The sequence below is a fragment of the Brienomyrus brachyistius genome, chromosome 1 (genome assembly GCF_023856365.1).
Source record: "Brienomyrus brachyistius isolate T26 chromosome 1, BBRACH_0.4, whole genome shotgun sequence".
NCBI lineage: Eukaryota > Metazoa > Chordata > Actinopteri > Osteoglossiformes > Mormyridae > Brienomyrus > Brienomyrus brachyistius.
In genome coordinates, this window is record NC_064533.1 from 37,350,478 (window position 1) to 37,422,566 (window position 72,089).

The following is a 72,089-nucleotide window of genomic DNA, read 5'->3' on the forward strand; positions in this document are numbered from 1 at the left end:
ATATCCCACTGAATTGTGTTTATACATTTATGTGAATCACCGTGTGAATACTTTATCTCTGCGCCTTTGAAAGCATATGCTGGCTATGCAGCAGCGCATTTCTACCTGTACTGCTGCAATCAGAAAGGGTCACATTGCCTGCATTTTAGCAGTCTGGTAACAAACAAGTTGCTTCAGTACAGTTTACGTGAATCCCAAGATCAGGCAATTGCAATGTCTTTGTTTACTGGTCATGGCATCCAAAATATCCAGCTTTCCCTCTGCTGGGGTCGTTGTGGGATGTCTTCATAGATGCGAGAACTCAGATGGTGAGTTCCAACAGCCTTGGGCAAGCAGGCTGATTCTAAAACAGGAGAGCTGTGGGGGAATAAGCCGTGAAGGCCGAAGCCTCCTCTTTGCTCCGTTTTCCTCATAGCCTGGCACTACCTTCACACTTTGCTTGCCACGTTCTGAGGCAAATAAGTGCGCTCACCAAAGGGAGCTGGCCACAGGCATGGATCATAAACCTCCTCTGTTGTAGGCTGCTCTGGAGGTGAGATCCCATGGGAGAAAAGACGTTCGCCAGCCAGAGCTGAGAATATGGTGCTTTATTCCTGAGGTGTAGCACTTTGTTAGGCCAGGTTGTCCACCTTCATCAAGCAGAAAGGGAACTTTGCAGAGTTTTTTGGTTGTCAATCACATGTTATTCCCTAGGCCTTTTCTCTTTGACGTCTAGTTTTGTGAACTGAGCAATTGATTTCATGAAATAATGCACATTCTGCTTGTTTCTTTGAAGTAAATTCCAGTGCACTCATTTGAGAAAATGTCTGCCTTGAGGAACAAAGTGTAGTCTGTGAAAACACTAACCATAAACCCAGTGCTCAGTATATTCTGGGAAAGGATACAAATGCAGTTCTGCTAAACACTTGGTAATTTTATCTCAGGTCAATATTTGTTGGGAATTCTTCCCGTACCTGGCTGTTGGGGCTGGCTCTACAGCGTCAACATGACCTGCATCCATGCTGACATGATGCCAGGGCAGTTAATGAACTCATATCCAGCATTAAGGGTATCCAACATTTTGACCCCATCATGCTGTGTTCTGTCCTCTCATTAAAGTGAAATACATCACATGCCACTTAGATAAAATAGGTTTTGGTCATTATGCATCTGCTCTCTACATTAATGTGCTTAAAACCCCTGCCCTCCCCCGCAACAGACAGAAAGATGCGAGGCAGGTGGCGGAAGTTGGTGCTTAAAGAGCAAGGGTGACATTCAAAGGTGAGATTCTGACCACTGAGTCTGACTCACGGGTCGAGTGCGCCTCACCTCTGCGCTCCTGGTGAGAGGTGACCGCAGTGCACCTACAGTAAATAGACTTCCTGACCTCTGGCTGATCATCTGCGTGTCTGACAAAGCATCAGTTATACACTATTTATCATTTACTAACAATTACTATGCTTATTATTCTTCTTTGTTGAATAAAATTTATTTTTAGAAGTTTGAAAAAAAAAGTTTCCATATGAAATTTGAAATATTCTCAGTTTTTTTCTTCATAAATGTGTATTCACTACGTAGTCTTCTTGAACAACAGAATCTGTATCAAAGACTGCTCCTCTGGGTAAAACAGGGTTACGTTTAGAAGTGTTCTTTCTGCTTATTTTTTTTGGAGTGAAATGCTAGGGGGCAGTGTGGGACTCAGCAGGCTAGGCCTCTATGCCTACGATAAAAAGGTTTGAGCCTGGCCTCACCAGAATAGTTACATGACTGTGGGCCCTTGACCTCTAGCTCCATGGGCGCTGTAGGTGGCTGCTCCTTTGCCTGCGTGTGTCTTATGGAGAGAAAAGATGAGGTAAGCAAAAAAGAGAATTTCCCTAAAAGGATCAATAGAGTATCATTCTTAAATAAAAGAAAACTTCTGAAATGGTATCTTTACCATAAAGATTGCATTCATTGTAGCGGTAATGTATGGAATAGTAGGAATGTGAATATTTTCAATAAAGCAAGAAAGCATTCGACATTCCCCTTTTAATCAAAAGGTCTGGAAATAATTTTGGAGAGTTTCGTTCCAAAACAAATTGCAGATCCAGATTTTGTATGTGTTCTTGGTGGGCTGTGAAGCTTCTGCTGGCTTCACTAGACATACTGCTGCACATGGTAGCTCACTAAGGGGAAGCAGTGTTTGCATATCACACATTTCCATCCTCATAAGGACGGGAGACCTTTGAGGAAACGCTGCAAATCCCATATGACCTAAGCAAATCTTGTCAGACGCGAACATGTAAGGTGGGACACGTCCATCCGAACACATTTACACTTTGGACTTGTGAGGATCTTCCCGTCAAAACACGGGGTCGGAATCAAGTTTGCACAATTTTCACAGAATTACAGATGAGATTAAAAGAAAACAAAATTAAAAGATCTGATGAGAAACGTGTCCACTATGTGTAGTTTAGGGGCCTCAGTGTTTTAGAGTCTGTAGAGGGAAAAGAAATCTATAGCCTTGAGTTGTTTCCTGTTCAGCTTTCAGCCCAGATACTTTATGTGCTGATAGAAGTCAGGAAACCTCAGGTTTAATCCTCTTCACTTTTACTATGTATATCCAGTGTAATTCAATTACCTTTGTTCCCCTTTATTGTGTAATGAATGATAGCAGCTCCAACAAGCCAATGGACTAGGGCCAGTAAACACAGTGCTTAAAGAATTCACAAGTCGTAGCAGCTTTGAAGGATGATAGATGGCTGGAATTAAAGAAAGGGGCTGCTTTTTGTGCCTGAGACTTTTACTATACTGATAATGAATAAACTCTCCCTCCACTTTGGCTTAGGGATGCAAGATTAACCCTTTGTGGTTGGATAAACCATGCACAGAATTCACAGATTTGCCTGTATGTGACTCATGTCCCGTGGGAATAAACCCACGTCAATGGAGCAGTGTGTGGATGCAGAGAAAAACAATGAAAACAGAAAAACACAGCATTTATTTTTATAAGTCTGTAAATATCTACGAATACATTTTATTTAGACTATACTCTTCCATGAATATTTTATACACTTAAGATTGCCTTCAGTCAATTTTGGTTCTTTCTGGACTGTACAAAAGAAACCTCTTCGTACGTCTGCAATCAGGTATAAGCAACAAATAAAGTCATTAGATTCTTGGTGCCCTTAGTTATTGTTATTGTTTAAGATGTATAAAGGAGAGCCTCTGGGACTCACCATGACAAGCTACAAAAGCTAAAATATTGAAAGGAAAGAGCTGAAATATTTGCCCTCAATTTTCTTGTAAAGCACCAAGTATCTCCTGCTAATTATACTATTCAAACTGTATCAATAACCACAGATAATGGTGCAGGACTGATAATTCTTCCGAAATAACAATGACTATTTGCTATGTACATTTTAACAAAGAGAATATAACTTTCAATCTATATGCAAAGAGGTCTGTTGAAGCTTTTTCTGGCACATTGTGAAATTGTCCCAGCTTGATTCTTCATGCTTTGGTTAAAGAGGGGCTTTGCATTCTTCACATGTAAAATGATTGGAGATAGCTAAACTAACAGCAGAGCAAACCTAATTAAATCACGGCGAAGAGCACATCTACTCCCCCCCATCCCCCCCAACACAAAACAGTGTGTCCCCAAGGTACAATTCTGAAACCACAAAGGTAGCACTTACAAACCTGACAAGTGAACTAATTATCTCCAAAATTACAACATCTTAATGGCAGCTCTGTCTAATTCAGCTTGTAATACAGCAGAGATCATTAGGCAATGTGGCTCTACAGAAGACTAGCAGCTGTGTGCTACTTTTTGCTAACTTGGGGACGTCATGACCTCTTTGTCCTTTACCTCATCAGACGAACAGGCTCAGGACGTAGGTGCAGCTATCATCGTGAAAATAAAATTGCTAGCGTTGTGTATATATTCAGTAATATTAACACGTCCCCCATGATCCAGTTTCCTGCCAAGTTTTTATTTAAAATGAGTCTCTGGTGAGAAAATTAGCAAGGCTGCTATTGCTATTGCCATGAAAACAATGAGAGTGCAAAGCTGACCGTTTTTACTAAGCACTTCCCACATTACGCTTTTATGCAAGATGAATTATTTACATACTTGGGTAACCATCTGTCACTTATATGTGGGTTTATTCATTTATCTGCTTAGGAAGAGTGTTTATTATGACTGGCATACAGAACACAGACTGTTATACCTTTATGACCATTAATACCTTTTCCCCTGACAGCCTTTAGGTTTGGTGTTTAAGGCCCACACGTGCTCAGCTATGGAGCTCGAAAGGTCCACGGCAGGGCAGAAGCCACGCCGGTGCCCAGAGTCTGGGTGAGACTATGGGGAGTCGCTCCACAGCCCCTTCTTCTAACTCCCGTGACTCCAGGCTCACTCATCCTGTTGTGCGATGGCAACCAACAAAACGTTGATTTGGAGCTTGGCCAGATAAGCCTGGCTCTTTAATCGTCTTGCTAAAATGAAATGCTCCTCAGCTTTTCTCATTTCTAAAGACCGTAATAGACAGGCAGTAATGAAGACCCCCTACCAGCACTCATAGTATAAGTGCATAAATACCCAATACGAACGAGAAATTTACAACATCCTTCTGTGAAACCATTACACTCTAAGTTTTGAAGGTATGATAAATAGTTATAAATATTTATAACTATAAAAGTATGACCACAGACCACATTAATCTTACATGATAATAATAAGGGCTGTGTTGTATGTTATGTTGTGCTCCTTTGTTATTTTGTGCTACTGTTTCTTTATTATTGTCTATTTATTATTGTTTGTTTGGTGCTTGTGGGGATATTGCTGATTGTACAACAAATTGTCCCTCAGGGATAATAGATATCCTTGATCTTTGAAGGTTTACAAAAAGCATTATGGGATGTTCCCCCATTTCTTTAGTGTCTATGTGAATCCAGAAAAAATAGTTGCTTAGGTTAGCAATCAATCAAGAGAAGCCAGTCAGTATTGATAAACTCAATATGTAATTGTATTTATTTGTTTTTCTTATTTGTTTCGTTACCTGGGTCTCAGTTTGGTTAAGTGTGTCTGACCTGTTTGTCCTTCCTATGGTTTCAACAAGGAGGTCGCTGCTTCCCTGCAGCCGGGGGTCGAGGAGAGGTGAACTTGGCTTTCTCCTGATCTGCTTTCCAAGAGGAACAGACGACTGATCCCTCCGAGCCCAAAACACCTCGAGCTGCAACGAAAGCAGCATTTTTTTGTTGTGTCCTTAGCGGTCGTAAAAGACAGGTATCAGTACTGTTCACATATTAGTTAGTCTTCCTGTGTGATTTGATATATGGGATTTAAAAAAAAAATCAAAGCCCAAATACAGTCATATAAAAATATACCTGAAAAATACTTAAAGCGCTGAGTTGCCTTTGCCAGACCCCCCGACTGCTTGCTTCCATTCCGCAACATTCTCTTCCTCACGTCCTCCCTCCACCGAGCCTCATAGATGGTGTTCGGACCAGGGCTGCTCTTTAGCTTGTCTCTCACAATGACTTGAAACCATATCAGCGTTTAAGGTTTCGCAGTATGTGTATCTGGAATATATTAACCGCATTAAAATTCTAAAAGGAGTAGATTTCAGTAGTTTCTGTTCAGTACGTGCTTCCCACTTGCATTTGTTTAATTTCCCATTCTACTTCCTACATAACGTGCAGAAGCCCTGAGATTATCCACAGTGTGTAACTTCTCTCCGTACTTCGGTCAAACTCTTTTCCAGTGGAATTGCGAATATTGCGAAGGCAGGTCTTAAATTCTCTTTTAGAGTCGATTCTTAAATGCCTCCGAAAATTGCAATATAAAAGTCGAAAAAGCCCTAAATCTGAAAAATGGTTAGATAGCAAAGATAAAAGACAAATTTATTCAAATTCCCCAGTTATTCAGCATAGCTAGGCCTCCAACTATTTACCTTTCAGTGCGTGGAAGGAAGAAAGGCCAAACCCCTTTGAAGGAATAATGAAGTGATTTGGTGTGAGCTCAAGGCCATTTCAGTGCAAATAAGGTCTGCATATCATTTTTATTCTTACAGAAGGCTATTAATTTCATCTCTAGAAACTTACGATAAGCAAGCGGTGATGTGGGGGCAAATTCTCAGAAATGATAGAGAAGAGTGAGCCACAATAAAGTGTCATTAGGGACCTTACATAGATCTTTAAATGTATCAATTTTAATAGATTTTGCTGTCATTCTTGGCATTTATACAAATTTATAATAATATTTTTTCTGGTATAACTATGATTGGTATGAATGTTTAAGTCCCATAAATGTGAAGCCATGAGTAGCATAGCTTGTAGTAGCATAGCTTGACTATTTCACCTTTAAAGCTTTAAAAATTCATGAACAAATGTAATTTCTGCATTACCTATAGTTTATGTACAGATATATTATGTATATTTGAAGAAGTGCTAAGCTGTTGGATCAAATAATTCATCCTCACTTTAAAAATGAAATAACATGGTGTATTATGGTTTGCCAGCACCATTGTAATTCATTTCTAGTAACTGTGATTTATTTTCAGATGTAAAATTATGCCTGTAGACTGCCATCTACTGGAAAGTCATAAAACAGTTTTTTCTCTCACTGTATCAATCTTTCCAAATAAAAAAAGAATCAAACAAGCCTTGAACAGAAATATGCTTGATATTTATGATCACAGAGAGAGGCAGGAGAGAGACCCTGGGCATTTTTGCAATGCAGTAGGGAGCTTCTCAAGCATTATTTCATAATTAGCCCGGTCTGATCAGCTCAATTAAGCCAGCACATCCGGAACAGCTGTTCTGAAGCCGGGTGAATCGGAAATATTCTGATTCACAGCATGCACCTTGGACAAGCTTATCGGAAGATTTCCTTGGACAAATTCAATATGTTTTGCACAGATGTCTGACAACTGTGTTAGTGAGTCCAGTTGAAATTGATCACAATAACAAAAGCCTCCACTAAATTACAAATAAAAGGAAATTACCTCATTTTAATTATATACATATGTAGCGACAGAACAAAGACCATGTAAAGGTTTATGACGGTATATGTATACATCAAAGACAAATTAACACTGGATTTTTTTTCAGCTCTTCTGTCTTGTAAAGGTTTACACATGCCTAGTTTTTAAATACAATGATGAATGTAATTAAAATATATTTTCTGCCCCACATTTGGCTTATTTGTGGTATTGCTGATTAATGCATATACAGCACCATAATCCAAATGACTTTGTGTTGCGTTCCTTATTGGCCACAGAGTAAACTTGCTTCCAAACGTATTCAGAAATGTCAAAGGTGATCAGAATTCAATCATGCCTAATTAACTGCAAGTTCACCTGGAGAAAAAAAAATCCATATTATACACTGAGTCCTCAAAACTGGAGGTCAGGACAGATGCTATAAACAGAATCTGTATGATCAGTGGAACTGGTGTCTGACCATTGCTAATATTATGCAAACTAAATAACTGCAAAACGATGCCTTAAAATATGAGAAAAACATTACTGTATGAAAGACCTGTGCAATAAGATCATGGAGGAGGATGAGATAATGCCATCATTATAGGTGAAAGGGAAGGCAAAGCTTTGCTGACAACAGGAAGAGATGTGAATCTCACAGGATTGAGTGTCCGTATCAGTGGTCTGAAAATCACTCAAATTTTATTTTAAAATGCAATTTGAAAACATGAGGTGAAGTAGACAAGCACATTCCGTTTTTAAGCACGCCTAGGCTCCATGATATCCCTCCTTCTGCGACAGATAAAAACACAAATTGAACAGGGCACCGCCTTTTATTATAATGTGCCTAGCAATTTGATGGATGCAGAATACAAAGAAAGATACACCCATCACACTGACAATATTACTACTATCACACACATAAGGATAGACATGCCCATTCACCCACACAATACAAGCACACACACTCAGTTATAGTCTATACCAACCAGATGGAACTGGTACAGGTAGTATATTTTAAAACGTAATACTGTCTTATACCTTTCACCATGGCTGCTCAACCTATTATCAGAAATGGGTGCAAGCGTCTGAGGGATGCCAGCTTAGCCAGTTGATTCGACTTTTGTGCAGTGCTAAAAGTCTGAGATAAAGTGAAACCGACTTGCTCGCACTCCTAGAAGTGCCAGCACAAAACAGCTATGCGACATGGGGGAGGGAGAAAAGTGTCAAGGACACTGTTAGGTTAGCATGGTGTGACCAAACACAAACATTATAAGTGAAGTGGCGACAAGAATAGTATGAGTAAGGATTGTTAATAGTGCTGTCAAACGATTATTTTCTTTAATCGTGATTAATCGCACACCTCTGCTGGAGGGGGGGGGAGGGAGAGTTACAGCTCGCCTAGAGCACCTCATGGGCATCGACTAGCCCTGCTGTTCGTCCACAGCGCCAGTGGTGCCGAACCCACAGGAAAGGCAGCAGCAGCTCCTGTGCAGATGTGACCGGCTGACCCCATCGAAGGGAGATGCATGAGGGTGTCAGTGCACTCCTGCAGCCGTGGGGAGTGCAGGTGGTCTGGAGGGGAGCTGAAAATGGGCCTCACCACAGGGAGTAGACAGGAGGTCCCCAGAATGAATCGGTCACCATTCCGGCACTCGGGGGTTACGGATGGTGCACGGAGCTGGCTTCCGGGGTGGGCTGTGTCGTCGTGTGCTGGCGGCCGCAGACACTGGGAGAAGATGAGTAGAGTGTCCAGGGAGAGGCTACTGGGGCAGGCGCTGAGAGGGGAAATGAAGACACAGTCACAGGGCTTAGAAGGGACAAAAAAATCACCTTAACAAAATGCTATGGCCATAGTTTGATAATGAATAAATCCTACAGAATTAACTTTAATAAAACTAAAATGGGAGTGCCGTGCAGCTCAGCAGGTAGAATTCTTTCCCTGTAAACAAAAGGTTGCTGGTTCAAATCCGTGGGTTGGCAGAGTGATTACTCCTTTGGGGTCTTGAGCAAAGCCCTTAACCTGGAATTGCTCCTGGGACTGGCCTATCCTACTGTTGTAATGTCACTTGGAATAAAAGCATCTGTTAAACAATGGGAATCTTACATTAATCTAAACACAGATGAAGTCACGAGCATAAAAGGTTTGCACAGAAATGATAATAATTAGTTCTTCAAACCAGTTCATTGTGAAAGAAATCTGTTATACTTTTATATCAGTTTGAATTATATTAATATACAGTATCTTGGTTCTTCCTTTTCACATCCCGTCCAGAATCCAGTTGATGAATTACCTGCTGCAGGTGTGGTCATCCTTCATGACCGTTCTCGGTTTATTCCAGTCTGTAAGCACCCGCACCTGCAGTCAATACATCAAGCTATTTAAACTCCCTCCAATTAACAGATCTTTTCCAGTCTTGGGTTTTGGTCATTCATACAGAAGACTGGTGTTTAAGGCTCATCGTATGAATTTATTTAAGTAACCTTTTGGGTTATTTTTCTGTGTGGTTCACCGAATCCATCTCTATGAGGCTAGTGGTGGGATTGACAGCATTTTGTTTCATTATAGCACTGCATTTGGCCAAACATGTTTGGCAAGTAGTTAGCTTCTCTTCCTTATGTCAGATATCCCACTAAAATTCATTTATTATGAAGCTGGGTCACAGCAGAAGAGAATTTTGGGCTATTTATACAATGTAGTTCCAATGATTTATACACAAGATGCATCACACCAAAGAATTGTCTGTGTGATAGCCAGTAATGAGTGGGCAAGCTTTTGTGCTACCAGATTTTAAAACAATGATTTAGTAGCTGACTTGAGATTTATTCAGTGGGAGTAATTATTTTGTCACAGAACAGCTATAAAGAATTAGCATTTGCACATTTGTCCGCTCCTGGAAAATTATTTTTCTTGGAAATATTTCTTGATAATAATAATATTATTTTATTACATAGCCCTGTAAAAATATATGAACAAAACTGGAGACAAATGTCGAGAAGAGACCTTTGTGTGGTCTGCTTAAGCTAACTGAAATAACAAAGTCTTTCATGAAAATTATGGCGACACTTGACTTGACTTTTCCATAATGTCCAGCCTGACAGTGGAACTTTGGTGCAGATTCATTATACAGACAGTCTTTGTCTCCTCATATTCCTCAGCCACTGGTCACATCTTAGACCATGACAGTTTATGGGAATTATTATATTTTACATGTGAAAGGCTTTTGTCATTATGAACAGTGTTGGGAAGGTTACTTTTAGAATGTAATAGAATGTAATAGTACATTATTTGTTACCCTGTTAAAATGTACTACATAATGTAACTATTTTGATGACTTCATCAAAGTAATTAAACCTTTTACTTTCAATTACTTTTTTTTTTATAACATTTCTAACTTTTAAACTGAGCATTAAAGCTGAAAAGTCAAATTCAACCCCAGCAGCTTTACTGACCAGCATTGTCTGGAAGAAAGGCAAAAGAAGGCATTTCTTCATGGTGAAAGGATGCACAGCAGCAAAATTAATATTATATGCTACATATAAGCTTTTTACGTAAAATAATATATTAAGATGTAACCCCTTTGTAATCCCCAACATTGTGATTAGTAACTAATTTAATTACATATTTTTTTCTCAGAACCTGTAACAGATTACAATTACATTTATCTTGTAATTTATTTATGTAGCACAACTACATGTACATGTACTGTAGTTACTCCCCAACACTGATTAGAAATCATACATTGCCTGTTGTCCGTTTTTCATTTTTGTTTAATAAACAAAAGGTTAGCGATAGCAAGCATTTGGAAGTCTGTCCTCGTAGCCTTGAGCTGAAGGGGCTTATAGTTCAGTCTTGAGTACAATGACTCCAACTTCCTGCCACTGAAGATGAACAGACGCCATGTCCATCTATAGCCTGATACTCACACACCTGCTTAGAGGACTCTGCTGTTATGAAACACATTGCTCTGCCTTTGAATTTAATTGAAATGTAGAAACATCTGGATGCAATTGGAGGAGAAGGACGTGCTGTTCAATTCATCTGACTCCACATAATTTATTGCCCACAATGCAACTAAAACAGTGCATTTGGGTATCCACAGGTCCCACTTGTGTGCTGTCGATCTAATGAACATTTGGAAATGTCAAGAGAAGCTGGTTTATAAAACATGACACTCTCTTTTCTCTGTCATACACATACTCTTATTATCTTTGCAGAAACCCTGTTGCCCATCACAGACGCAGCTTTACAGTACATGTGCCCTGCTAGACTGGCCTTTGTTTATGTGCAGTTACACCAATAAGTTCATTGGTCTCATTGTGTTTCACACAGCTTTCTCTCTGAAGTGTGTTTTTTAAGATTCTATAGAAGACGCAGTGAAAAAAAGGGAATCAGACCCAGTGCATCACTTCCCAAGAATATTCCATTATTTATATATTCCATAATTTTAATATTCCATTCTTACACCGCTTTGCTGGGATTTATGCAGTCTTGATGTATTGAATGGCACTTTCTTAAGAATCATCTTTTCATTTAGGGGATAACATTTATGCTACATTTCATTTTATTCTGTTCAATTACAAGTCATGATTCCTGAGACTAAATGATAGTTCAAATCACAGTAACCATATCAAGGGAATATTAGTCATTTTAGTTATTCTCCAAATTTTATAACAAATTGAATTTAGATTAGAAAATAGGTCAGCATCTAAGTTAGGGGGTGGTACCTTCCCCCCTTAGGGCACAAGGTAGGAGCATCTTGGATGGAATGTTAATGTTTAGTCTTGGATTGAATAATAACTAAATAACGAATCTTAAAATGCACTGACCTTCTTCTTTTCAGAGTGCGCTGTCTATTCCTGAATTGAACAGCTTGAGAACCAAATGCCACACTTCTCAAGGGCATCCTCATTGAATCTGAAGGATTTCTTCATGACTAAGAGAGTCACTCAGCTTGAACAATGACTCTCCACACAACATTTCTTGTCTCATTGCTGACACCCGTCTACAACCTGTAGCCACAGTTCTGCTGCTAATTACCTTTAACTGGTTATGCAGTCATGCCAATAAACTTCCATTACGACATTTAAAAAAGCCAATTACCAGCGGATCACTTTTTCATCCATATTTCACGACTGATAAATGTAATCACTAACAGTATATAATGCTGAACATGAGTCTCCATTCTCTGTCATTCCATGTCTTTGATGCCTCTCCATCCATCCATAAATCCATCCATCCATTTTCTTTACCAACTGGTCCTATGCAGGATCACAGGGGTCTGGAGCATATCTACAGGCGCAAACCAGGGAATAACCCAGGACAGGATGCCAACTGATTTCACTGTACACTTCTTGTACATTTTTCATTTATTACATTATAAATCAATCCAAAGATATTCAGGCAATATGTAAACAAGCATCCGATTAGATTAACAATATACAGTATTACACATTTTTAGTGTCTACTGCCTCAGAGTCAATATGCTCCAGCTAAAGTTTGACATTGTAGAATGAACATTATCTCATCAATGGCAATTGATTTACAGGAACATATCATTTATTTTGAAAGCTATAAATACAAATGGAATAGAGGTTACAGTATATGCTGTTTCCAGTGATAGATAATTAATGTTCCCCTGCCCTTCCAGTCACTGGGTTATTGACTTAAATTATGCAACCAGGACATCAATGTACCATAAAATAGATCAAGCAGAAATACCACAGACCTTCAATCTTGTTTTATTAAATAGTAAAAAAAAAAAATGAAAATCAGGCTTCATTCTTTATCTTCAATTATTTTAAATGAAAATTGCATTTTAATATGCATGGTTAAAATACAGTATAAATATTTTATATATATGGCATAATCATACAGGTAAATTAAAACAGCGAGTTGTATTTCAAATGCTCTCTCAAACAAATACTTTCAGAATCAGAACAAAAGCTGGACCCTCATCTGTGGAGAAGCCATGTCTCCAGCATATTCAACGCTCTTACTAATTACCAGGGATGGCTGTGAATCAGACCACATGCCATGAGTTATAAACCTGTACACTCCAAATGGTGCATGAGTCTATCATACGCTAAACCCACCCAAATGCAGAGAGAACATGAGAACATGCAACCTCTGGCAGACTGAGCTGAAGCCAGATTTACACCTGCTACCCCAGAGACATGCGGTAACAACACTACCGTGCTGAACTGTGAACAGTGTGAAAAAAAAGTTTTTTCCTTCTATTTCTCTAGTTCCACAAGCTATTAATTATCTTTACAGGCTGATGCTGGCAGTATATAAGCATGGGCATTAGAAGATTGATATGCCATGCAGAGCGATGAGGTGTCTGTGGCACTAATGCCATCATTCCCAAAACTAACATCTATCATAATAATAATAATTTGTAAATCCATAAATAGAGCATTGTGTTAAGTCACAATAGGTCCCCCATAGATGGAATATACCAAATTGATGAGAGGGATCATTGTTTGCTTGAGGCTGCTTAAGCAAACTGGCAACAGCATAGACATTGGAGTTGGAGAGATCGCATGCATCTCTAGGAGAGTGTGTGAGATAGCATGATTCATCATATTCGCATCAGTCCTGCACAGGTGCTGCCCATCATTGCCAGACGATGGTCTCCTTGGGGGGGAGGGGTTGGTTCTCACACGAAGTACATATACACCATCAGCATGGCACACACTGAACTGGTTTGCTCAATTCTCCTGATAGCACCATCAAAGCAGAATGGCAACTTTAAGGATCTACGAACGAGGAATCAGGGTATTTATAATGGGAATACAAAGTAATGGTTACCTTCTCATTGTGTGCATAAGAGAAGCTTATTTTACCAGAGCTGAACATTCACAGAGGCAATTCGAAGTTTATAAACCATACGGCAGCCATTCTGTTGCTGAGTTTTTCAGCCATCAGCCGGTGCTGGGTCACAAGTCCAGATCTTCAACCACCTGCTCTGCTTCCAGTTCCTGGGGCAGATCCAAATGTCCAAGTCAGAATTAAACTGCCAGCCAGAACTATGCTACAAAACCCATAATACCACAAACCATAACGGTATAAGTGCACAAAAAGCAGAGAATAAGACCGAGGAAAAAAGCTATGACATTTTTAGAATCATTGATTTGTGTGTTTCGTTTTTATTTCTGTTTATGAAGAGCCTGTTTCAGTCGGCCATTCCCTAAACGTGGCTGTGAGAAATGAAATACATCAATGATAACCTGCTGGTCCTTCAATGCCAATATGGTGTTTATTTCTTTGCATGCTGATCTTTTTCGTGCGGAAGTTCTGTTATTACCATACAATGCATCCAATTAGGAATCCAAAAGAGAGCAAATAATTGTAAATGTACAATTGTAAATACATACAATATGAAGTCCATGATCAGATACGTATTTAGATTCAGTACATACTTTGCCAAGATTAATTTAAGTTGGCTTCAGCATGATTTTAATCCTGAGTATTGGCTTGACATGAAATTGTAATTTCTGCTCTTCAAATAGTTCAAATATAATACAAGTTATTTAGTCTTCGGTTTGAGCAGTAAGCACCACCAAACAATTTCTTCACATTTGGGGCCTTTACCCTGAACTTTGTCACTATAAGATGGTTCCTTGAAAACATCTGGAGAAGAATCTCACTGCATTGGAAAAACAGCTGCCCCACACATAAAAGTGTCAGGCTGATATTTTTTGCAGTTACTTGAAAAAGAAATTCGAGATGTCTGACTGTGGGATCTGTGACATCAAAATGTCTTTGACACGATCCTCCCCAGTCTGCGACTGGTGTGCGCTCTTATTTCGGGTTCCTGTGAGGAAGCTGGCCCCATCACGGTCTGGGAGCTGTAACTGCACCCTTGTGCACGCAGCCAAAGTCCATGGTACGAGGAGGAGGAGGAAGTTACACTTTAGCAAATATTGGGCCCATCTGTGTGAAGAGATGGGGTCGACAGCCAAGGCAGTGAGGATAGCTGGGCGAGATGGATAAATGGAGATAATGTGGTGCAGAAACATATTAACACTCAAACAGAAAATGCTGCCGTGTGTTCTTAAGATAGTGTGAATATGTGTGAGTGATTCTATGCAATACATTTTATACAGCAAATAATATATTGATATTTAATTTATTTATCAGATGCTTTTATACAAAGCAATGCATATTATTCAGAAGAAGTCAGGGCCAGCCAGTTCCTGGAGCAACTGGGGTTAAGGGCCTTGATCAAAGGCCCAGTGGTGACCCTGAGATTTGAATCAGCAACCTTTTAAACCCGACTGCAGCATCCTAACCTACTGAGCCATATGTCACCCCCACTGAAACAATATATATTGATTTTCCCTTTTTTTGTGTGTTTTATAACATCGGCCTGCTTGTCTCTCACAAAGAAAAGTAGCATTTCTGAATAACTATGGATTCTTGAAGTAGCCTCGCCCCCTCCCTCCCTGCTGCCCCCTGTGCCTTGCCACCCAGCCACATGAGGTATTAAGGGCCTCCGGGACTAAGGAGACCCCACCAAGGCATTTTCACACTCATTGTTATTCCTCACACTTATCACTGGCTGGGAAAGTCGTCAAACTATTGTGTCACTTTTGGAGTTTCTGCTTGGTTGCAGTCTGGCGCCGTGGCAGTGATGCGTTTGTGGTTCACAGAAACACCAGTCTGACATGCAAGAAGTTTCTCCATGTCACTTTGCAGTGACATTTTTTGGCAGAAGGCATGTCTAATACATACCCTTCAAGGCCGTGCTCGTCTTTACAGAGCCCTTTAAAAGTCTGGGCATTTCTTTGTATAAAATACTCTCTCAGGAACCAGAGTCAACATATTTAAATGTCATTTTTATCACACTGATGATTCTGATTTCTCCAACATATGGGTGTAGCTTAAGTTATTACTGACTTACTTTTCCTGGCCACCCCAGTTCTCTCTCAGAAAGCTGTCCTGTAAATTTCATCGCTTAATACATTCATATAAGCAAACCATTTCACTTTAACCTGTATAAAGTGGAACACATTTCTTTCTGGTTGGACCTAAAAATTAAAATTATATCAGATTAAATCCAATTATATCAGAGTTTAAATCTAAAAAAAAGAAAAGGTTTTTCATTACATTTGGATCTAAGCAGAAGAGAGATCATTCACGTTAAAATAGACCCTTAATTACACCTTTTTCACTCAAAAGCACATCTTAGTTTGGTAGGCGTTAATAAACACATTCCATAAAGGCAGTCTGTGCGTGCCTGGTTTGGTCGCGAGTCCCTGACAGGTCGCGAAGTCTAGCTTTCTCCCCAGATGTGAAACATTCTTAATTGGCGCTACGCTTGCAGGCTGCGTTGGGCAGGAAGCGCAGCTGTAGAAGTCGTCCACTTGATGACATTTGCAAACTGAGTCACAGGTTAACGGCTGGTTCCTCTTTAATGGGCCGTCCTATAGCCATACAGTACAATATCTGCCTCTATGGGCCTCCTTCTGCTAATGAGGACTGAAAATAAATAGATGGAAAATATAGCCTCGCCACAACGGCATGGTTGACATACCCCCAGGTCAGGTGATCTGAGTATGCTGAACAAATTCATAATGAGAACTTCCCATTGCGTGTTTTCTGGAGCTTTGCGAAACACAATCCACATTCAAGGTACACCTCTTCACGGATGAAGATCAGGGGTCTCAGTATCACACACAGAACTGCTATATAAAGAAGCAATTCATTCCAGGCATGACTGGAAAGTGTTTCTGGTATACTGCCTAATGACCAGTGTTGTCTGTGCAGCAGACATCATACCAGATACATGGATATGTGCCATCATTGTTCCACAAAATTCCAGTCTCCCAGGAAACATTGTGTGGGATAATGTACAAAAAAAAGCGAACCAGAGGGGGGAAAAGAAAATCCCACCGTGGAACTAGATTTGAACAAAGTATTATTCTTTAAGATCTTTCGGATATGAAGTTTATAGACGATGGCTAACACAGCTTTTTAAATATAATTACGTTATTTTATTATTATAAGGCATATTAAAAAGCACAAGGCAGCACACGCTCTCTGTCTTCTGGTTTGTGTCGTTAAAAACAAAAATATAGATAGTTGACCACAAACTAGCCTATAGATCTTTTCAGCTTTCCCTGTTGCCTTCTTACATCTGTTTCAAGGCAGAACTCCCTGGCATCCATAACCCAACCCACTTCCTCTCTGTCACACTTCCTCTCTCTCTTTCTGACGTACTGACACACACCACAGACAAATCAGGACAATCATCTTCACTCCAAGTAGAAAATATCCTTTAAAGACTCTGACTAGATTTTAGGAAACAATCCTTGATAAAACTTCAGTAAACTTCCTAAATCTATTGAGATTTCGGAATGGATCCCGCTGCAGAATACAGGCCGTACAGCTGCTTACTCTAACTGCTCTTTCTAGATGTATGATAGACTGCTGTCACTTGGGAATCGTTGCATTTGGGGCTGCGAAGTAAATATACAAGCTTAGTGAATTTCTTAATGTCCTCCAGCAGAGATTAAAGTTAAGGATTAAAAACATTTTGAATATGTTCTGCACTCCTTACAAAGTTGTAAAGACAAATATTGACATGTTGTTTGATTAAAGTTTTTCGTATCCTTACCTATTGTAAATTGTTCCATTACTTTTAAAATGCAAAGGGGATTTTGATGTATTGAACAGAATGAATGTTCCTCCCAGTTCAGAAGAGCCCTGGGAAAATAATTTACCAAGAGCTCCACCTACTGTTACTTTGGATATCTGGGCAAACATAAAGACTGATGTGGGTTTAATGTTTTTATGTACGTCTTGCTTGAATGATTTCTGCTCTCATTTCAGAACTTTCTTGCTGCCTTTGGGATACACAGAATATGTGGGTCTGCTCACCATAGAAAGTTGGCACAAAAGCAGATATACAAACATAATTCTGTATTGGTGTACTTATATCAGTTGCCTGACCTAGGAAAATGTTAGGGACGTGCAGAAAAACACAGGAACCTTTAAGGGCTATTGCTACATGCAGATAGCATTGTATCTATTATGTGGAGTCTTCCTGTAGAAGCCCACACACTGGCTGTGTTCAGTCAGCAAGGACATCAGCTGCAGCCATAGCAGTCAGTCGGTGGAAAAATCACCCTTATCACAGTACAAAATTCTCTGTTAGCCAAGCTCATTTTCTTCATCAAATAGTCTGCTGTTGGAGCAGAGTGACAGCACAGTAATGTATAGCATAGCTTTAATCTGACTGTGCTGATGCCATAATGTAATTCTGTGACTGACGCGACTTTCGTGGTGATGTGACGTGTGGCTGGCCGCCAAGAGAGCGCAGGGTGGCCTGGTTATGCAGGATGAGCAAGTAACCCTGCATGATCACTTGATATGACCGTGAATCAGGCCTGGTGCATCGTGGGAATTCTACTAAAAGACATGGACATCTCTCTTACAGAGCTTTCTCAGCTTGCCATTTGTTCTTCGGTTCAACAAAATAATAAAGCTTTGTGCACATTGTGTCCTCCAATGGTTTGTGCTTGTCGTCATAGAAGCCGTGAAGAAATTCAATACCTAGAAAATGCATCTAAAAAGGCCCTGGGAGTCAGGCTTAGTTTGGGTTTAACTTTAGTCTCTGCAATCTGAGTGGGTGTATCAAAGCAACTGAGACTTTCAGTACCAGAGGTCTCCTGAGAGTGAAAAATGTGTTACTGCTTTATGGTCTTGTGGACACTGGGGGAAATGCATGCCAGTCTGTGTGGTCAAAAGCACTCATGTGTGATGAAATCTCACAAATATATGTGCTGCTGTTTTAGTGTACTGGTGTCTTTTGGGGCTTGTAGTATGTTTAAGCCTGTAGGATTACCCAAGGGTCCTCTGGAGCCTGATTTACTCTAGCAAATAGAATGTCTTTGATCATCCACACAAGTGGCAGCAGGAGAAGTCATGGTTATTTAGAACAGTGGCATCTTCTGTAAAGATACAAAGGACAGTGACCTGGTTCGCTGAATGTCCCAGGGGTGGAGGAATTTCCATTAAGTAAGATTCTGCAGGAATTTAGGTTGTGGAGTTGTGTATGCACACATACAGTTGTGTGTTAATGTCGAGATGCTCATGATATGCTCTGCAGTGTAGCCACAGCTGGTGCTTCTGGTTTTCATGTAATACAGGTCCTTCAAAGAGTAACAGTCAAATACAGAGCACCAGGCTATGATCATGTTCACTTATCTCAGCATGTTTAGTGAAAAAGACCTTAGAAATGGTCTTCTTTGAATAAAGGTAGATAATAAAAAAACAAGTAGAATTAAAGAATGACTGATATTCAGTGCACATATTATTATGAACAAAAGCTCAAGATCCACTGAGTGACATTTGCCCAGATGCTAAAATACATTTTTCAGTTTTAAAATGAAATGCGCTATAAATTCTTGAAGTGTTGAATTTAAAATGTAGCCATAACTTTACTTCCTTTTGGGAATAACGGGTTTCCAGAAGTTGGCTGCTTAAAGAAAAACAGAAAGTCTGAACGTGTTTCTGGAGTATTTCGGCTAAGATTCAGTGGGGACATGTAAAAGTGTCAGGTACTGGTGCTGTTGAATGTGTTGTTTGGAATGAATTTAGGGATAATAATTACTTACACTCAGGCACATATAACGTTTTTAGAAAGACCATAAAACATCTGCGATAGACCTCAGTCTTTTGCTTCCTGTTTCTACTGTGGCTACAAGTCCTCTTGTAGTGATCATATAGAAGGAAATCTAATTAAGACAATAGTGCCTTCAGAAAATAAACACAGATCATAACAGCTAGATATTTACAAGCTTTTGAAGAAATGAGAACCCGCATAAATGCTAGTATCAGTAAAGGTGCTAATTAGCCCATTCATTCTGACTCTGTCCACTGTATTTTATCTAATGGCAAACATGACTGATAAACATTGGACTTTTAGGGGACCCTTTAAGATATTGAAGACTCTGGTTTATATTTATTCTTTGTTAAAATGTGTCTGTGGCTGTGCTGACCTACCACGATGTTAACGCCCAGTACCCAGACTCCCCACACTCCATTGTTATCTGTCTGTTCTTCACCTGTGGTTCTTTTTCAATTTCAGGAAGGTGACTTTGGTCATGTTGGGCCTTGGTGATGTTGGCCCTTAAAACTGAGACAGGCAGAGGGATATGAGGAGGGGAATTTCCCCCACAGCTTTCTGTGCTTGGAAAGAAAATCCCATGACTCATGAGACTGTGAAACATTCCATAAACAGTTGTTTCGCAGCTGGTTGTAGGTGACTGGGAAAGATCCTGTTCCCAAGTATTTTGTTTAGTTTTTTTAATCTTATCTTTATTTTTTTACTTATTTATTTAGCTGTTCTGTTTCTTTACAGTTCATACCTCATGAATGATACCTAACATGTAATCCATATAGCCTTCGGGATCTTGACGAGGGACACCCCGCCCCCCCATGTTTCTGCTGTCAGATTAGTGCTTCCTGTGCTTTACAATTCCTGGTCCTGCCCCTCCGCTCTGCAAACATCACACACTGAGCTGAGACCTCAATGAACAGACACTTACAATACAGGCTTTATCTTTCCTTGGTTAATGACATTTTGATAGAATTCTACAATGAACACGCCAGCTTCACTGGTAATTCTGAGGAAGATCTCTCAATCAGTAAAGTTGTTCTTTTGCTGGAAATAATCTGTTATCTATTAGGAAGCTTCTTATGTAAAGTCTGGAAAGGTCTGATTTACTTAGTGCCTTTTAAAATACAGATACATTTGGGGTGAGAAAATGCCCTGCTCTGTTTTAAAATTTAAATTTCATTATTTGGGTTAATTTTATTTTTTTTTTCTTGTCAATGTTAAAGAAGTATAAACCAAACAAGACTATTAAATATAAAGGGATAACTCCAAAATCATCTAAAAACTGGAAATTTACTGCAAAAAAAATATATTTACATTTATATTACAAATATTGACAAAAACTTCACATCTGGGAATGGCAGAGAACAAATAATCAACACAACGTGTGTTTAAGCCTGTATCATTTTTGATTTTCATTTCATGTGAATTGATCACACGCTTCTTAGGCATTGAATATATTTTCCAAAGCGACAGGAGGCTGCATTTCAGCTTTGTGATACTGCTGAGGATACAGAAAGCATGGTATGATTTGAGTCGCTGCCGTGCTTCCTGTTTCCCATACAGCTTTGCCTTTGTTCCTCTCCATCCTCTCAAAGTGCACCGTGCTCCTTTCCTTCAGTTTTTGCCAAACAAAAATTGCTTCTCCGTTGGTTTTGGCTGAAAGCCACTAATGCCACATCCGTGCAACAGCAGACTGCTTGCCAGAGACGGAGCTTTGCGGGACTCCTGGGCAGCTCAATCGGTTAAGTCACTCTTCTCCAGCGCCAGCCGGGTGCACAGCTTATATCTAGGTCTAGTTCTTAAGGGAGAGGCCTATTGGTTACTGGTTGATAGTGACAATGTTTATGCTGTTCCTCCAGTTGCTGCTCTGCTATCGGAAACCATGTGATGCACTGTTTTTCATGGGAGATGCTTTTCTGCATATTTTCCAAGGACAAAAACAGCAGCAGCACAGTCTCCTTAAAGGGTTCCTTTTCTTGTATCTGACAGCCATTTTGAACTTTTCATTGGAGGCTGCCACATAGTCCTGTGTGTTCTCCACGTTTCTCTGGATGTTCTCTACATGCTGCCCCTGCTCCTCCACCAGCAGGTAGACCTCCAGGAAGAGGTCTCGTAGGTCTCTCATGTTGCCCTCCAAGCTCACCAACTCCCTATGACGCTGCTCGATCTCTGACAGCTGCATGCGGGTGATTTTTGCCTCGTGCAAGATGTTCTCGTTGAAGACCTCCCAGCGACCCTGCACCATCATGTCCTCCACTTCCGCTTCCGGTACTTCTCGGCCTGACACTTCCAGTTGACGTATTATGAATTGCATGCACTTGTCTTGCTTGCTGATGAGTGAGCTGTTGTACTCACTCATGACCCTCTGAAAGTAGCGGAAGAGGCTGGCATGCTGGGCTCTCTGGATACGGGTCAATGCAGATTGTGGGCCGCTTTCTGCCTCGCTGCTCTTCACCTGCCTGGACAGGCCATCTAGCCTTTTGTAGAGGCCCTCAGCCAGCAGCTTGATATCCCGTGTGATGTTGCTTTCTTTCTTCATGATACTAAAGCGCCGCATGGCTGCCACCAGGGTCCTTTGCTGCTGCCGGAACTTCTTGACCTCAGCATCCAGGTCATCGATTCCCTCACGGATCTGCTGCACCTCACTCAGGAAGTTCTCCAGGATTGGCTCTGCCTCAAAGATCACAGCCTGGGGAGCAACCAGTATGCCATCTTCCTCTACTGTGGAAGAATCTTCTATATGATCCTCACCAGTGTCCCTCATCCTCTGGTGTAGATCACCCAAGCGGTCCTTCATTGTGTCTTAATACTTAAAATGTTTTCTTACTTGATAGTTCAGTGGACTGAACTTTATCCAGTGTCTCCAATATTTCACCCCTATAAATCAAGCAAAGGTGAAGATTAATTAGAAATTTCTTTTCTTTTCTTGGTGTAACTCATTACTTCTGTATAACCTCGGTTGTGTATTATTTTATGTTACATGCACATATATGCTGCAGTGGCTTATCATTTCCATTTTTGCCTCTATTGCTTCTGCCCTTACTAACTATGACATTATCAAATACCTACTGAAAGCAATATGACAGGTCTATGTAAATATGTACTTTGGTGTGTACATTTACAGTGTCCGCCTGAGTGTGGAAAATAAATTTGCTATCAAACAGGAAGTCCACACTAAATACTAACATATAGCATTTTCACTTCTTATTTAAGCATATTGGCTTCTGATTTTTGGTCTTCCAACATTTGTATTTTTTGTCAGAGGATAATTTCAAATATAAGTCTACGGGTCAATATCTACCCATTCATTTTCACCTCAAGCAAATCAAAATACTTTTAAAACAAACATCAGCACAGTTAAAAAAAAATCTGTATAATGATGAATCTCCATTTCCACCGTATTATGTAGTCATAGAATTTCCATTTGCAAAGGCTTCAGCTGTTCTTCCCTGTCTTGGACAGTCTCAGTGCACAGTTTCGGTGGACAGATTTTGTGGCAACTAATGTCCTGTACTAATGTTCAGTTCTGATTTGAAATTTAAGGTTGATAATAAACCTTTCTACCCAGAGTTTTGACATGTTTTGGGGTTTAAATCTGAGGAAACTACTGGATTCTGCTAATGGCCCAGTGGACACTGCAGTGGGTGAGGGACGTACCATGACATACCCAGATGTATATTGTAGCATTTTAATATCCTCACAAAAAGCTTGCCCACAAATATTTAGTCCAATTACTTCTGACATTTTATCAAATTAAACTATTTTTGTTGAGATTTAGGTGGCCTTTTTATGTTATTGTTATTTAGCTGGCAGCACAGTGGCTAAGTGCATAGCTCAGGTTGGGGGGTTGATTCCTGGTTCTGGGGTGTGTGTGCGGGTGCGGAGTTTGCATGTTCTCTCTGTGCTGCATGGGTTTCCTCCACCGAAATGCTGTTAGGGGAATGCCTGTCTCCAAACTGCCCATTGTGTGTGAATAAATGTGTGTGTGTATTCTCCGATAGGCTGGGTGAAGGTGTACCCTGGGCTGGAAATTAAGCTCACCATCTCGCCTGAGGTGAGTAATTTAGAAGACAGGCAAGTACAAAAAATCTAAACACTAGCCTGCTGGTTAGTGAAAAAAATAAATGCCAGACTATGACAAAAGCCACATTATGTTACGTGCTTGTCTCTTGGCACCAGTACAAGGACTGTAGGCCATCTAAAAATTCCCTGATGTGATATTGTGCTCAAGATCTTCTTGGCCAATCATAGTTTCAGAACTGTCCCAGGTAGCCAATCAAATTGAAGGACCTGATTCATCAGTATTCAGTGTTAGATTCTCCATTTTCCAGAGTGAAGAATTAGTAAAGACATTGGCAAGCTAGATTGAAAAGAAATTGAAAACACGAACTAAATTTAATGCATTGTTTTTTTTTCTCAACCCACTTTACTTTCACTGAAAGGTGAAATGTGGACTTCAAAACATCAGGATGCAAGAATCAGAAAATTCTTGGATAACTGGATGCCTGGTAGGGATTAACTGTGTTGTGACTATGTGACCATGTGGGGCTCTGAGTGAGTAAATTGTTTATAGAAATTAATAAATCATAAATGTTTATTTTTTGTAAAATGTAATGGACTTTGGTTGGTCTTTATGCTTACAAATTATATTGTACATTGTAGGCTACTGAAAATTTATCTGGTCTGGTCCATTTTTTACTGAACTGCCAAGTTGGTTTGTAGCAGAAATTATTAAGTTCCACCCCTGGTTGTATCTCACTGGGATAGGATCCAGGCCCCACTGCAACCCTGCACTGGAAGAAGATATATGGATGGTCGAAAACAGGCAACCTTTTTTTTTAGTAAGAACTCAATCCTTTTTGTAAGCATTTAGGCTGGAATGTGACTGAGATCATGTGAACATAATCTTTCGAGAGCTCATAAGCCAGAGGGTGCCCATTTCATTCTTGAAAAGGTTAAAATTAAAACATTCCAGATCAGTATACAATATATCCAGTTACTGGATGGATTCCAAACAGGAAAGAAGCTCTGTGTGCATTGTACAGCTCCCCCAATCTGCTTAGAGGGCAGCTTATTGATATAAGTGTGCCCGTTTTTCCTGACAGTGAGGTCTCTATGGTAAGAAGACTCCGAAGGCTTACTGGGACCATTATGGAAGTTTCAGCTTCCCCGTTACTGCCACATGGGACAAATGCAAATCTTTTTTCTTAATTTAAGTGTTGCTAATTTCAGGAGCAGGTTTGAAAATGGCCCACACCTTTACTATGCTTGTTTCATCACTTAGTCTTATGAACTGAATGGCACTGTGATATGTCAAAGTGTTGTTGGAATTAAAGTGCCCTTCAGTAAACAGTATCATGTGAATAATTTATACCTTCTCTTTAGCTTCACTCTCAGCTACTGACCTGCAGAACAGCCCTTCATAAGCCCAAAATAATCTTTGTTCTGACACTTTACATATTTGTTGCATTATATTCCTTCAGTGGATCTTTGTAGGTGACTGCTTGCGTACAGTTACTCTGTGCTACATGTTCTGTGCTACGGCATAATTTTTTCCCCTTCTTTGGCCGGTTCACATAATCATTTAAATATAAATGCTGAATGCTAACTGTTAAAGGGTAGTTTGAGGATTTTACTGTGACTGATGATTGCTGCAATTACCGTGCAAAACTTCCATAAATGTAGGTGACCATACATTCACCTATAACCACCAAACCAGTGCCACTGGCATAATAAAGGCGTTCTTCATTATCATTACAGTGACTGAATACTGACCAGGAGCAAACAGTCATCAGCTGACTGAGCTTGTCCCCACCCAACCATACATTTTCTTAAATGTTTCATATACATTTATATATACAAATATACACGCACACATTTTTTTTCAGTAGTCCCCCTCTTTGATTACAGACCGTATGGTTAAACCTAGAGTTTGCTCAAGAATAGTAAGCACATTGTTCTACAACAGCACCAATCAGAGTGCTAGCAACGGTCTTACCTTCTTGTAGTCTGGCATGCCTGAGTCTGTGAATTCTAACCTCATAGAGATACAAAGACAACTTTCATATTCCAATCTGTGGAAATCCAATCAAAAAAGAGCATTTTCTGTGAAGGAGACATCCTTCCTCTGCTTTCTCTTCACCGGACACTCCTAGCCACATTCCAGCAAGCAAACATGAATGTTTAGTTAGCTGAAGTTACTGCTGGCTCGGAGCAGAGCAGACCAGCTGAGGCCCTTGGGAAATCTTGTCTGGCCAGTTCCAGGCCACTCCTCCTGTCAGAACTTTATGCGGCTAGTGGGTGGTGAAGCTCATTAGACTATCTGAAGGCACCAGGGTGACGTGATTAAATGAAGTAGGGGCGGAGAGTGCACACAGCTCACACCAGCATGGCCTTTGTTACAGGCCTCCTGAATGGGACTGCCACACCAGGGAGGCACGAGCTTGACTGATTGTTTGTGACAAGCCACAGAGTTCTTGCAAACTCTCAGGAGAAACCATATGTCTTGCTGTAGTGCCGCCATTAAGTCTAATAGAGTGTCCTGTTGGTCAGTTGTTTCCTGTTGTGCCTTACACAGGAGATAGTCATGAAAATGTATATCCAGTACAATCTATACGAACATCATGCATCCATCACTTCTGACCACTTGTCCTGCTCAGGGATATAGAGTCTGTATGAACAGCAAACATGGCTTCTTCCTACTTCAGTGCTGTTAGGTCACCCAGACGTTACATTTCCAATGACACAATGACATAAAATTGTTCACTCGACATTGTTTGTTATGGAGTTAAGTTGCTAACAGAACTGGTTTCATCTATTCTCTTTCGTATGTTTACATGCAATTCTGTCTTTGCTCAAGGATGCCAGTTACGGTCTGATGTCCTTGTAAAAGTCTAACAGTGCATATTTTTATTTTGTGTAAATAAGTGCAGTCTTTCAAATGCTCTTATCCATGCATTTTACTTGATACCAGGCATGACAAACATCCTACTCTTACAGCTGTATGTCATCTGTTTATTTTTTTGTCCACGTCTCTTTTTCATAATAAATCTGGCAAATTTTAATCTATGTACAATTTGTTATTTTTATCCATCTGTCCAACATCCATTCATCTTCCAACCACTTATACTGGTGAAGGTCACAAAGAAGAGAAACTTTTCTCTGGGAGCTAGAGTACATCTTGGACAGGATGCTACTCCATCACAGCTGACAGGAAGTGCACGTCAAACGAAAAGAAACAGATGGTATTGCTGCAGTTTGGGCTGACTGTAGCTGTGTTTCTCACCAAAGAATGTGCTACAGTGATGGGTGGATAAGTCTGAGCTGAAGGACTGGGTGCAACAGATTCACTCATCAAGTATTTATATGTAGATCCAACAGTTGGATTTGCGCGTCATTTACTCATCCACTGGTCTTCTGCGACGGTGAAAGTCTCCACGGGCGTTTTTGATACGTAATTCATTCAGTCGTAATCACTGCTATTTGTGATTGTAAGGGTACAGAGTCAGTGGGAGAAGAATGTGAGGCAGCAGGCGCCATGGCAGGCCGGTGTGGGAGAGCAGGACAGCCCCGAAGGGAATGCGGGCAAAGTGGTGCTGCACAGCTGTAGCAAGATGCTTAGCTAGCAGCTCCAGCAGTCTCCAGAGGATGAAGAAGAGGAGGAGGAGGCAGTCTCCAGAGAGTTCTCTCACTCTTCAATCCTACTGCTACTACTAATACAATAATAATAATAAGAAGAACCAAAATAAGAAGAATAGTTAGGCGGTTCTCAAATAATATCAGCCTTAGTTGACACATTTACCTTTCCTTACCATTCAAGACATCTTACAGCCAAAAGCACATAAGCCAAAGCATATGAGTAATATGTACTAAACAACACAGATTTCATAAATTAAAGGATAAAGTATAAATTTACTTACAGGCTTATGTGGCCTTTTTGCAATAGCGCTTCCGTAAACTCTATGAATCTTGGCTATTTTTGCATAAATCCGTATTTATTTTAGTCAGATTATACAGGTCCTTGGTATGTGAGATGCTACTTTTACTTTACGTTTTTCTGACCTGCAGCTTATTAATGTCTGCTTAACGCCGCAAAGATGTTCTCAGTACATGTGCCAGCCCCCCCACAGTGGTACAACTGCAGATCCTACGGAGCAGTAAGATCCTTACTTCACAGATCTTTGGAACGCTCACACCCGTAAGTTTAATCAAGCAGGGAATATCAGCCTGTGGGGGAGGGATGTGGGGATCTGGCAAAACCTCCATAGAAGGCTGATTGCCTGCCGTGTCTTGCTGCCACTCCAGCGTGTCAGGCCAAGAAGAGGACGAAGCAGCTTTGTTTAAAGAGGAAGCAGAGAGTGGACCCACGGGGATTAGATGAGACAGCTGGGGAAACCTATCCCTCCAGCTACTCCTAGTAAGAGCCAGAGTGCAAAGTTGCGAGTTAGACAAGAGAGGAGCCTCTAGGTGACAAGGACTGAAGAATGTCATTATTCAAAAATGAACCGAATGTACAAGCTGTTTACCTGTGGCCTGATTGATCCATGTGAAATGTTATGTCACATTGATGTTATGAATATGACCACATTGAATGCTGGGGGGAAAATCTGATTATTATGTTCATATTTTGTTTATAAGTATGCGTATAAATCTAAATAGATCCTTCTGTAATTGGATGGGCTATGCCTAAAATTGCTGCAGTTCTATTTTTTTAATTTATAGCTTTAATTTTAGCATCTGCGCTATTATTTAATGGTTTTAATTCTCATTAACATTTATTTATTATAAATGTCTTTTCAGAATGTTCATTTTACTCACAGAGTAAATAGATAAAAGGATAAAAGGAAAAAAAAAAAAAATATATATATATATATATATATATATATATATATATATATATAGTCTCACATTTTCAGAGTAGGTATTTCTCAAGGGAATTGTTTTTTCAGAGTCGAAATAATTAGCATTGTGTATTTCCAGTGCTTCATGTTGAATTAGGTGCTTTAATCAGCGGTTTCAGGCTGAAGTTATGTTTCACAAAATACCTCGGTTAATATTAATGTCTCCTTACATATTGGCTTTACTTGTGATGCAGTAGTAACCTGATTTACACATTACATGTGTCTAATGGATATTACGGTATTCTGGGTAACCATTTATTAAAGACCAGCAGACTGAGGAGGATTCTGAGGAAGATATAGAATATGTTACGGTATCTTATTTTATGAAAACTTGTTTAAAACTATTCACACTTTAGATCATAAAACCTGACCAGTAAAAATGTGTTTTAGTGTATTAAAAGAAAACCTGCTAGCAAAATTTGTTGAGTTCACTAATTTATTTGCATTTTCTCTTTGCAAGTCTCTCCCTCCTGTTGCTGTCAAGCAGAGACCTAACAGCAATACTCCGATATAATCTCCTAATCCCCCAGCAGTTTCCACAAATCACATATTTTTCCACTTTGTTTTTCAAGTGTGGCGTGTTGAGAGGCACACAGGGGCCTAGCACATGGCCTGCCAAGCCACACACCAGGAACACAGACCCAGTTTATCAGATGCCAGGCGATGCTTAGTCCTTTATATGAACTGTCACTTAGCAACTGCATGGGCGCCTGGTGCCGTGCCTACACAGGAACAATTCAAAGTATTTTCCACAGTACATACTTTAAGAAGATTAACTTCAGAGAGGATTGATCACTAAGAAATTCTTTGGTCACTTAAATTACGTTGAACACAGAGACAACACAACCCTATTATTTTCTGTCTGTGTATTGTGCAAAGACCCACTTCATCGGTCATCCTAATTTTTATAGCTTTGCAGTAGCAGGTTTTTACTCATTTTCTCACCCATGTCTCATAACCTGACTACTAGTTTGATGAAATTAACATGTAAATATATTTATGAATTAAAGGAGGGTTAGTCAAATACTGATTTTTACTGATTCTATACTGATTTTAGTGAGAGTGCTTTTCAGTGAATTGTTTGCTATTTTTACAAACATTAAATACAGTACTAATGTAGATATCTAGGCCATTTTTTTCCCATTTTTCTTTTTTGTTTCAATACTTATGTGTGTATATATGTTAAGAATTTCAGACACAGTAATTATAGGCCGTGTGATATTTTCAATGTCATCTTTGTCTTTTCTGTGCTCCCTGTTTTCCAGTTGACTGAGTGTGATACAGATTTCTAGAGCACTGCCTGTTACATGTAAGCCTCACTTTCCCCCTTTTTCATCTCTTCTAACTAGCCTGTCTCTGTGGCCATGTGCAGGAACCCCGTTATTAGAGTAAAATTCTCTTCATCGCTTAACACCTTAACTGTATGCGGTCCTCAGCAATTTGTCACCTGTGACATATAAAGTCAATTCTCAATTGTTTTGATTGCTTTACTGAAGGGAAGTCATATGGAAAAACAATGTGCATTTACCATTTATCACAGTTGCATCAGCATCTTGTCAGCAAAAATGAGAAACACACCTGCAAAGATAAATAATACTGGCTTGCTTCGCTCATCAGCTTTTAAGAAGGGAATTCATCTGCAGATAAAACTGATGTCACAAAACTAAGATATTGTAGCGTTTTACTACTGAATTTGCCAAAAATCTTTTTACTTCTTTAATGAAAAGCCTCCCTAGGCAGCCTCAACCTTTTCAGATTCATAGGTTTAATGGGAGGTAGGGACACATTTTACGTTGCTTTTTAAATTAATTAATTGTAAGCAATTGAACTGTATTTTACAGAAAGGAAATGTTACACTATTTTACGCTTTTTATCTATATAGTGTTAGGGGCTGGGTCACTGATGGAAAGCAATGTTAGCAAAGAAGGAGTAAAGGAGTACTGTGAATGATTAAATGCCATACTGCCTCGTTTCATGACACATATGAATCAAGCAGTCAGAAAGGCTTTATATGGTTTAATCATGGAAAGAAACGTATCTTTTTAACTGAAGATAAGAAAGTTCAAATGTTTTTGGAATATAATATTTTTATATCATTTCGCAAATGAAGAGTTCAAAAGTTTCAGAGTATATTAACTAAATCTTAAAAAGGTTTTTGAGTATGTTTAGAAAAACCTTTCTGAAAATCAGTCATACAGTGACATCACATGATAGAATAACATCCCAGATTGCAGTTGGAGCTGTATTAGACAGATTCTGGCCAGCACAAAATGCAAGGGACCCCAGCCTAATCAGTCGTGTTTTTTTCCCTATTATATGTTTTTATATGTGATCTAATTCGGAATTTGTCATTATTTTCCTAGCGTGACATGTGAACATATCTATACACAATACAGCACTTAGCACTGATGGTTCATTTCAAATGGGACATCTAAAATCTGTTGTCAATAAGCACAATAGTTGTTTTGATATATGAAATTATCAGTTATAGATTTTACCTAGAATTTGTTTATGAATGTTAAGCAAAAATGTGAGGAGGGAACTGTTCTACAGATAAGCTTTTATTTTTCTGTAGATCTAATCTGAAAGGAGCAGTTTTGCAAACTAATGAAATTGAGCAGGATAAAGCTTGTAAAAGAAAAATGTATGGGAGTCATGGAAGGTCCATTAATAAAAACAATAAATGAAATCATATTAAGTAGACAGTGAATTAGGTTTTGTCTGCAAAGGGAAGATTAAACCAGAAAAACAGGATAAATGTTAGAGATATAAGTATTTGTTAGAAGCAGATTTACAATTAGATGAGTTGGGGAATGACTGACATTAAAATGTAAATTGGATTCCTTCATCCTGGTTTCTGTTTGTTTCAGTGGCTTGCTTTTAATGTTTATTTGATGACTGTCTGTGCATTTTAAAAAAATGGTTCTCAGATATAGGCCAGAAACTGTGGTACAGAGCTGGGCTCCGCGTTCTTCAACTGTAGTGGTGAGCAAACATACAGTAAACAAATACATTGTAGCCAGCACCCTGCATGGGTGACCATGTTGAAATCCCCGTCTGTTTTCCTGTTGCTTTTTGTATTTGGAGAATGGCACAAATTAATTAATTGCTACCCATTTGAAAGGGTTCTTGGCTAATGTGAATGTATCACTGGATTTTTGCAAGCCACTGTTTTTTATAAGTTGGCTCTAATATTTTCATGAAAATGCATGATGATGTTCGGGTCATCCAAGCATTTTGCTGTGCATGTGGTTCCATTGCATTGCCGTGGTTAATAGATTTCTCCTCAGTGCACTCAGGGTGCCTTGTTGCAGGGGCATTTTTGTCTTCATATAACCATGGCGATGGAGTTTTATTTGCTAAATGAGGTTTGATTTAGTTTAACCTCTAAATTTGCACTTTACAAAAGATAAAGGTTAAAAATAATATAAAGATGACTTTAATGGATCGATATGAAGGAAACGGTGATTATTTTGAAGGCTGCCTCTTGCCTGACAGTTATGCTTGCACCTTGCTTTTGTTGTATCCGCCTATATAATACATTCTGTCACGTATTTCTCTATATATTGTCATTGTCAAGTTCCTGTCCTGCACCAAATCATACTGATTGGTGCATTCTGCATGTGAGCAGTAAAGTGTTCTGAATTTGCATGTTGAAGGTTCAATCCACACATAGCATCTGACTAGTCAGTCATTGTATTGATGCTGGACATTTTTCACTTCTGATCTATGTAAAGTGTATCATAAAGCATTTGCCAACTTCCAAATCAATACATCTTTACAAACCTGGTTAACAATAAAAAGTGAGACAGATGTATGCCTGTTTGTCTGCTGGGGCAGAGAAGGAGCTGGTAATTGTCATTGAAGGACCTGAGGTCCATTGTCTTCCAGATCTATTGCATTGCACTGAATTGGATTGTCACCGATGCAAGAGGCCAAAGATGACTCTGGAGTCCCTCATTCTCAGGCACCTAAATGATGCCGTCAGGCTGCCTAATCTAGATGGAAGACCCTTCGGGCCACCAAAGATACTGCATATATGGTATGGTTGGGCAAATTGCCCTCCATGTCCTTGTAGTGAGGGCTTTTAAGGACTGTTGTGAATCAGAAACAGAGGTGTGCGTGCCTCTCCTGTGTCACTGTAGCACTAGAAATCAGCGACAGTAGACAATAGCCTTGTTCTTCCATGTATATTTACTACTTTTATTCTCATTAAACAATATTTCCTTCTTTGCTTATTACTACATACGTAGTGGTCTGAAGGATGCAGGATTTAGCATAAGTTGAAAAGTGTCCAGCAGGGGGAGCTGCTGTGTAAGGGCTTTGCATGCCTGTCTTTTGTTCCTTTTTGAGAACCTGTTATGTTTTCTGCAAGCTGTGCTTTTAACTGTGTGAGGTAGTATCTGGATTTGCAAAAAAATATATAAACAACTGTACATCTATCTATTAGCAGTAATGTGTTTTCCATTTACCCTACCGTAAAATACATTTACAAAAAAGATAGCAAATATCTTTGAAACTCTTTATTGGTAGCCAGTGTTTCCATGCAGAAAAAAACATTGTCACTTCATTCATGTGGTAAAACTTTTACAGTTGAATGAAGTTTGCCTTGACTGCCATGTATGGTCCTATACTGTAGGTGTGCATGGTTTCGTGAAGGAACTTACCTACAGTTGTATGACAGTGACATGGTTCAGTGCAGAAGATTAGCTCATGCTCGGCCACTGTTGACCACTTTGCTCTATAAAACATGTTTGTCTAAACCTTTGCTCCATGCTTAGTTTGCCATAGAAGAGTTTTGCTCATATAAATAACCGCTACGCACCATCTATCTCTGAAAATCTCAAGTCGGTCAGCAACCAAATCTGTATTATGCATCTTGTGCTCTGAATGAAATAAGGGTGCAGAAAGGACCTGCGCTCAGGTGGCCTATTCAGATGAAGTGGCACCAATTAGCTACAAAGTGCGTTGTCTAATGAGTGTCCCGATGTAGGCAGTACAGACATACAGGGCCCATTCCTACGAGAGAAGCTATGTGAATAAGAAAGTAAGTAAAGGTTCAACATGAGTGAATCCAAGTGATCTGGTTTTCACTGGATTTCCCATGTATAATTTTGAGATGGCTTGAGACAGACTGCCCCCCCCCCCCATTAAAGACTATTGTCTTTGTTCTTGTCTGTATTTGGTGAAAAATTCAGATTCCTTTCACACATACCTCCTGATAAAGCTATTTTTACCGCTTCTGGCACTGTCATTATGTTTGCAATTAAGCTACTGACAATAGCTTCTCATGGAAACTTTGTGCCATATCACAGGAGATAAGTTCTAATCACAGTTATTAAAAAGAACATTTGGATGCAGCCTGACTTAAATTATCTCTTAAACTGTCATTCAAAGGAGAGTGATATAATTATTTCATATACAACAGTTCTGTCCATTTCTAAAATGGGAGTGCAGGTGGAATGCAATTCTCTGAATACACATTCATTTGGAAATCATCTGTGACATCAGATTGTGTTTTGCATAAGCGTGAGTACTTTCTGAATTCTCTGGTGAAATTTTGTCTTTAGTCAGGGTGATTTTAATAAAGCAGATGATCTACAGTAAGTGTTTATGGTCCCAATGGTGCTGTTTATTCTGACTGACCGCTACAGTTGGAAGGGGGGACTGACCCAGAACTTCTTGATTGCTGCTATCTCTTACTGAATGATAAGCGGGGGGAGAAAACTCCCTCTGATCTGGGATGTCTACCTCACTGCACAACATAAGGTGTAGACGAGTCTCTTAAGCAAATCTTGATCAAAACATTTCCTTTCATGCACTGTATATGGTTCAATACAGAAAAAAAACTGCTATACTGATCTGATTGATTCTACTAAATTTACCCTTCCAGCATAGGTTGGATGCACCCTGGTAGACAACAGAATTGATTGAATTCCATGGACATTTGTCTGTCAAGAGATGTCTAATTTTCTGTGCCTGTGACCTGCAAAATTTCAGGAAGGAAATTGCCATTTGATATACCTTTGCTGAACACGTTCATAAGCGCATGACTGAATTGCGATGTAGTCACTTCTGTCCAAGGGCAGCCTGCAGCAAATGGGCTCTCACGTTTATCAAAGGCGCCGTTCATTCTGTCCAGGGCACAACAGCATAGATGCTGGTAAGTGCATATGACCCTTAAAGGACACAGCATTGTGCCCCCCCTAAACCCAAGAACTAGAAGGATATAACAAGCATTATATAATGCACATAGTGTTCCCTGTCTGAGAAAAAATTAGAAATAAATGAAAAATGTGGCACACAGAATTCAATTTAAAATATGCTGGGAATAATCAGTTTCAGAATTTTATAAACAAAAATGGAAACTGTGAATTCAGTGACCAGGATAGTAAGGTTTTTTGTTTTCTTTTTTAACTTGAATTGTTACTTTGCTTTGAAATTGACAGGAACGGCAGGAATTATGTGCTGCTTTCTAAGTGCCAGCCGGCCTCATTACCTCATTGCTCTCACTTCGTGACAGAGTCCTGCCTCCTGCACGTCTTTATTTAGGGCTCGCACAGAATTTATATTTTGATATCTTTCAGTTTCTTGGTCTGCATTTCCATTTCTGTGCAGCTGCACTGAGAGCCCCAAAAATCCGTGTTTCCTCTTACCTTGACATGTAAAAAGTAAAGGAAACAGCATCTGTGAATCTACTTTCTGTACATTGAGGGATGTCCTATAAGCTTTATGTCTGGTTTTTTTAAGTTCATCTTTGAAAAATTAAGTGAAATGTTACCTTCAAGTCCTTTCTCAAGGTCCTTGCTTTTCATGTTGCACACAAATTGCTGAGTACAAAGTCTGGTTTCCGGTCTGTTTCACCTGAGAGTCTATGTCCTATTTGCACACGACCGTAGCCGTACTTGTGTGGAAAGTTGAGCTTTGCTCCTCACCTGCACAGGGCTGCATACATCACGCAAGGCTTCCACAAGGTCACCCTATTGCATTTCCATTTTCTGTGAACTAATGCTTGGCTAGGAGACCACAGATTAAAAATGGCCTTGCAAAGACAATGTATATCTTTCCTGACAATTTGTCCTGTAATGATCCACTGTTAGTGGAGTTTCCTTGAAGTGTCGCAGATCGGGGTGAGGAGTGGCATGCTGAAGCAGTACTGAAGTGAATTGCCTGTCATTTTTATACCAATATTGCAATAAGCCAGTACCCCTTTTTCTTTTGTGTCAGCACATATCATACTAATGTAGCTAAGAAACTAATTTTAAACTGATTTCCATTGAACTAGTTTATCAGATTATACCAAACTTCAGTGACCTCTAAGTTTAAATGAATATGTGCCGCACTGTAAAGTATCTCTTTGAACCCTGCAGACATATAGGTTTTTGATGAACAGTTAACGCCTCTGTGCGTCCATGTAGGCATGAAAACACCATTTGCGCTTGACTGTTATTGCAAAACAATTTAAACGGTGAATGAAACCCAATAAATCTGCCATTTGAATTCTCCTAAAGCCAATTTGACTGTCCTTTGACACATGGCGTGGGGAATAGTTAAGATAGCTAAAAGGCACAACGTCACAGTGTCAATGCAGCAAATGGAGCATCTTTTTACATAGAGGCAAAGTGATCGAGGCCTTCCAACGGCAAGTGGGACTGCTTGGATCACTCATATCGGTTATTTGAATAACCCTGGCAAAGACGGCTCAGCTGCGTCATAATACCAATGGCTCTGGGTTCTGTGGGAAGAGTGACTTCCTCCTCAGGGTAAATTCGAAATGCAGCATGGTGGTGGAGATCTAATGTCTAGGCTGAAAATATGCCCAAAAGGATATTGCAGAATATTTAAAGACACCAAACCTGCTTGTGGTCACCAGATTTCCATTCTTTAAAGAGGGAGTGGAAAGACTTTGTCTACTACAAGATGCTAACATCTGTGCTGCATTTAGCAGACTTGAATTAAAGAATGACAAATGTTTTTTTCTGAGATCATTTTTGGTAAAAATTACTGGTCACACCCTGCTTACCTCCTTTTCTTTTAGTCTCTCCTCTCGTTACTGCCCTATTGTTAACTCCCTCCAGCTGCCTCCTGTTTATCCCATTGTTAACCCAGTATATAAGTGCCTGCCAGTCTTTTCTTTTCCAGTGCTGTTGGTGCTGTTACTCCCTGCTTTTCTTTACCTGAACTTTCCCAGTGTTAGCTTTTGGTCCCCCATGATCCCTTGTTTTCCTGGCCCTGTGTTGTTGTTTTAATAAAGCCCCTTCATTTACAATTTATCCTGCTCCTGCATCTTCCATCCTGCTTTGGACATGACATCCACCCTCACTCTGTGAGGCGACTCTACTTTGGGGTTTATTTGTCCTGTAGGGCAGGAAGCTGCACAGATGTAGCATAAAGTTTATTCCCATGTGCTCACCTGTCCAGAATGGGGAGTGTTGTAACCCACTGGCACTATCAGCCAGGAGGGCTTTTTGTTTACAATACATATTTACTTCATTGTACTGCAAAATTGGAGGCTGCTGGGATTGCAGCACTGAGAGAAAATGATGTACATATGGTGTACACTTGTGCTGTGTGCATGTTGCAGTGGTTGGGAGTATATATATCCATCCATTTTCCAAACCGCTTATCCTACTGGGTTGCGGGGGGTCCGGAGCCTATCCAGGAAGCAATGGACACGAGGCAGGGAACAACCCAGGATGGGGGGCCAGCCCATCGCAGGGCACACTCACACACCATTCACTCACACATGCACACCTATGGGCAATTTAGCAACTCCAATTAGCCTCAGCATGTTTTTGGACTGTGGGGGGAAACCGGAATACCCGGAGGAAACCCCACGACAACATGGGGAGAACATGCAAACTCCACACACACGTAACCCAGGCGGAGACTCGAACCCGGGTCCCAGAGGTGTGGGGCAAGAGTGCTAACCACTGCACCACCATGCCGCCCGAGAGTATATATTTGTGTGCTAATACAGTTTATGTGGGTGACTGTTTTTTTTTTTTGGTCTGTCCATGTTGTTAAAGAGTGCGAGTGTTACCAACAGTGAGTTGCAACTGTGGGTGTCGTATGAGCGGCATTTTCTGTCCACGTAACTGCGTAACAAACAGCCGTGGGGCAATATTATCTAACATCGGTAATGTTAACTAGCGCCAGAAAAGGCCAGTTGCTCCAGAGCTTTGCCTGGTCTCCGGTCGGGGCTAGGAGGACATTTTCCCCTTTCTTCCTGCTCTGGCAGTAGCCGGCTGTGAGCGTTTTTTTTTTTTTTTGTGGTTAAGTAATATTAAGTTAATTTCGTTATTTTAAAAGTTCAATTTTAAAGGCTTTATTTCTCTCACCCCATCAAATAAGTTCTGTTTTAACGCAAACTTAGTGTTTTATTGTACTCAGCACTTAATCTATAGTTAATATAGTAAATGAAATCAACTAAAAATTAAATGCTGTATATAAGTATACTGGGCTGGAAGTAAGGGATGGGGTCATGGTGAGAGTTAATGATGGGGCCAGCTCAGTGTTTGCAAGATGTTTGCGTCCAGCCAGACTTCATCTGCAAGCGATGTCAGCTGGTAGACTTACTCATGGTCAAGATTCCTGATCTTGAGGAGCAACTGTCTCTCATCCAACACAACACGGACTTAGATTAGATAGTTAATATGCCTTTTACAGAGATAATGTGTATGCCACAAGCATGGAGAGGGGAGAATGAATGAAGAACAGAGAGATCGAGAGAGCTGGGTCATAGACGTATGAAAGAGCACACACACTTTGCAGAGGCGACATCACCTGGACTGACTATGTGAAACCACTTTCAGGTGATTCAAGCTTTAGAGCAGGAAGAGACTGGGGAGGAAAATGGGCCCTTGGGTGATTTTAGTTTACCTGGGATACAGTGGGACATAGTGTGTGGCTCTACTGAAAATGTACTTGAGATGTTGGAATTAGTATAAGATTGCTTTTTTACTCAGTTTGTTAAAACCTCTACCAGGGGAGAAGCCATTTTTGAATTTGTTTTCTCTAATAACCAGGATAGGATTGGAAAATTTGAGGTTATAGGACCACTTGACAGTGGTGATCATAACATGGTTAAATTCTAGGTTAATTTTAGTGTCTGAACAGCAAAGCCCAAAACAAAAATGTACAATGTTAGGAAGTCTAACTTTAATGATATGATACTGAAACTAGAAACTGTAAATTAGATTGAGATAAATAACAAAACTGTTTAAGAGGCATGGAAATTTTTAAAAGCATATTATTGTAAGCGCAAGAGGACTTCAAAAGTAAATGAATGCACAACTAAATGTAGGAAACTGCAACCAAGGCGGTTTACTACGAAAATTAAGAATAAAGACAGGAGGAAAATGGCTCTGTTTCACAAATGGAAAATAACTTATGTCAGAACATAGCAGGAATCTATGGCCAAAAGTTTTGAGAGTGACACAAATATTGATTTTCACAAAGTCTGCCATCTCAGTTTTTATGATGGCAATTTGCATATACTCCAGTTTGCATATGAAGAGTAATCAGATAAATTGCAATTAATTGCAAAGTCCCTCTTTGCCATGAAATTAACTTAACCCTCTGGGGACGAGCGCATCATCAGCGATGCAGCGTATTTTTCACATCTCCCTTAAATGTAGAATCATGAAAAAAAACACTGACTAAATCTGTAATTGGTCTTTTCAAAATGTCCATTGTCGGAAGCATTAAAGTTTAGGTTAAATTGGGTTTAATTGGCAAAAAAATTAAACCATGTCATCTTTGTTTTACCTGCATCAGGGGCATGTAGTACCGCCCTCACCTTGAACATCGCTATTCGCATTCTAAATAGCCGCATTACCGCATATTCAAATCGCATTCACATGGTAATTTAATGAACCAGTCCCCAGAGGGTTAATCCCAAAAAATCAATTTCCACTGAATTTCAGCCCTGCACCAAAAGACCTGCTGACATCATTTCAGTAATTCTCTTATCACAGGTGAGAGTGTTGACGAGGAAAGGAAATACATGTAGTCATCATTGCTTTGCACAAAAAGGGCTTCACAGGCAATGTTATTGCTGCTAGTAAGATTGCCCCTAAATCAACCATTCATTGAACTTCAAGAAGAGAGGTTCAATTGTTGTAAAGAAGGCTTTAGGGTGCCCAAGAATGTCCAGCAAGCAGCAGGACCATCTCCTGAAGTTCATTCAGCTGCAGGATCGGGGCACCACCAGTGCAGAGCTTGCTCAGGAATGGCAGCAGGCAGGTGTGAGTGCATCTACACACACAGTGAGGGAAAGACCTTTGGTGGATGGCCTGGTGTCAAGAAGGGCAGTAAAGAAGCTACTTCTTGCCAAGAAAAATATCAGGGACATACTGATATTCTGCAAAAGGTACAGGGATTGGACTTCTGAGGACTGGAGTAAAGTAATTTTCTCTGATGAATCCCCTTTCTGATTGTTCCATTGCTTTTTCCTTTCTCACTAGTGCTGCCTGACTTCGCTGTTAAGCCGCCATCGTTCTCATTAGTGTTGCCTGACTTCGCGGTTACTGCGTCGTCTTTCTCACTAGTGCTGCCTGACTTCACGGTTACGCCGCCGTCTTTCTCGCATGTGCTGCCTGACTTCACGGTTACGCCGCCGTCTTTCTCGCTAGTGCTGCCTGACTTCGCGGTTACGGCGTCGTCTTTCTCACTAGTGCTGCCTGACTTCGCGGTTACGGCGTCGTCTTTCTCACTAGTGCTGCCTGACTTCGCGGTTACGCCGCCGTCTTTCTCGCATGTGCTGCCTGACTTCGCGGTTACGCCGCCGTCTTTCTCGCTAGTGCTGCCTGACTTCGCGGTTACGCCGCCGTCTTTCTCGCATGTGCTGCCTGACTTCGCGGTTACGCCGCCGTCTTTCTCGCATGTGCTGCCTGACTTCGCGGTTACGCCGCCGTCTTTCTCGCATGTGCTGCCTGACTTCGCGGTTACGCCGCCGTCTTTCTCGCATGTGCTGCCTGACTTCGCGGTTACGCCGCCGTCTTTCTCGCTAGTGCTGCCTGACTTCGCGGTTACGCCGCCGTCTTTCTCGCTAGTGCTGCTTGACTTCGCAGTTACGCCGCTGTCTTTCTCGCTTGCGCTGCCTGACCTTTTGGTTACAATTCTGACACAAACATCTCGTGTGGATGGGTTTTTTTACGGACGCATTCCCATTGGCTAATAAGTTTTTGACTGACAGGTCAATTTGTGCAGAATGCAGGAGTTTTGGTGGGCACGGACATTTGTAAATAACAGCGGGACTAGACATTCACTACCCACTAACGCTCTGTGTGTATGTGTGTGTGAGTGTGTGAAAGCATAGGCGTTATGGCAAAATATTTCATTAATTTTTCATATCAAACGATATCAATAACAATCCCAACATAATCCAAGTTATTATTTCTTTACTTCAGTGCTCCATTCTTGGTTAACATTTTGATAGATTGAGATAATAGACTGAGAACCTCAGAAACGGCAACAAACTGAATGGACTGCAATTTTAATAAATTGCACGAAAATAAACTGACTCTCACTGTTCATCTCTGTACAGATATGTTAGTGCATGCGATGATAGCTTCTTTTAAAAAGCACACCAATCTGCCGTGTGAATCAGTGGAGGCTGAGTGAGGTGTTATCCAGTGGAGGTGTCCTATTGCTGTTATCTCTCCGTACAACCTGAGCAGGACTCGAACAGACCTATGATGCAGTCCCAGGTAGGTCAGTATGTGGTCTGTTACAGCTATTGCAATGACACAAACATTGACCGGAGTTAAGAATTGAACAAAAGCAAGCAAAATTAGTATGACTTACTCTCTGCTTTAGTTTTTATGGTTGGTTTGTCCCAAATTTTAGTGTTGTCAGTACCAGTCAGGCACTGGTACCAATGAATGTTTCTTGACATCTGTTCCTAGATTTCTCTCTCCTAGTATCACCTGCAATTCAGTGGGAGTGCATTAAAACACTGACAAACAACATTCATGAATATATTACAGTAGAGATGGCACTGATCTGATACCCACTATTGGTATCAGGCCAACACCGGTAAAAATGCTGGATCGGAGGGGAGAGTTGGAGTAAGAAACCAATTTGCCTTTCCATCAGAGATGGCCTGAAAACTCGCATAAATGCCTGTAGCTTCAGCAAGCCATACCGTTAACAGAAATGAGCATCATTCGATGACTAAGTGCTCAGCAGTGCATGTGTGTTGGTCATGTTAGCTGTATGGAAATTATGCAGAAGGAAGAAAAAAGTGAAATGGTAGAGTGCAATTATGTAAGGTTAGTGCACATTTTTCTTGAGTCTGAACAAATTAAAATTTAAAGACTAGATGTCTTCAGACTTGAATATTTTGTACTGTAAACTTGTCGAGCCCCGCTCGTTCGATTCTCCCGTGTACCGTGCCCCCTCATCTACCCCATGTGGATTCCGTGTATTCACCAGCTGTTTCTTGTTGTTGCCATTAGTCCAGTGTATTTAAGTCCACATTTAACCCTCTGGTATTGACGTGATGCTGTGTATCTTTCTTGTGTATTTAAGTTCATATCTTGCTGAAATCTTGTTATAGACACATGAAAAAAATGCTGACTAAATCTGTAATCTGTCTTCTTTTGAAAATGTCAATTGTCGGAAGTACTAATCTTTTTAAAATCAGGTTAAATCAGCAAAAATGTAAACCATGTCACCTTTATTTTGTCTGCATCGGGGCGTGTAGTGCCGCCCTCACCTGAAGATCACTATTCGCATTATAAATAGCCGCATTACCATGTATTCCCAAGTCCGGTCATTAACGTCATTGTGAGTTTGCTGCCTGTTCCATTATCCTGCTTGTCTTTACCTTTTGATTAAACCCTGTGTTCCCCGATTCCTTACCTCGTGTCCCTAATTCTCCAGTCCATGCCCCGGCAATACGTGACAGGAATGCTAATAGTTACATAAATAAAAAAATAGTTAACTGCTTTGTAATAGTAAGTACACGTTAACGTAAATTCAACGCACAAAAATTATAATTTTAATTGAATGGTGCTAATGTTTAGGGACATAGCAAATGCGGGCCAGGTTTCCCTCTCGAGACACATTTGTTAAAAACACTGAAAGGGTTTGTTTATTCATTTTACCTTACAGAGAATGCGAAAGAAAACGACCAATGCCGTGTTCTATGAATTAGTAGTGTGGCCCGAGAAATAACACTCAGGAACACAAACACTCTTTTTGGGTCTAATTTATTCCATAGATCTAATTGAATAGATGTTTTTGTTGGAAGATAAGAAGATTTACATAAACAGTTTCTTTCACGTTACAATTTTTTCCCTTACAGGTGATTCTCGAACGGGGAAAATAAAACTCCACACTCGGGTGGGACTGGTACAGTGTAAAAGCAAAATAAAATACACAAAACCACTAGAGGCTAATCTCATATAAACGAGTATGCAGTAATAAAAGGGAAAATGGCAGTTTTACACTGGAAATAATACGGCCGTGGCACACTAAAAACAGAAATATAGCATTATTAACACACCGCTAATAACTGAACAGATATCCAACATGAACAGTATGTTGTTACCAACTTTGCACGTACCAGCTAAACTTTAAGGCGTGGGCAGTAAACTGCTGTGAAACACCGCTCTCTAAAATGAAGACAGATACGATCCAGTTTACACGCCTTACCAATATGTGGAAAGAAAAATACATACAATTTGTTAAATCGTTCTCCACGTATTCCACACAGCTAATTAACAGGGAAAACAAACCTGGTACTTTGGGGAAACTCTCGCACCACTCGGAAAACTGTCCGCAGTCCAGCTCATACAGCTCAAAAGTGGCGCTTCCAGACAGTGGCTTTTCGCGCTCTCCATTAGGCGATGATGTCATCATCTTACTTAAAGGCGCAAACACCTATTCCTCATCGTTCCCACATGCAGTTTAACTGCTTATGGTCACAATCCGTAGATCACCCGGTTATAGTAAGGGTAACATTAATATACTGTGCTGTAAATCAGTCCCTCCAGGATTTCACAATTTTTTGTGATTTTTGCGATCAGAATGACTGATTTTGTGGCAATATTTTCTCAAAATTTACAAGAAATTTAGCAATTTTCCTTGGTAAACTCCATCCAAGGTCTACATAGTCCTAGTGGCACACAAAATGAGTGAGAGAATAACAAAACCAACAGGCAGAATGATTAATTGCATGAACATTTTTTTATGTTCTTCAGTCTTGATGTAATTATCTGAAATAAAACCCAAGATTTGTGAACAAAAGTCCACATTGACATTGCCCACATATTTACTCAAATGTTCAACATGTGTCATTCTGAAAAACTTAAGAGCTTAAATGTAATAAGCTTTAAAGCTAGAATAATAGGTCTACGTCAAAAATTACTAAATTTGTCGTGTCTTACCTCAATTGACTCAAAAACAGAGATGACTAACTTGTGGAGATCAGCAAATATCAACACAGCCTAAAATGTCCCACAGATTTTTTGAGTGCAGTGCACATGCGGACCCAATCTTCACATGTCTGTGAAAACACAATTACTTATTTTAATGACTTTAATTATTATAAGCAACCACCATCACACACCACATCAGACCTGCATCAAAATAATATGTCTAACAACTATTCTTACAAGGCGACACATACCAACATGAAAATAACTTGCTAATTTACATCAATTAATTACCAGTTTTTTCACTTTAACACAGACATTTACTGATGAATTTAAAGTAAAGCGTAGTGGAAACAAAACAATTTACCCTATTCTGGGGGTGTCCAATTACTTTAATGTATTAATTTACTAATAAAATGAATAAAACATACATTATTACATATTCAAACTGATATTACAAATGTTTACATTAGCATGCCAAATGCAAATGTTATCTCATTCTATTTGGTGAGCTAGTGTTAGCTCTGCAACCTCAACAAACTTGCCATCTTAGCAAATAGCCTTTGTTCACTAATTTGACCACTTCTTACCTTGTGCCGTTCGGCTGCTGCAGTGGTCGTTCTTGTTTCAACTTCAGTCATTGTTATCTGTTTCTGCCTTCTTGTATTCAAACTCTCCACTGCCTTCTCATGTTCAGGGACAGATTATGGGTTGTGTGGGCCCCTGGGCAAAACATTCGCGAGCCCCCCCCTTCACGATCGCGCTGGTAAAAGCAGGCGATCGCTGGGGAAGCGTGCGAGCAGGAAACAGGCAAGGCAAGCGAAATAGGGGGAAACCGGGGGTTTAATTGGGGCAAGGGCAGGACGGAATACAGACATTGACAAACATCAATGACAGACACTGAACTCTGGTAAGACATGGACTCAAATAGACAGGACTGATTGAAAATAATCGGACACAGCTGGGTACGATCAGGGAAGCACACGTGGGTAATCAGGGGGCGTGGCACACACGAGGAGCGGACGAGCCGGGCATGACACCCACCACCAGCACCACCACCACAACCACCACAATTCAAGGGTCCTTGACAGCCAAACGCCCTCCCTATAGGGTCAGGGGCCCTTGTAGGCAGAGGATCAAAGAATGTAGGCCCTCTAAAATAGACAAACGAAAATACATTGTTGATAAGCGTTGCAAATTGTTTTGGGCTAGGGGCCCCACGGGCCCCCTGCACCCCAAGGGCCCCTGGGCAGTGGCCCCGCTGGCCCGGTCCGTAATCCGTCCCTGCTCATGTTTGTGTCCTTTTTGATGGGAACTTATCGTCGATTTCCTTCGATGATTAAGAACTTTATTGCAGGGAGTGAAAAACAATTTCCCCCCACTCTTGTGAAGAACCAAAGAATATTGTTTTGCTCGGTCCTTTGCGGTGATAAAGGATGGTAAATGGGACGTGCCTCTCTCCTTAGTGGTTATGCATGAGAAATACTGCTAGTAGCAAGTGTTGTAGAACAATTGTGATTTTACATGAAGGGCTTTGGGTCATTTTGTCCGAAAATTATGCAACAGGATGGAAAATATGCAGCATAATATGTTGTAAATTGCGAGATTTGCCACGATCGCAAAATCTCAAAAAACTGGAGGGACTGGTAAATGTCCTACTGTGACAAATATCCGTTAGGCAATACTGTACTCTATTTTAACGTCAAACATTTGTAAATGTAATGTATTAAGCTAACTTTTAAATGAAATTAAAGTGTTTTAGGAGCATATTTAGGGTTTAAACTATAAAAATAAGCACATATTACCATTTTTAGTGACTCTACCAAACATCCGCAAATCCTCCTCATTCGCGACGGGTTCTGGAACGTAACCTCATGAATGCCCGAGGTCTTACTGTATTGATTTCTTTATTATATTTAATTTGGAAACAGGTGGCATAATCAACATTTTAAGAAATATTTGTTTTGTTGTATGAAAGGTGTTTAATGAATAAAACAACAAAGCAGACGTCTTCCTGTGGCATAGTGCCATAGCTTTTCTTTCAGCTACATGACCCTTATATTTTCCTATTAGCATACTCAATGGCACTGCAACGCTAAATGCAGATAGCCTGCCATGTTAATTGAAATGTAATGATACAAGCATATAATTTAATACTTAGTAGTAGATAAAGGGGAAAAAATATCGGACTGGTATCAGTATGGGCAGATACTCAATTTTAATATACGAATCAAACCAGAAGAAAATTATACTGTGTTATTTGTATATTATTGTAAATAAACAACAGTTGTACTTCTATTAATCTGATGATATGGAATGCTTTTGGTGAATTTGTACAATTTAGAAGCTGTGAATATAATGTCTTCTATCTACAGAGTTTGACACATTAGATGTAATATTAGCACTAATAAATTGGTTCATCATCAATCTCCAGCAAGGTTCTAGCCCTGTTGCTGTGGCTGCTATATCAGCTTTACAGAATATATTTTCAATTTTGAACCAGTCATTGGGCAAGGCCATCAAAAACAAGAGTCAGGGACAGAGTTCAGGGCAGCCTACGAAGATGGATCAGGAAATGGCCAGGTCTAGCATTCGAAATCATGATTAATAAACACTATGTATGTAACACCAATTACTCCAGTGTTGTTGTAATGGTTCTCAGAAAAATTCCATCTTATTTTCATTATTGGAGCATAGTGTACAGTATTGTTTATTTATGGAAAAACATTTTTTGCCGATCTTTCACTGGATTTTTTAGGCGGGGCTCAAAACGAAGTTCACGTTCAATAAAGTTCAAGTTTTAATAAGCCAGCTAAACTGTGGAACCCATTTAATTTTTATAGTTTTTCTTCTTCACAAAAATTGTGACAACCCCTTCACCAAATGAGGACCTACAGCACATGCATACTGGTCTGGGGAAAAGAACTCTGTCCATGCCTGAAGACACGATGTAGTATGCTAAAATGCTGAAATGTCACTAACTGCAAAACTGTGGGTTTAAATATACATGTGGAAAAAAATGGTACTAAAATGTTAACAAATTTCTGTTTAAGCATTATAAGGTCTCGCAGTGGCGTCTTATTGATTGCTTTAGTCTAGCTGATAAGATAGGGGGAGATCGCAGGCTTTTCCTCATTCAATAAAAGGTTTTCGATGAGGAAACAACATGCTCGTCATGGAAATATTTCCAAACCTTGATTGTTATAAGTTGCAATAATATTTAAGTCCTGGTCTTACCTGTTCCCCTTGTCTGTCATTGTGGTCTTTCTGCGTCTGATGTTTCCTGCTCCCAGTTCCCAAATTAAAACCCCTAGTTTGCCCTGATTCTGACCTGTTTACCTGTTCCTTACCCGCCTACCCGCATGATCGCCGCAAGGTCCTGTACTGATCATGACAGTATGAGGTGTGATTTACTGCATTATTGTACTAATTAATAGAGACTGTTTCGATAAGTCCTATGTAGTATCTCTGGTTACGATAAACTGTTTCTTTTATATGAATCAATTTTTGTGTTTTAGTTAAACAAGTTAAAATGGCTGCCTGGGTGTAACAGCCTTGTTTTAATGTGGCCCATGTACTGTAAAAGACTTGCCTGTTTATCCTGCTTATTGAAACATTGCCAGAAGGTTCGTCACATAGAAAAGTTGAATTGCGATGTGTACGCTATTTTTGTTCATATCTTATTTCATTAAAGCGGGATAATTGTTAGACGTGAGTTTCAACTGAGGGAATTGAAATAAGTGGATGTCTTTTACTCCTTAAGGTAATGTGATTTATTTTCTGTTGAATTAGAATGGGAAGTATGAGCATATAATAGGAACTGTGATGTAATGTAAGTAGAAGACTGTTCATGCTTTATTACGAGTATTTGTAACCTGTTCAATTGAGAATGTAAACGGAAAATGGTTTTATTTGATTCGATAAAAGGTTTTCGATGAGGAAACAACACACTTATCTCATCATCTTGTAATTTTATTCCCCCCTATAACAATGACTCATTCAGAGGTGATCTTACTTCTTCCTCTGCCACACCCTCTCATCAAGCAACTGTGTTTTTTATCACACAAAATCAAAGAAATTCATAATGCAGATTGACATTTTAGGGCTGCAGTTTGTTTAAAAGTGCATATACAAAGATGATGACAATCACTGGAGGATAGCTTCTGTACAAAACAGCTGAGATATATATATATATATATATATATATATATATATATATATATAGCAAAAAAAGGTGATTACTGCTTTGCACACTCTTGGCATTCTCTCAATGAGCTTCAAGAGGAAGTCACCTGAAATGGTTTTCCAACAGTCTTGAAGGAGTTCCCAGAGGTGTTTAGCAAGTGTGCAAAGCAGTAATCAGAGCAAAGGGTGGCTATTTTGAAGAAACTAGAATATAAAACGTGTTTTCAGTTATGTCACCTTTTTTTGTTAAGTGCATAACTCCACATGTGTTCATTCATAGTTTTGATGCCTTCAGTGAGAATCTACCAATGGTCATGAAAATAAAGACAACACATTGAATGAGAAGGTGTGTCCAAACTTTTGGCATGTACTGTGTGTGTGTGTATATATATATATATATATATATATATATATATATATATATATATATATATTATATATATATATAAACCTTATATACATGTGGTAAGATTGAAATTGAAATTTGCAATAACTTTTGTAATTTTTCTACAGACGGAAATGAAAGACAGCATTTATCTGTAGTACCCCTTGAATCAAACGGATACACAGGAAGTACGATCAGAAGTGCCTCTGGAGGGGGGACAACCATGCTGTACATTGTTCCTTTACAGAAAGAATTTAATTTAGCACCTCTTCCCTGTGATCCCCAGGAGTTCTCAGTCATGCCAAAGGCTGAATGCAAGAATTGCTTTCAGGTTATGCCTTTGCAGCTTCTTGCCCTCCATATAAAACATTGTAATGGCCTGGAATGTGACACATTTTCAGGTTCTGAACCAGAGGTAAAAATTAGTCTACTTGTTGCTTGTGAGTAACTTCTTTCTAGAAACACGCAAGACAAGTAATTTATTCAAAATGTAACTTCTTTGTCTATATCTAGGTTTCTGAGAAGAAAGTAAGTTGCTTCTCATACTGTATCTGGGGTCAAAAAAGTAACATGTTCATTTAGACTCTTTTCAATATTCTGTGATGAATCTTGTGTCTTTTTGTTTTGGTCAGGAAAGTGCCCTGTTTTCCAAAAAGAATACCCAACAGTGGAACTGGAACTACATGCAAGTGTCTGTGGGGACTGGAACAGTAACCTGAAAAGGTATTTTCAGTTGGGTTCTTTAGGTATGGATGAGGTCAAAGCCTGGCAAACTAAAAAATGCATGCTCACATGTTCCCTTCTTGAGATTCATACAATCATTTGAATGACAACTAGAAAACAGATAATCCTTGTAGCTGGGGATGGGGTGTCAGTGTGCCTTATCAAAGCACTCATACAATATTTTTTACTTAATTTTTTATTAATGTGTTTGGTTCACAGGCTTGGACACTTTTATTTGTTCTTCCACCTAAATTTACAGTAGCACTATGCTTTTGAAGAATTCAAAAGTCTACAATGTTTAGTCTACAACGCCTACTACCTCCAGTACTGCTTTTACAACTACTGCTGCCATAACAGTGTTAGTTCTGTTGTTTCTCCTATTTTCATTAATACAACACTACTTCTACAATTAATACTGTTAACCACTTAAACTATTTGCTGAACATTCAAATAATAAAATACTGAAAACATTTTAAGCTTTATAATAAATTCACCTGCTAACTTTGAGTACTGAAGCACACGTACCGTTACATTTCCCACTGCACATTGTGTTATTTACTGTGAATTTAGGGACAATATGGCAACAGCAATCAGATGTGGTGCAGACTTTCATAGGTTGTAAGCCATTTTAAAAGGCATTTAGATTACTTAAAATCTTTTCTTTATGTGGGGTATGCTAGTGTAGTGATAAGAAGTGAGAAAAAAAGAACTAGTTTTTTTGTGCAGTGTTAGAGTAGATCTACATATGTTCATGTCTAGAAGTTAGTTAGAACTAGATTTACAGTCAAGTTACAGCATGAAGCAAAAGTCGACTTTAGAAACATCGTTGCAGTAATAAACTTTAATTTTCCCATTAAAAAATAAATCAAACAGACTGTGAGTGTTTTTCATGTTTGTTCTCCCTCTTTAACAATAAGACTGAAACCTGATCAAGCTGCACCTGGTTGAATGCCATCTACAAGTGAAATAGACACAATAAAGGGTAAAGAATTATATAACCCTTACTCTAACTGCATTTAAATTGAACTATTGTACATTTTTAGACTTTGAACACTTGAAGTAATACTTATACTGAAATGACAGCAAACTAATATTTCCTGTACTTTTCCCACTATGTTATTTTATGTGTATTGACAATCATACTCATACTATAGACCAAAATGTTCAATAAATGTGACCTGGAGAAAGGAGAGTGTGCAAGGACTTGGTTACAGCTACATGACTTTCCCATGATGCAAACAACTGAATAGAAAATAAAAAAACATATTAGTATTATGGTATTTCTGCTGTATTAAATTCATAGGAATGGGAAACTCTTGACTGTAATTTATGAAAGATGAATAACAATGGCTGATACGGGTTATAAGTGGCGGGGGGCAAAAAGGCAAAATTTGGGTCTGTTGTGGATTTATGCTTCAAGGTCAAATGTCTGACTAAAGAGAACCTAATCACACATGGTTGATGTCATGGGATTTATTAATCCCTGAAGGACAGCAAGGTTCTCTTCTGACAGAGGGTAAGGGATCTCTGACACCACAACTCCATCCTCAGGGTCTGGATCATTGCAGTGATCCCAGAAAAGATTCTCGATTAGCTGAAAGACCAAGTTTAAAGTAAGTTAGACTAATACCAACTGCTCAGACACATCTAAGAGAGTAGCCAGGACTAGCCCTCAGGACGCTTCTGGTACCTTCTTTTCCACTATCATTGCCGGTTAAGGAAAGTACAGCGCTTTGTACATGAATTCAAGTGTACCTCTACATCTAGCTCAGCCACAGGTGTTTGGAGTATCCCAATATATCACAGCTACTCTGGAGAGAGGTTTACTTCAGTTCAGATGGGACGTCTGTTCCAGCTACTCAGGACGCAATTTAAGCCAGACTTCAACTGTGGGAGAAACACATAATGCATACAGAAGAGGTACATCTCATCTGAGAGGTCAATCAGTCGCTCTTCTTTCATTGTATGAAGTACATCATAGTAGTTACAGGTGACAGCTGACCACACGTCACACCACAGCCTCTCTATTCTGAATTGGAAAAAACCCCAATAATTATCAACAGATACTGCATAAGCATGTGTACAATGGTTCAAGGAAACTGCTCATGTCAGGTTCCAATCAAATTGATTGCGGTTGCTTTTACCTTTGATTATGGACACTTTTGCCAGCAATGAAGCTACCATATCCAGTTCCTCGTACGGAGAACATGCATCGGTCAATGTCCACATTTTCCAGCCCCTCATCACCGCGTACTCTAACAGAATTTCTGTGTTTATGTATTGTGCTTTGGTGGGGCCCAGGGGATTAATCAACAGTGAAGAACTCTAGAAAGCACAGGCCACATGGCATAGAACAAAGAATATGGCCCGTTAGGAGTTCTTTGATATGTTTCTTACCTTGAGGGCCATTCATGCTTGTGGACACCATCCGAGAACATGGATAATGCAGTTGAGGCTTTGTTGTTAGCAGCATCAAGATATAGTATCTACAGTATGTAAAATGGACTGGGAAAACTTAATTCTAAATCATTTAATTCACTGTGAATGTCACTGCGAGATATTCGTTTTTGGTTTCTTCTGTTAAGATGGGACATTGACATACCCTTCTTGAGAAACCATCAATCTCACTAAATATCACAATATTAAATCTGAAGAGAAGAAAGTCAATTCAAAATTTTTCAGATGTGATTGACAAATTAAAAAGCATGTCCACAAAACATTCAATTCACACTTTCTATCAGCTTATCACGCAATACGGATTTGCATGATTCACAGGGGGTTGTGTTTTTTGGTATGAAAATCTGAAATTACTGAGTAAACTTGATGACTCAAATCCTTATTTTTTTATTTTACAGTAGGTACATTCATATGTGTGTTTAGTGTAGACAGATTTATTGTGTGTCTGAGTGTGTGTGTGTATGAGAGAGAAAGAGAGCACAAGATAGAAACATTCACCTGATTAATTTATGGTTGGTATCTACATGAACTAAGGACAATGGTACAGGAACACAGTAGCTTCTGTGAGCTACAAATCAAAGTTGTATCATCCTAGCCAAAATTCTGGCTCCATCCACCCACTGCAGTATAGCCTTAATCCTTTGCCACTGTACACGGCAGCCTCTGGCCAACAGTGTCACAGAAAGAAGACTTTTAAGATCATCCACATCAATTTCCAGGCGTGGCCGCCCCAGGTTCCCCACAGTGGCAGTTACAATATCTGGCACATTAACTGATACTTCTTCAGCAGATTGACCAGGCAAGCTAAGGGTGTTGATCAACTCTCATGGACTGTTAAGGAGTTTCCGGGGGTGTTTATGTGGTATGATGCCATTGTAGCCAAGGAAAGCTCTTGTTGAGCAATGTCCCACAGGTAATCCAGATCTAGCATTTCATGTCTTAGAGTCAAACTGAATCTTGATTGAATCCTCTGCAAGATTTCTTATCGTACTTGTTCCTGCAGGCACACACATTGCCAAGTCAGCACAAAACAGCCTTAATGTCTATACAAGTCTATACACATTTCATCACATGATCCTAAAATGCTTCTGTCACAGACTGTACTTTAATCAAAACAAACCATGACCCAACAACCTATGTATTGAAAAATATAGTACTATTTGTATTTGGATTTCAGTAGAAAAAAATCAACTGTCCCTTCAGTTTAACACATTTCAAAATGGAACTGGAATAAAAATGGAAGACAGCTAAAATCTAATACAAAATTCCAGTATGTGTATCACATGGCAATACAGACAAGACAAACCCAAGCTCCATATTTGCATGCCAAATTAACCTTGTAAGATGAAAACATTTCACAACTTAGGGACTGTCACAGATGTATTTGAATTTTATGTGTGATTGTAATGTATTAGCTGGATCATAATCAGCTGTAACAGACAACATACTGACCTATCTGGATCTGCATCATGTGTCTTTTCAAGACCTGCTCAGGCTGTGCAGAGAGATGATGACAACAGCAATAGGACACCTCCACTGGGTAACACCTCACTCAGCCTCCACTGACTCACACGGCAAATTTGCGTGTTTGTTGAGCTATCATCGTATGCACTTATCTATACAGAGATGAACAGTGAGAGTCAGTTTGTTTTCATGCAATTTATTAAAATTTCAGTCCATTCAATTTGTTGGCGTTTCTGAGGTTCTCAGTCTATTATTTCAATCTATCAAAATTTTTGCCAAAAATGGAGCACTGAAGTAAAGAAATAATAACTTGGATTATGTCAGGATAATTATTGATATCGTTTGATATGTAAAAATTATCATAATAAAATATTTTGCCATATCGCCCCTCCCTTGACACATTCACACACACACAGAGTATACCCATTGTAAGTCTACTTAGCTAGCAGTCCTTATACCTAATTAATGTTAGCAAGTTAGCCAATGTGAATTAGGTAAAAGCTAAATTACTGTACATAGCAAAGCTTAACTTTACTTCTAATTTAGCACAATAAAATGTATAGTGCAGCACAAACAACATCAGCACTTACACTTTGTTAATCTTGTTATCGGATCCAATAAACATCGGTTAGTGGATAGTGAATGTCCAGTCCTGCTGTTAAAATTGAAAATATCCGTGCCCACCAAAACTCCCGCTTGCTGCACTAAACAATGTCCAGGGCACTGACCTGTCTCATGCCCCGGTCGTCCGATCCACCTGTGTGCTACGCCCCCTAATTTACCTCGTGTGGAATCCTCGTGTTATCAGCTGTTCACACTTGTGTCTAATGAGTCTTGTGTATTGAAGTCCGCATTAGAGTATGTTTTCCCAGTCCGGCCATTAACACCGTTACATAGTTTTCATGTTCCTGAGTGTGTTTCCTGAAATAAATCCCTCGCTTCCCCGATTCCACGGCTTATGTGCCGAAGACACGACACCTATCAGTCAAAAACGTATCGGATTTAAAGTAGTCTGGGCAAAATGTTAGTGAACAAATATGAAGGCCACTGTGGTACCTAAAATCCAACAAATTACCCCGATAAGCCAGTCACCCCGCTTCGTAGTACAGGCTACTTGACTATTTAGACTACAATCTGTCTCGCAAGTCAGACATCAGCGCCATGAGGGAATCTCTCCATATGTGGCTAACAGAACTGGCTTCAGAGGTACAGCGCATCCTTCAGTCTCATGCCACCATTCCACCAGTCCTGCTGGGCAGCAGACCATGTATTCCGCCCCCCAGTCAGTACAACAGAGAAGAAAGATCCTGCTGAGCCTTTTGATCTCAGTACCCACTTGTCTTTGAGTTACAGTACAGCCTTTCCCAATGACTGCTTCAAGGTGGATATATTATTACGACTTTTACCAGCTCAGCTAGGGAGTGGGCGACAGCTGAATGAATTAATAGTTTATGAACTTCCTGAGTTCCTGCAAGGAGTAATTAATGTGGTGCTGAGGATAGACATGCGTATTCGCCAGCACTGCTGAGAGTGACGCAGGAGGGAGGAACTGCCTCTTTCCCTGAATCAGTGCACTGTTAACCCTTCAGAGGCTGGCCCCAAACCAATGCAAGTCAACTGGACCCTACACTCCCTGGCCAATGGAGAGTGGGACCTCAGCTCTAGGGTCTACCTGCATTGCGGACAGGCAGAGCACTTCATTGCTCAGTGCCCTGACAATGGGCGCACCCACCAGTAAGGAAGGGGATACTAGTGGATGTGGGTCTGGTCAACTCCTCTTCTGTGCCAATGACATTCCTTCCTGCAATACTGGCGTGGGGATCCTCCCAGCAGCTTCTAGCTGCCCTAATTAATTTCAAAGCTGTCAAAAGTTTTATTGATTCCTTGCTGGTACAGCAGTGGGGAATTCCCACTACCTGCCTACAGTGTCCATGTGTGGCCCACGCACTGGACAGACAGAGGATGGCCTCTATCTCCCGCATCACTTTTGTGGTGTATTTGTTGCTCAGCAGAACCCATATTGAGAATATTTACCCATTTCTCATCGACTCTTCCCTTGTACCCCTTGTGCTGGGGCACCCTTAGCTCATCTGACATAACCCTCTCTCATAGATTGGGAGAGGGGAACTACAGGGTGGGCAATTTATATGGATACACCTTAATAAAATGGGAATGGTTGGTGATATTAACTTCCTGTTTGTGGCACATTAGTATATGTGAGGGGGAAAACTTTTCCAGATGGGTGGTGACCATGGTGGCCGTTTTGAAGTCAGCCATTTTGGATCCAACTTTTGTTTTTTCAATAGGAAGAGGGTTATGTGACACATCAAACTTATTGGGAATTTCACAAGAAACAATGGTGTGCTTGGTTTTAACATAACTTTATTCTTTCATGAGTTATTTACAAGTTTCTGGCCACTTATAAAATGTGTTCAATGTGCTGCCCATTGTGTTGGATTGTCAATGCAACCCTCTTCTCCCACTCTTCACACACTGATAGCAACACTGCAGGAGAAATGCTAGCACAGGCTTCCAGTATCCGTAGTTTCAGGTGCTGCACATCTTGTATCTTCACAGCATAGACAATTGCCTTCAGATGACCCCAAAGATAAAAGTCTAAGGGGGTCAGATCGGGAGACCTTGGGGGCCATTCAACTGGCCCACGACGACCAATCCACTTTCCAGGAAACTGTTCATCTAGGAATGCTCGGACCTGACACCCATAATGTGGTGGTGCACCATCTTGCTGAAAAAACTCAGGGAACGTGCCAGCTTCAGTGCATAAAGAGGGAAACACATCATCATGTAGCAATTTCGCATATCCAGTGGCCTTGAGGTTTCCATTGATGAAGAATGGCCCCACTATCTTTGGACCCCATACACCACACCATACCATCAATTTTTTTGTTCCAACAGTCTTGGAGGGATCTATCCAATGTGGGTCAGTGTCAGACTAATAGCTGCAATAACCCGGTTACTGCTTTCACCAGACATCAACACAATTTCTATCCGCTCCTCACATGTTAACCTCTGCGACATGTCAATGGCTGTAAACAAAGAGAAACTTGTAAATAACTCATGAAAGAATAAAGTTACGTTAAAACCAAGAACACCGTTGTTTTTCTTGTGAAATTCCTAATAAGTTTGATGTGTCACATAACCCTCTTCCTATTGAAAAAACAAAAGTTGGATCCAAAATGGCCGACTTCAAAATAGCCACCATGGTCACCACCCATCTTTTAAAGTTTTCCCCCTCACATATACTAATGTGCCACAAACAGGAAGTTAATATCACCAACCATTCCCATTTTATTAAGGTGTATCCATATAAATGGCCCACCCTGTATAATTGGCTGGAACCCATTCTGTTTTCACAGTGCCTGCATTTGACTCAACCAACAAAGGTCCCCACAAAAAGGGAGAAGTTTCCTGGTCTATTGGTTGTCCCAGTGGAGTACCTAGTGTTATGATTAGTGCCAACTGTCCACATCAGATAAAAAGGACCGGGCCAACTGTCCAGTCCCTTCAGTTCCCCTCTGTCTTGCAGCCTCTTTGGGGACCACCTATCCCAGAGGCCCCTCCTCGGTTTCATCCTCAGCCCTCTCCCAGGTGTTCTCCCTGTCAGTCCTTGCTCCTTTGTTCCACCTCCTGGCTCTGTTTGTCCAATTTCCCAGTTTTAGTTAGTGGTTCTCATGTCTAGTTCTCTGCTCTTGTTTGGTTTTGTCTTTCTAGTCTTTGTGGTCCTGGCAGTGCTCTTGCACACTGTTTCTTGTACAGTACTAGTCTCTAGCATCTTTTCTTTCCCTGTTCTGCCACATAGAAAGTAGTTAACCCTGCAGTTGGTGGTTCAAAGCCAAGTTCACCTGTTCCATTAATTTGTTTTTTTTTTTTTGTTTTTCCTAGTGTTTAGTCCTTTGCTTCCCTGTTTTGGTGTATCCTTAGTTTGATATTGTTTATCTCTGTGTTAAATTAGTTTTGTGTATGGTTCTCTGACCCTGCTCTGCATTTTATTACTAGTGTCAATTCCCAGTTAATGTTTCCTAGTTTTCTTTCCCTTGTTCTATGCAGGTGTTCAGTAAGTCCCAGGCCTTGTTCTTTCTGCCCTTTGTAGGAGTCTCCCCTACTCCCTGTCTGCACCAGAAATAAAGGATTTGGAAGAGCAAATTAATGGGGCTCTTGCTATGAGTATTATTCAACCTTCCTTCTCCCCCAAAGGGGGTAAGGTTGTCCTCTGTCATAGACCACCTTCAGGGGCCTAGGGTTTTTACTAAGTTAGATCACCATAATGCTTACCACTTGGTGAGGTTCTGAAAAGAGGGTGTGTGTAAGACCTCCTTCAATATCCCTACTGGTCACTATGAGTACCTGGTGATGCCCTTTGGGCTAACTAATGCATCAGTAGTGTTCCACGGTCTAATAATTGATGTCCTCCGGGACATTTTAGACAAGTTTGTGTTTGTCGACCTGGACAACATGCAAATAATATTTTGCAGGATGAGCAGGAACTTGTTTGCCATGTTTGGGCAGTTCTTCAGTGTATCTCACAGATTGTTTGTCAAGGCTGAGATGTGTGAAACACAAACGGATCTTTTTCCTGGGTTTTATCATCACAGACGGTTTGATACAGATGCTTTCAGAGAAGGTCAGGGCAGTAGTTGAAAGGCTGCAGCCAAAGACACAAAGGGAATCACGAATTTACTTCGGCTTGGCTAATTTTTTACCACTGATTCAACCAAGGGTATAGCCTTATGGCAGCCCTTCTTACTACTTTAACCTCCACTGCGTTCCATTTTTAATGGACTGAAGTGGCCCAAAGAGCTTTTCTGACCTCCGCAAGCATTTTACTTTTCTTACAGATACTGGATCCCTCAAAGCAGTTTGTGGTGGAGGTAGACACCTCAGGTTCTGGTGTGGCAGCTATCTTGTCACAATGTTTCTTGTCCAATAGTAAGCTGCACCTCTGTGCCTTTTTTGCACGGAAGCTCACTGAGAGAAATTACGACATAGGAGATTGGGAACTGCCTGCAGTGAAGCTAGTGTTAGAGGAGTGGAGACAGTGGCTGGAGGGCACCCAGTAGCCCTTTTTAATTTTAACTGACCACAAAAACCTAGTATACCTTTGGCCCGCATGACAGATTAATGCTCGTCAGGCTAGATGCTAGATGGTCCCTGATGTTTAGTCATATTAATTGGCAGATCTCCTACAGGCTCGGCTCCAAGAATTGTAAGCCGGATGCCTTGTCACATCAGTGTGGAACGGAAGAGGGTACAGAAGGCTCAAACCCTATTCTTCCGGCTAAATGCTTCATTGGAGTGTTCTCATGGGATATTGAGGCAGTGGTTTGGGCGGTCCAACGCATTCTCAAACCACCTGATGGATGCCTGCCCAATTGAATGTTCATTCCACAGTTTTTACACCCTCAGGTCCTCCAGAGGGGTCACTCTTCCCTCCTGGCTTGCTGTACAATATTATATTGCACACGGGCTCTGCTCCAGCAATGGTCTTGGTGGCCCTGCATGCTCTGAGACAGGGGTCCTCTCCAATGTGGACCGTTTTTCAATGGATACCCATTTTGTTCCCATCCCTATATTAGCTTCCACTAAAGAAACTGCACAGAATCATTGAGTATATTTTCAGGTTCCATAGCCTGTCGGTAGATATTGTTTTTGGCAGAAGCCCATAGTTTGTTTCCCGTTTTTGGTAGGAAGTTGATAGTTTTGCAAATTGTTAGGTGCCACAGCTAGCCTTTCATCTGGCTTCTACCCCCAGTCCAATGGACAGACTGAAAGGGTCAACCAAGACCTGGAGAGGATGTTACGTTGCCTAGCCTCCCCTTCACCGACAATTTGGAGCATCTACCTCCCCTGGGTATAATACACCCACAACTCCCTCCTAGCCTCATCTATGGGCCTTTCTCCCTTTGTGTTACCTGGGTTACCAGTCGCCATTGCTCCCGTCCCCTTCCATTAGTCCACCAGTTCCTGTGTCGTTGCTGTCGGTCCTGGACATTGGCCAGGGCATCCCTGTTGCGCTCTAGGGCACACATGGAGAAGCATGCAAACTTGCATCAGTCTCAGATGCCCCCCTTGAAGACTGGACAGAGGGTATGGTTGAACAGGAAGGACCTTCCTTTGCATGTTGTTTCCCATAAGTTAGCACCCCGCGTTGTGGGACCTTTTCCCATTGCCAAGATTGTCAGCTCCTCTGAGGTATGAGTCTGTTTCCCCGCCTCTATGAGGCCTATCCATCTGATGTTCTACATATCTCTTCTTAAGCCCCATGCAGTGAGTCCCCTTGGTCTCCCTGCCTCTGCTTCCTCTGCCACTGTGGTTCATCGACGGGGGTGAAGTATTTACTGTCCACCGACTGTTGGACATCCATTGCTGGGGCCGGGGGCTGCAGTTCATAGTGGACGGACTATGCCCTTGAAGAACGCTCCTGGGTGCCAGCTAGGCATATCTTGGGCCAATCCCTCATTGCTGACTTTCACCATTACCACCCCAGATCAGCTCAGAGGATCCCCAAAGACATTACCTTGGTAGTCCCAGTTATTATGGCCATGCCTATGGAGGAATCCAGGTCTGTTGAAATCAGCTGATTTCAGAAGCTCATCATGTCTACAGCTCGTCTCGCTGATGTTTCTTGTTATAAGGCTATGTCTCCTCTCAGCTGTTTACTAGTTTGTCTAATTGACTTTTGGTTATTTCTGAAGATCTGGCACGTCAAACAGGCTTGAGGTCTTCCTGGTTAACCCTTGAGTTCCAGCATACCTGTATTTGTCTACTTGCCTCCCAAACTTCTGACCCCGTTTCTGCCCTTAGACTCTGAGACCTGACCTGCCTGCTACATTCCTTGTCTGACCATAACCGTCCTTTGACTACCGATACCTCTCTTTCCCTCCATCCCTGTGCCTCACCTGACCATCACCTGCCCCATGACTATGACTCTGTCTTGCATTTTGGATCCTGTTCTGGCTCTCTCTGGTTTTTACCTGACTGTTTTGACTAGCTACTAAATTCCAGTCATCATTTAGTAGAGTTTTAACACACATTTATACCAATGCACTGTCAAACTGTCAAATCTGAAGGGTGTTGATTAATTTTATATATACGCATAAGTTTTATCTACCTTTGTTTTTTTTTTTTTCCACTAGATTGTGTTTTGGGCCGCAGCTTTTATATATTCATTCGACCACGCCCCCAGCCATTATCTGAGACCCGGCTTTTAATTGAATCCCGGCTTTAATTTGAGGACATACAGTATGTGACAGATTGTTTTCTCCAATAAGTTCGATTTCATTTTGTCCAGACAGTGTTTGCAGTATATGGCCAGCTTTAGAAGGCTGCAGTTCCTGAATTGGAACACAGACATTACTGTTTGCAAGGCCGCTCCACAGCCTATGTCATGTCGCAACCCTAGAGAGCAGAGAATGTTTTTTTATGTACAGAGCACAAATAAATATATTGTGATGAGTGCATGAGTCATTTTAATAAAGGAGATGACTGCTCTTTTAAAATGGAAGTTGCTCTCTTAATTATCAATCATTATTGATTTAACACTAGCAGTGGCATAGTCAGAAAAACGAACAATTCAAATGACATGGTTATATGCTAATGAAACACATGCATTCCATGGCAAACATTACACTGCTACAATATTTACTATTAATAGAAATACAAGAATACAGACATTCATTTACAATATTTAAAGTTCAGTGCAGCACAAAGCATGCCAGAAACTGCATAAGTAGTCCTGCTGACCAACCCTGAGGCGACACACATTTATGTCAGCCAATAGTGGACAGTGGGTGGGATCAGAGCAAACAAAAGCTCACTCTGCACGAGCAGTGTGGCGAAGTGATTACGGTTTGGACAATTTCATTGCTAAAATAACATACATTCTGCTAATTTCAGTTCATAAACGTGCATAAAGTACAAAGTTGTAAGCCAAATGTGTGGTAAGCGTGATAAAGTTTGGTTAATGTACTCTAAGCCATGAATTGTACATTTTTAAACAGACTCCAAGCATATAATGAACATCTTGTGTGTGCATTAACCCTAACTTATTGGGTTCCATACCACGTAAAAGTTTTAGGAAACAATGCTATATCCTTCCAGTGAAAGCTGCTGAAAAGGATTTTAGTTTAAACTTTAGTTTAAAGAGGGAAACAATAAAGAAACAAAAACCTGGCATGGAGGTCTTGGATTTTGAGGGACTGCTTCTGTTAAAATGCTTGCCATTGATCAGTCGTTTGTGATGTTTAAAAGAGTCAGGGACTTTCATTTTTCTTGTCAAGTTAGCCCTGTTATCATGACTGCAAACAGCTACTCTTACCATTGCTTATCTGTCAGTTGGATTGTGTTCATCTGTCTTTGCAGACAAGTGTGCTTTTTAATGTGTGGAAACAAGCTTTGATAACCCTGGATTCCTACACAGTGAAGGGGGTGCGGCTACTGAAAGAGGGGCTGACACAATGATGAATAACCTTCTCCCTGCTAAGGATCTTTCTGCTTCACTGCAGTTGTTTGAACAGCTCGCTCTGCCCTGATTTGTCAAACATAAGAATAATAATTGCATGTTGAACTTTTGCGTTTTTCTTTCTTTTGACGCTTGCTATAGATTATGCATAGCTAAACCACCATTATTTTGCTCTGGGTCATTTGTTAGCATTCCCTACGATGCATTTGCACACATTTATAGTACAGTGAAACCTCGGATTGCAAGTAACTTGGTTTGTGAGTGTTTTGCAAGACGAGCAAAATTTTTGAATGAATTTTAACTTGATAAACGAGCGAGGTCTTGCAATACGAGGATTACGTATATGCTTTGTCTGTCTAACGTCCCATGATCACGATTCAGCTGATGGTTCTTCTCTTTCTCACTGCAGGATTGTGGGTAATCATTTCCCATGCTCGGTCTAAGTGTGCGTGCGTCACTCGTATAGTCAAAATTTAGTAGAAAAGCACCACCCAAATAAGGGTATAGCAGTGCAAGTGATGAATCTGTTTAACAACAATGCAATGTCCACAATTCCATAAAATGAAAAAGGAGGCAAAAGCGGCTGTCATTGGATAGGTTCCTTGTTAAAGTTTCACCAAAAGAAAACAATTCCAGTGAGCCAAAAGATAGCAGTGATTCCGTTAGTTATAGGTGAAAATTGTCCTACAAAATAACCCTCCTCTTCTGCTCTCTCTTGCCTCCCTTACACCATCCAAGATTCTTTTCAAAGATAAAGTGCAGGTTTTATGTATTTTTACTTTATATTTTGTATTAATCATTTTTCTATGAATATTTTTGGGTTGTGGAACAAGTCGTCTGAGTTTCCATTATTTCTAATGGGAAAATTCGCGATGGATTACGAGCACGTTTCTGGAACGGAATATGCTCGCAATCCAAGGTTTTACTGTATTATTATACCATTATTCATTCCATACCCTGGCTTATATCTGAAAATTGAACATAATGAAGTCGCTTTTGGCATGGAGGAGTAGGTGATTGCCAAATTGTCCAGCTTGTGACTGGAACCATAAAGATCTTCAGATGAATGTGGATGGGCACGATCCTAGTGTACAGTGCAGACAGTCGAAATTAAGTCTTAACAATATACATATGTTATATAATGAATACATGGGTATTCATTCACCAAGGCTAGAATTTTGATCAGAAGAAAAATACTTTTACAATGCTTAGAAACAGAGGGGTACTGGCAGATGTGTAGGAAACTTCGTAAATTTAAGTTTAAACATTTCCATTTTTTTCAGGTATGGTTCGAAAGCATGAATGTGACAGTCGTAAAAAATGTCAGATTTATAGTTTATTTTTAGAAGTTAACCAACCCTTCCGCATAACCTTTAGCTCTTATTAACCATCCAGGTGAGAAATTGGATTACATTTTGTTACACCCTGCCCATCTCTCTGAATCAATCGTTTTTCCTTCTGCACTCAGAATATTTTTGTGTAAGTAAAACTCCCACAAGCGGTTAGTTCATAGTGTGTATTTATATGAGTGTTTGTGCATGTGCCAATTAGTTTTTGTATGAGCTGGATTCAGTGACAACTCATTCAAAGACCAAGGGTCACTAGAAATAAGGGGTTTTCCCTTTGTCAGTAAGTTGAACTGACAAAAAAATGTTCATTTCATACTTTTAAAAATAATTTTCAACATGAGAGAAATATACTTCCACTTTGTATTAATAGAAATCAATGGCAGAATTAAAAATTGAGACATGGCACCTTTGGGATTGATGTTTTTCACAATAATTAAGTGTTTTATAAATGTATCATTTCATAAGCATTGCTTGTTGCAGTAATAGTGTAACTTTTAGCGGAACTAGGCTCATCTGTCTGTTGTGGCGTGCAGACCATCCATACTGAAAAATAAAATGTTGTGTCCTATACTGGTTCACGAAAATATGCAATTACACATTTCTAACCACCCCCCCCCCCACTTGTCAATTGTTTTTAACAATGTTTGCATCTGTTCACGTCTTTAGAAATAGAAACGCCTGAATTAGTCGAGTAGGTTCGATACCTATATTTTAATTTCAATACCAATGCCACCTTTGGAACCTTGTTATCAATATTAAATTGATACAATATTCCCATTTAAATAATTTATTATATTGCTCTGAAGTAAAGATCCCTATTCATTAATTCAGCCAACGGCAAAAGTCTAAAATATATTTTTAACATTATCAGTGAAATATGTATAGATTACTTAAAGCTACATTCAGGGCATATATTCTGATATTAATGTGGCCTGTTCTTTCAAAACTTTATGAATGATACATGAATGTTCGCACAAAGGTTTATATTTGTATTTGTTCTGTTCATTATTTAGCCTAGCCTACTTTTCATCACTGGGGAAAAGGATATGAATGAATTCACATGTAGAATAACATTAAACAGAAACACAAAATAATAATAACGAATAATAAATAATAACTGCTAAATTACATCTGTTATCATGCACACCTGAAGGTCTATAAACTCCTTGTATAAATCAGGTTGATCAAGAGAGAGATGTTTAGCTAGGTTACATGTGTTGTCCCCTTGTTGTGACATTTGCGGGCTGCCAGGTCTATGGGTTTACCATTTTTGTTCTGATTAAAACCAATGTACCTCAGTACTCAAACTCATTAGAACTCGAATTTCTTAAAAGTTGAACCAACCAGTTCAAAAAAAAAATGACCTAGAACTCGATCTGAATCTCAGATCTCACGTCTCTCAGCGGAAACAAAGGGTAACACTTCAGTCTCAGCCTCGCATTTGCTGTGATAGCATCGTTTGTTGGTGATAGTGCTTTTTTATAGAAAATATCTGGTAATACACTGCACTTTATATAATTGTGGCAACCATTGCTCACCAAAAAGTTACGCAATAGTTGTACAAATGTTACAACCTGAAAGTTTGCGATTTATGAACAAATTAGCAAATACAAAGTAATAATACAGTAAAAATAAACAATGGACTGCATGGCATAGTCTAGTGTTGGCGCTGTGTCTGGGTTTATGAAAAATGTGTCTTTTTTTAACTTTACACATTGTTCGGATACATTTATTTTCTTACTTTACAAATTAGTTTTGATAAATGTGCTTAGATGTGTTTAGCATATGCTCTTCTTGTTTTATCAGAACTCAAACTTTTTAGGATTTGAACCCAAGTTCTGAAGGGATTAAGTTCAAGTTCTGAGGTACCACTGTACTTAACTTCTGCCATCCTGCTTATCACCTGGAGGGAGATATCTAATACAACATACATCTTTCACACAAGAGACACATGAAATGAGTACAAGTTTGTCTCTCCCCAAAACACTGATTTAGCATGTGTGCTACGTGACTTAACTTCTTAAAGTGTTTTTTCATGTGTGCAATAGAGGTGTACAGGACATTTCCATCAAATATTGAAACAGATGAAGCGGAATGTTTGTATTTCAGTAAACACATTTTACCAGATCACAGCACTGATAGATGTCCATCACAACAGATATACACCACCAGAACAAGTTAGCCGCATTAATGACACTTTCAGTTGGATATAAAGATTGTTATATGACAGATGTTAGACATCCAGCTTAACTTTTCCAAGTATAGGCTGAAAGGCATGAACACCAGATTCCCCCTACCAACAGCCTTGAGATCAAGTGAATGGAATGGCTATGATTTCCGCTAAGTCTCCCAAGTCCAGCTCTTTTTCCTTTTCCGAAAATATAGCCATCGTCTTCATGCATTGTGCAACATCATCAGCTGTTCCCTGGCGTGCTGTGATTCGAGGGGGCACCCTCCAGAGCCAGCTGTCCTCTCCTCCTTTTGAGCAGGGTGAACATCTCCCTTCTTCCCTTCCTCCTTCCTCTCTGTGTCTCTCATTACGCTTATAGCTGAGACTCAGGATTCTTTATTGTCTGTGTTTTTATAGACTGTAGATGTAGGAGCTACCACTGTTCTCACTTCTGAAAAAGCAGCACTTTTGCCTCGCACCGGCATATGTTCAGACACAATTGCTTGCCCCTGCTGTTCTGATTTCAGTAATTCTGTCGCTGTATTTCAAAGGAAATAAATCCAGAGTGACCTGATATGTTTTCCTTTGGGTAACGGCAAACTGGACAGCAAAAGTCTTCTCAAGAGACAACTTTGCAGGTCTTTGTGATTGCTATTTTGTGTTATTTGCAAAACTGATTAGTTTACCTAAGGCTGCAGGGAATCTGGACTAGTGTTACTTTGGGTTGTAGCTCATGGTGGCAGGGAGATGTTCCTTAGTCCTCTGGGGGCTTTCTCCCCAGCCTAGATATCTGTAGTGCCCCCTTCCCAGTCCCATTGTTTAAAGCTGGGCTCAATGATTCGTGGCGTGAGTTCGGCACAGAGCACTGCAGCTTGTCTCAGTCCTGTCTGAGTGCTTTGTAGGAAATGTGTCACCATGGGTGTGAGGCCCTGGCTGTCACCCTGATAACTGGGGCATCCCCCACAACCTCCAGTGGTAACTGGCCCCAACAGTACAACAATTATCTGGGTTATGCATGAGGAAAGGCTACTGTATAATTGTTGCAAGGCCCTCAGAAGGACTTAATAAGAGTTCAAAAATTACTTGGTTTTGTACTTCATTTTTCAGTTACTCTAACCCCTTTCAACAAGGGCACGATTATTTTAAACCTCAATTCAAAGATGGACTAAGAACTAACAGCTGGTTCTCTGCCTACTTGTTGCCAGCTGATGAACACTTAAATATAGGGTTCTAGTTTTTCAAAAAATCTGTAGTGACCAGTAATTTTACTACTGGAAAATAGCTGTATTTCTGCTTGAGTTATGTTCACGGTAACTGTCCCTAAAAGCTTTCAGTTAATATTTGTATATTAGTGTCTGATGGGGTAATACGCTTATTTATTAGGACGCCGAAAGGCTACACACATTTTTCTTTGCAGACTGACCTTGTGCATAAAATATATGTGCATATAAGTGTCTTTTGCACTTGGAGTTTGAGCAACAGGATGAGGGAGGGATGTCAATTGTAGAGCACTAAAGATCATGTACAAAATGAGCCTAAAGGTTTTCGTTTTCTTGACATGGACAGATGGAAGCCGTGATCACCCTGCTGGAACAAAACTAATAAAACAAACAGAAAACGATGCGGTTTGGCAACTGGTGGCATATGGCACAATTACAGTATTTTTGAAGCTGATGAAAATTCATTTTCTTAGAGAGTGCTGTGACCCAGAAATGGGTGGGTGGAATGGTAGCGCCTGTGGAAACAGCTGAGTTTGCCTGGCTCTGAACCAAGGCACTCAAAGCCTGTCAGGTGCATCAAGCGAGAATGGAACTGCCCACTGTGGGTTGAAGTACGACAGCCACAGGACCTTTGGAGCAAAGCTGCTTCTTCTTTATGTTTGTGTGATATTAATCTCTTTTTGAAAGGGGCAGGGTAACCTGACAGTCTGTACAGATAAAGAGATACATTGGTACGATGCCCTCAGTAGGACTAGGTGATATGGCAAAATATTTTATCGCGATAATTTTTTCCATAACAGATGATATCGATACTTATCACAGCTCTAATTTTGCTGAAAATCCCCATTGGAAAGTGAAAAATGACAAGTTTAATGGACTGCAAACTCAAATATAATTTTAATAAATCAATGATACAAAAATAGACATTTTTTGTCATAGGGCATAACACTACAAAATGCAGACATTATGTTTTGTTGCTGAGACTTTTCTCTGACTTCCTTACTGCTTATTATATTATGCTTAGGGAAGGGGTTTGGCATTGCTACTGTAATGTTTGTGACTGTAAGCACAGAAGTTTAAGAACTTTAAATTACTAAGGTATCATCACATCACTGATGTCTTCTTCCATTTTGTAAGTTAGGTCTCCTTTTGGCTGGCAGATGTTGTTACCCATCCTGTTTGCTTCTTTTGTCTTTCATGTTCCTGTGTTATCCAGGCTTCCCCTGCCATTGTGGGTTCATTATAATTTAACATGAATATGTCGTTTTATTTACATTTCTGTTATAGTTCCTTTTCTTAACTCTCATTCATAATGCTTTTAATGCTCTTATCTCATTCATGTTGATCACTTCCTCTTGTTAGCTCCATATATAGGTGCTTCCCAGACTTGTGTTCCCCAGTTCATCCATTTTCCACAGGGAGTCTGGAGCCTATCCTGGAAGCTATGGGCACAAGGCAAGGAACAACCCAGGACTGGGGGCCAGCCCATCACAGGGCATGTACACATGCACACGCACTCCTATGGGCAATTTAGTAACTCCAATTAGTCTCAGCATGTCTTTGGATTGTGGGGGAAACCGGAGTACCTGGACAGTGCTAACCACTGCACCACCATGCCGCCCCCCCATGCATTTTGATTTGGTTTATTTCCCATTTATGTTATACAAATTCAATAAAGCCCCTTTTGTTTTGCAACCATATCTGTCCTCGAGTCCTTTGTCCCACCTGACACAGCAGAACAACTGGATTTGGGGAAAAAAACCTTGTAACAATAACATCAGTCCCATCTTCCAGTCTTCCCTACACCCCACAGACCAGATTCCCTATGTTTTCTGGATCCAAAGACCAGCAGGGTATCTGGACCTACAGGATCTGTTGAAGCCACCATGCCTGCACACCAAGGACTTCTTTGCCCTCCTTGACAGAGGTGGAAAGAGTACTGAAACATTCTGGTCAAGTAAAAGTACGATTACTTTGATGAAATTTTGCTTAAATACAAGTCAAAATTAGCAGTCTAAAAATCTACTCAAAAAAAGTAGCTCCTTTAAAATTAAGACATAGTAACTTTTTTTAACAGTTGGAGGGGGATCTCTCCTGTGCAGTGCAAAAAGAATGAGGCGATATAAATATCAAACTAGTTGATTTTAATTAAAGGAACACCTTTACAAATTAAAGTGCAATAACAAAATAAAACATGTCAACACACATTTAAAACATTTAGGGAGGAATATTATGTCATTTTAGTGCAGAGCATCCAATTAAACATTTACAAATAATACAACCATTAAAGGTGGCATATAATGTGGATTCTGTATGATTCTTCTTTTCACAAACACCAACACCACTCATACTACAAATCTATAAATGAAAAAGGGTTGTGACGTTTCCTAAATGACCCAAAGACCAAACTAAATATTAGTAGCCTCCAAGATGTTTTTCAGACAAAACTGAGCCATGATTTGATATGATCCAGGCAGACTGTGCTCTTCCTGTCAAATAACAAAACATGCCAAATGAACCACATGGCAGCTGCTATAAAAACTTTTTAAAATTGCCTTGCCCTGGTCTGCATCTAGGTTACAGTTCCTTTATCTGTGTGTCCATCTTTAGAGCATAACTCTCTGAACATCCTATTAAGTTTGAGCAGCCATTAGTTTTCAAAGTTAGTGGAGTTCATCCTTGCTGGCTTTGCAGTGAGTGGCAGTCCTGCACAGCTGAAGACATGCTTACAGGCAAGTATTTTGGGGTGTGGAAAAGAGTTCAGCAGGTCCATCTTGTTTCAGACACAGACAAGATACCCAATCAGCTCCCCTGTACTGTACCTTGTGACCTTTTGGACTTCAATGAGGAGAAGAAATCTTCATCTGATTAATGTTGCCTGACTTGCTCCACTCCAACTTCTGCCATCTGGTCAATGCATTGTCTCACATAGACCAGACATGTTCAGTAAAAACACATAGCAATGCATATCGAATATCTCTGACAATTAAACTTGTATTAACACAGAAATTACAATAACTACAACTTGTGTTGAAAGATTCATATTGTTGCACTGTAGAATTGAGTAGAATTAAAGTGGACAGATTGATAATAAACCACTGATTACAGTATACTATTAAATAATTAAATCATACCTGCTTTTCTGATATCAGCCTTCTCAGTCCAGGTGGTCTTGAACTTTGGCAGAAGGATTGCTGCAGCAATCGGTTCAGGGTATTCCAACATCCCACTAAAGTGTTTTTGGACACTATCCTGAATGGCTATGATGAGTTGCAGACACATCTTGGAGGTTGTCTCCAGTCTGATGAGTTTTGCTTGTAGCTGGAAGATAATCAGCAGGAGCTACCCTATGTGCTTGTTAGTTTCAGACTGAAGTATGCTTAATGCCTTCACCACAGGCTTCATCATAGTGCAGTACTCAATCAGGAAAGCAATTTCAGCTGGACTCAGCCTGTATGACATAAAGCAAATGTATATGTAACCATGGCTGGCATAAAGGGTGAAGGCAGTAAAGGATAGAACTAAGATTGCGAATACGCCAACTTGGGAGTTTCACCCAAGGAAATAGTTAACTTAAAAACAAGAGCTCAACCCAATCACCACTGAAAAGGCAAAGAGATGGATACCAGGTATAAAACACACAATTTTATTTAGCAATTAAGGGCAAATAATTGAAATCCCTTAACTGAAAATCTCTTGTTGCTGTCCTACATAAAATTGGCTGGGAATATATTACAAAAAGGTGAATATTTAAGCAAAAGAAGGACCCAAACTAAAGACAAACATACAGTGTTCCACATGTTCACAATAGCGCTTGTGTTAAGAACAATTACACGGGTAATTCCTTGGCACAGCACACCATACGAAGACACCCAGTAACAATGTAATTGCAGAACACAACATGAACAGAAAACTTAGGACAAACAAAACTCAAAATCAAAAATCCAACGAAAAACAAGGTATACCAATAGCACACTTTGCATGTGTCTGCACACAGCAGCAGCCAATTTACAACATGAATCACTGTTTCTAAGTGCTGCCGAACATGGCCAAACAACCAACTGTATTCAAGTAACCATTTTTTTTAAATAAAAAAAACCTTTATAAATATTTTTTTGTAAAATATTTAAGGGTAAATGTATGACTGGGATTACGCAAGGAGTAGTCGTGAGCCGGGTCCGAGTCGTTGCCGATAGCTGTCTGATCGTATCACCAAAAGCCAAAGCACAATCCAAAGCCGGGGTCGGGAGAGAGGAATCCAAAGGTCGAGAAGCCGGTAGATTAATCCTGGGCGGGAATTTGGACTGGGATTTACAGGGCGGAAGCGGAAATGCTGTAGGTGACGTCAGACGGGGTTAAAAGATTAATCCTGGGACGTAGACTACGAACATAGGGAAGTACACGAGTGGCTTCACGGGAAGGGAGGATGGGCAGGAGGGCTGGCAGGAGGTTCAGGAAGGGCAAGGAGGACAGACCACAACTGGGGACGAAACACAGAGTCAAACCACTCCACACATGCATAGCAACAATACCTCGCACTGTGCTGTTGCCAGTGCGAGGTTTAAGCGCCATCTGTTAAGTGGGGGTAGGTGGTGTCAGCTGTCTTTGTGATGTGGGTATGACAGAACCCCCCCCTGACGGCCGCCTCCTGGAGGCTGAGGATGTGTAGGGGGATAGTGGCGCGGCCACGGAGCGCTCCGGGTGTGACCTGTAGAACTGTACGACAAGGAAGGGATCCAGGACGTCCTTGACAGGAATCCAACTCCGTTCTTCTTAGCCAAAACCTTCCCAGTCCACAAGATACTGGTGTTGGCCTCATTGACAGCAAGAATCTAACAGGTCGTGGACAGCATAAACATCCTCACCTAGAAGGGGAAGCGATGCGGAGGCATCCATGGATCCAGAAGGGGGATGGGCTAGACTGTAACGGATGGGTTTGAGGTAGGACACATGAAACGTTGGGTTAATCCTGTACATACGAGAGAGTTGTAGGCGGTAAGTCACTGGGCCCACTTGTCTCTTTACCCAGTAGGGTCCAATAAATTTGGGGCCCAGTTTGCAGCCTCAAGGGAGATGAAGGTTCTTGGTAGCTAACCAAACTCTGTCACCCTCTTTGAAGCTGGGTCCCAGTCTTCGCCTGCAATCCCCAAAAGTCTTTGTTCATGTCGCTCCCTGCTCCAGCAAACGGCACGACTGCTCCGATACTCGTCTGCCTAGCTGGTACCAGTCTTCGAGGGCAGGTACATCTGTGGGAGTGGGGCACCAAGGAAACAGAGGAGGCTGAAAACTGAGCAGACACTGGAAAGGTTTTAGAGCCATCACTGCATGGGGTAATGAGTTGTAGGTGTATTTTTCCCACAGGAGAAAGCGCGACCATTCGTGGGATCAGGAACTGCATATGACCCTGAGCATCTTCCCCACCTCCTGGTTGGTTCTTTTGGTTTGGCTGCTAGATTAGGGGTGGTAGGCTGAGGAAAGACTAAGTGATATATTAAACCTGTTGTAACAACAGATCAGTCAATTCTAAGGAAGTTGGCAACTTTGGTAGGGGCATAAGCTGGCACATCTTCGAAAAGCAATTAACTAGGGTGAAAGTAATGGTATTCCCTCTAGATGGGGGTAAATCGGTGATAAAATCAAATCCAGTATGTGACCAAGGGCGGTTTGGTACCAGGAGGGATTGAAAGACTCCTGAGGGTGGACTGGTGAAAGTTTTATGCTGATAACATAGAGGGCAAGACAGGACATACCTTTCCATTTCCGTATGCCACCCTGACCACCAGTAGTGTTTCTAC

At 40.3% G+C, this 72,089-nt stretch overlaps 1 protein-coding gene across 2 annotated transcripts; it reads right to left on the bottom strand.

The window, feature by feature from the left end:
• Positions 1-20,847: 20,847 nt before the first annotated feature.
• Positions 20,848-43,318, bottom strand: LOC125706076 (syntaxin-19-like). 2 transcript variants are annotated; one of them, XM_048972575.1, is made up of 3 exons: positions 43,224-43,318; positions 43,052-43,100; positions 20,848-22,453 (listed from the first exon to the last, which is right to left on the bottom strand). In XM_048972575.1, the coding sequence occupies exon 3, from the start codon at positions 22,371-22,373 to the stop codon at positions 21,447-21,449; it is 927 nt and encodes a 308-aa protein (XP_048828532.1). In that variant the 5' UTR covers positions 22,374-22,453; positions 43,052-43,100; positions 43,224-43,318; the 3' UTR covers positions 20,848-21,446. The 2 variants fall into 2 exon arrangements, with proteins under 2 accessions (XP_048828532.1, XP_048828523.1); XM_048972566.1 differs by lacking the exons at positions 43,052-43,100; positions 43,224-43,318 and adding an exon at positions 25,575-25,858.
• Positions 43,319-72,089: the final 28,771 nt, after the last annotated feature.

Coding starts and splice junctions, on each gene's coding strand:
- LOC125706076 (XM_048972575.1), bottom strand. CDS start 22,373: ATGAAGGACCGCTTGGGTGATCTACACCAGAGGATGAGGGACACTGGT.